The 72,089-nt window shown below is 36.1% G+C and overlaps 1 long non-coding RNA gene across 1 annotated transcript; it reads right to left on the reverse strand.

Moving 5' to 3' along the window:
- Positions 1-10,248: 10,248 nt before the first annotated feature.
- On the reverse strand, positions 10,249-40,467 carry LOC107200031. Its single transcript, XR_001519466.1, has 3 exons — positions 40,354-40,467; positions 14,851-14,923; positions 10,249-12,380 (listed from the first exon to the last, which is right to left on the reverse strand). It is a non-coding gene; the product is annotated as an uncharacterized LOC107200031 (long non-coding RNA).
- Between the last annotated feature and the right edge of the window lie 31,622 nt (positions 40,468-72,089).

Below are 72,089 nucleotides of genomic sequence, written 5' to 3' on the forward strand. Positions count from 1 at the left end.
GATGGAAATCAACCATGGTTGAACACCGTGGTTTAACCAGTCTTGACTGTATGAATCATAAGAATGTATAACTGTTTAAAAAGTACTTTGCCCCCAAACTGAGATACCCTAAATCCCTGTGACAATATTAGTTGATATTTATTGGCTCAGACTTATCATTCTTCTGCCTTTTCTTCATCACCAGCAAAAGGTACAGTATGCCTATTTATGCTTAGAATACAAATACAATATGAATAACTGTCTTCCCATATCCCATACAGTAAGCATAGCACATCATGAAAGGATAATTCTTCCATTTGGTTGAGTATATTGACTAACTAAGGTTCTTGAACCTTGTCAATAAAAGTCATATGGAACACAGAAATATCAAACTCCTGAAACAAGCAATTAAAAGTTGGTTGTAATTTCTTATTGGTGGAAGGGTGTTCAACAGTACTTAGAAAATCTGTTTTTGATATAGCAGGGAAAAATTAGAGAGAAAATGAAAAACTCCTCTGCATATATTCAATGATTTCTTATAAAATAATATGCTTACAATCTGTGTCTTTATTTTCATCTTGAACAGGCACTACAGCCACAGTATGTCCTGATCCTGTATGTGGGGTATGGTACCATTCAGGTTGGGAAAAATAAATGAATCTTAGTCATTTTCAAGAGCTGATATTGAGACTGATGTTGTTTAATGTCTTTGTTGCTGGCCTGTAAAATGGGATGAAGTGTAATGTCATACTCAGATGGTATCAAACTGAGGGAAGCTGGAAGAGATTTTTCTGAAGTTCAACAAAGCTGAACACAACATCCTATAAATGCTGGGGACATACTGACAACCAGCCAATTTAACAAAAAGTGTTTGAGATGACCCAGTGGCCAAGTGAAACCTTATTTAGGAGTATGTCCTGGCAGACATGAAGGATATAAGGTCTATGACAAAGACTGCAGCCAATAGGCCAGAGCCATTCTTCTTCATTTGGCACTAAGAGTGAAGCATCTGAAGTATCACTCCCAACTTGGTCTCCCCAGTACACAAGAAATATGAATAAAGGAATGAGCCAGTGAAGGGCCACCGAGCTGTCTAGGGGTCTGGAACACAAGATATTTAAGTAAAAGGAAGGAAAGAATAAGGGACCTGATTTTGTCAGTATGGAAAAGAGAAAATGAAAGGAAGCTGGTTTCAAACATGCAGGAGCAAAGTGCAGAAAAGGTAGGGCCAGTTTCTTCTCAGAGGCACACCATAAACATATTACAGGCTATGAACATGAGCTAAAACAAGGCAAATTTTTAATAGATTTTAGGAAAATAAATTGACAATGAGAGTAATCAGAGACTGCAGCAAATTGCAAAGACAGGTCAGAGATATTCTGTACTTCACTGTGATTTAGATTTGAAACAAAAAATATATTAGAGGTTGTCTATGCTCTGAGTGGGTGGTAGATTCCTAGAAGTTACATTAGCAGGGTCCATTATAGGCTTTTGCCTTGTCTTAGATGTTCTGTTTCAAAGAAAATGTTGATTTTTAATACAAATAATTTTTTTTGCTATTGCAGCGACTTAAACCATTGAACTCACAATAAAATACTTTATACCTTTAGTGTTTTGCATAATGAGACATAAAGAACCAAACCAAAGATCCTTTCTATCCTTTCCTTGCTAGGCTGATCAGTCTTTGTGGATATTCTACTGCCAGTTACAACTCTCTGGCTACAATTATCCACTAAAATATGCAGGGAACATTATGGAATGCATATGTTCCGGAAACATTTTTATTTTACCTTCTTCTTCTTTGTATTTTCATGGTAGAATAAAATAATGAAGAGATATGTAGTCTCACTGTCTCTTTTCCCAATTTGAACATTATTTTTCCAGGAGCCCTCTACTTTTATGTTGCAACATCCTCGTGTTTGACAGGATCTAAACCCAGTTGCATTGAATAAACCTTCTCCATGTTCTTTCTCTAACCTCTGAATTTTTGTATGTCTGTGAAAACCTGTGAAAGTGAAAAATACACAGGGAAATTTTATTCTCTAAAGTAGATTTTATCTGATGGGGAAGAAAAAGCTAAGCGCTCCACTTCTCTAAGTGCATTTAAATAATATATATATATATATATTTTCTCTTCATTTATCATTTGCCTAGAAAATTGTTCAGTGCATTGAAATCAGAGAAAGTGACATCCAAAAGTAGAGTCAAACATCAATAGTTTTTTGTTTGTATATTCATTTGCATTTAGAGATTATTTCTGTATATTTTTCTTTCAAAAGACATTCATTTTCTTATCTAAGCTTTAAATATGAATCCCAGATCCAGAATATTTAGTGTTTTGAAATGGTTATTCCATTGTTTTGTGGGTTTTTGATTTAGTTGTTTTTTTTCTTGTTTCCTTGTTTTTGGGTGTAGTTGAGGGCGTTTCTTTGAGCCATAGAATGGATTAGGCTGAAAGGATATTAGGGATCATCCAGTTCCAAGCACCCTGCAGTGGGCAGAGACACTTTTCCCTAGGCCAGGTTGTTCAAGATCCCATCCAACCTTGCCTAAATTTCATGCAGGGCACAGGGGTAGTATAGACACATACCAGGAATTTATGCTTAAGAGGATGGTGAAGAACAGATCACTATCTTTGGTTTTGAGGAAAAGAGGATTGCATGCTGTGAACTTAAGCGGAAAATCAAGACCCAAGTGAAAGCACAGTGTAGTGGCCTCTCATACGTTCTGGCCTGAATGGCACACTGGTCATAGGCTGTGAATCATAGTCAGTACACAGATGGGCCACCTGCAAGTTCCTCTTTAATCATGGAATTCTGGGTGCTCTCTGATCTGTTTGTCTGGTTTCACAGACCATCAGCACTGCATGAATTGACCACAGTCTGTGAATAAATCTTTTATTTTCTATTTCTTGTGCTAGGATTTTCTATCTTGCTACTTGGTGAAATAGTGAATTTCTGCAACTGGAAAAAAGCAACAGGATGCTAACTACCCTTCCTGTCTATTAACAAAAAATATGGAAGAATATAATTTACTTCATAATTCACAAAACTTTTCAAAGCCTTTTCAGATTTTATGTGGGGCTTAACAGTAAAGTTCCTTCCTTCTGTAAAATTCTCACATTGATCACTACCTTCTGCCTACCCAAATTTCTTATTCACTTTCAAATGTATGAGTCACTGTTGAGCTGAGTATGTATTTTACTTTGAGTGCTGGTATTCCATCAAAATGTTATCAACAGAACTGCATTCTTCACTTTCTACCTTATACTTTCTGTGCACTGCTGTTGTGCCCTGGTGAGTAATATGTAGTGTGGTGCAGGATGGAGCGTGGCTTATGCTGTATTGAAAAGTGCTTGTGTTTCACTCCAGAAGTGTAAGTTTTTGATCAGTGAAAAGAAGTTCTGGCACCTTAAAGCATCTAAAAGTAGCTAATTGTTTTAGAGGGACAGGAACATAACATTTAAATTGGGTGTACTTCAAAAAGTGTAAGTGTGCTTCTGCACAGAGTGCAGAAAGGTATAAAAGGAGATGTATGGTGGGTTTGTCGCTGAACTTTAATTCAAAAAATTGTTCTGGTAACTCATATGAAAGTGCTTGTGGCACAAATGGCTGAGTAGATACAAAGTCTACAGAGACTTTGTTACTAGGTTTTTTATCTTTCTAGGTATTGGGAATTCAAAAATATGCCTTTTTGGAAAAAAAAAAGTGTTTAGTGCTTTGTACTTTGCTGCAATTCTTAATAACAGAAAAAAAAAGTGTTGCACCTGATGTGACTCAGAATGTTTGTATGAAAAGAAAATCTACAAAGTGAATATGAAATAATATTTTAATTTTAAATAAAGAGCTGATTCTGATCTTCACAGACTTTTTTTCATCTTTTATGATGGACACATAACTGCATCAAAACCAACCAACCAAAAATAACCCTCAGAATCCAAACAAAAATACACAAGAAAGAAAAACAATATCCATTTGAAAGTTTAAGAGGTTTTGAGCAGCATACAGAGATTCTTTTCTGAGCTGTTATATCAGTATCTTAGTAAGCCATGAAGTCTGAGAGATTTAAAAACCTACAGACTCCTAAGCTGCTGCCATCTCTGTCTGTGCATCATACATTTCATTCCCTTGACGTGTCATGGACACTAATGCAGTCATCTGTCATGTGTGATGCATCAAGCTCCATGCTCCAGAAATGAAGTGTGGAGCTGCTGGCACTGGGTAGCAGCAGGAGGAATATAGCATGCAGTGACCTCCCTTTGAGGCTTGAATGATACAAAAGTCCAGTTGCCTGACCCACCAAAGCATTAGTGACTGAGGGATCAACAGCTGGGAAAGTCCGGCTCGTGTTCCTGATTACCTCTTGCCGGCGGTGTCAATTACTGTGAAACTCAGGGGTTGCAGCAGGTCAAGTGTACACGTGAAAGGGAGCAAGAGGACACGAGAGCACATGGCACTTCACCCCCCCAGAGGTGGGGATGTGACAGACAACCAGGCTGTACTCCTGATGTGATTATGATACATTTTTTTTAATAAAACAAGGCTTCAGAAATTTGATACCTGAAGATTTCATTATGTCTGGTTTTGGTTCTGGCTTTTCTGTTCCTTTCCAGCTGATAATAGATAAGCAACCAGATTTTCTATATGTATTTTATATATTTTATATTTGTCTTGTAGATGCTTATGAAAAGAGCAGAAGCACCTACACTAGTTTTTTACTTAAGGACTTGACTAGAAAAGATTGTATCTAAGGTTTTGTACCTTTTCTTACTCTGGTGACCATGTGTTCTTGGCACACTTGAATGCTTTTTTCACAATGATCCATACTGATTTGGTGGGGTAGTCGGTGATATGGGCTCTATTCATATACAAAAGACATGTTTTTTATCTGTTTTAAAGGAGATATGCAAACCTTATTTTTGTCTTGAAAGCCTTGCTGTATTTTTTTCTCATAGAGGTACAAAGTAAGTCATTCAAGAAGAAAATATGAATCTGTTCTTTTTTGTCTGATGAAGAAGAAAAAGACAATTAAGATGAGAGCTTAAAGTATGGATACTTTAATAATTCTATTTATTTATTTATTTGTTTGTTTGTTTGTTTGTTTATTTATTTTATATCTGTTCTAAATAGTTTTGGAACTAATTAGTCTCTATTTTCCAACTTTTTTTTTTTTTTCCTCATTAAATAGCTAATATAAAGAAGTGTTTAAAGCATTCTTCCTCCTTTCCACCCTACCTTGTATGTCATTGAGATTTTATACACAAGATAGTAAAAAGACAAGTAGTCAGGCTCTGGTGTTGATGAATGACAGTGACTTAAGACCTGGTTCCACCTCTTCACACATTTTAGCACAGCATTTATTCATATAAGCAATGACTTTGGTATCAGGAAGAAGGCGGACTCTGAAACAGTCTTCACTGCTTTCAAAACATTACGTTCACTCTTTATGAAAAGCAAAACATCACTAGTCAACTTAATTAGCTAACTTAACTGTTAAAACAACTTCATTTATTTATTTCGTTCATTGCAAAAAATCTGAAAAGGCAGAGGACCAGAAAGTGTTGTCTGATAGTTATGATAGTGACATTGTTAGAATTCCTCTCATTTGGGAGTGTTTCTATTTAACACTCCTTGAGACCCACATGTGACATCCCCTGATGATCTCCTACATCTAGCAAAAAAATATAAATATCCAAATTGCTATAATAATCATGGAAAGAAAATGGTAAAATTAACTGGAGTAGAACATACACAAGATAATTTTGAAAAAAAAATAATTATTCTCTCTTTTAGGATATTGACAAGTACTTGCCTTCTATTACCCTCATGCCTCATGAACACCTAGGAGTAAAATAGCATGGAGGTGATGAGCTGTGATGTTATATATAAAAAAGTGTACAATTTCATTTTACTTCATTTAACTGCATGTTTTACAGAGTGTCAAACTCAGCCCCTATCTGACATTAACTATGTAGCAAAGGGATTGAAAACAGAGAACATGCTCTTGTGGATAATGCTCCTTCCCTTCTAAGCAGCTAGTGAGTTTTAAATACCTGGTACCATGCAGAGAATCTTTATCCTAAGTACTTCAGTGCTCAAAATGGACAGCTTGTTCTAAATCAAAGCCTCTGTAGGTCACTCCAAAGATTATTCTTCTCTTTTCTTCAGTGTTCCCACCCTAAATTGCATCAGCACGTATTAAAAAATTTGGATGCTTAAATTATTTAAAATAGATAGATAGGTGCTGCTAGCAAATTGATTCATTCAGATAGTGGCACAAGATTATTATTTTCCCATTAGTTAAAAAAAAAAAAAAGGAAAAAAATGACAATTTTAAATTCTTGATTAAGAATCAGTCACCTCTAACAATCAGTGCTGAGAAATGGACACATCTGATCAGATGAAATCACCTTTTGGAGCTGACTCTATCTCCCTTAGTTATATAGGACAATACTCAAAAGATATTGACTTAGGTTACTTAAAATTACCTGTTAAGCCTAGCATCTTCTATTACCTACTTCACTACTTCTACTTCACTACCTCTTCTTCTACTGTCCCTAGATTAAATGTGTATTGATAATAAAAAGCATGGCTTATCCAAAATAAGGGCGTTCAGAATTTCCATTCAAAATACATTTTTTTTTATTTCTTTGGAGTCTTTTTTTTCATATTTGGCCATGGAATGGATTTTGTTTTATTTTGGCTTTTGTTGTTTTTTTTGTCATTTTTTGTTGTTTGTTTGTTTGTTTGTTTGTTTTATGTAGGTTTAGTCTCCTCTAAAAGCTGTTGCAAGTCATCTTCTTTTTGTTTCTTTTCTTTCCATTGGCTGTTTTTCTCAGTTTCATGTTGTTTTCCTTCTTGAACCATCCTTGGTTTATTTTCCCTGGGCACACTTCCCTTTACTTCCCTCCTCCAGGGTTACCATAGAAATATACAACCACAAATTTCAGCAGAGAAACTCAGGCTGAACTAATAAACTGAAATGTCAGGAAGAACTACTTTGCATAAGTCAGAAACAAAATTGTACATTTAGATAATTATTAATTATGTGATATTTTTACAGAATTTGGATATGTCTGTGGAGATTGCTTTTAGTGTTTTGCTTTTAGCTTTTACTACACTATTTGCATTAATAGCTTTGGCAATAAATACAATGATTTGAAGTGTATCAGCTTGGCAAGCCCTTTATCATCTTCCTACGATATTCATTTAAACAGCTGTGAAAATAAAGCTTGGCACTTTCCAAAACATGACTACAAACAAAGCTTAATATGCTGTGTGCAGTAAATAAATATATCTATATGTTTATGTGTGTATATACACACACACACACATGTAAGTGTGAAAAATATCACACAAAAAAGCCCAAACAAAAAATCACGAAGAGCCAACAACCAGCAACGCATTTCTGTTTAAAAATTCTGTTTAGTGGTAGATATGAGGTCACTATGAACATAATTATATCATTAGATACATAGATAGTTAAACTGTTAATAGCAAAGCCATTTACAAATCTGGCCTGATTCTTCATATGCTGCATAGTGAACTAACCTCACTTTATGGAAAATGTATTTCACACACAACAATACTACAATAACAGTCTAAAGTGGCAATTTTCAGTTATTGGTTGTTCAATTTGAGAGTTCATTCTTCGCTTGTTGTGGTATCTTGCTGGTTAACAAAAAATTGGTTTACAGAAGTATATTAGCTGTTTAGGACCACTAAAAATAATGGCATTATTTATATGGCCCTCCAAATGGCACTAAATAAAGTGTTATTATTTTATTTTAAGATATATTTACATATTAATTCTAGGCAGAAAAATCAGACAAATTTGTCTTTTTTTTTTTTCTCTATGATTCAAAATTTTTAATGGAAATTTTTTATGGAAAAATCATGTAATAATTTATACAGAAAAGAAAACACAGTCCTAAACAAAGTTTACTTTAAAATTAATTTTGAATGCTTTTATTTCAAAGTTCTGGATCTTGAAAATTTTATTAGATAAGGTTAGATACATCTTTGTTTTTTTGGAGTTCAATAAAAATATAAACCTATCCTTTCTTACAATTATTTTGGTAAAAACTTCTGAGTTACTACTTTCACATTTTAATATAAAGAATCTTGGAAGAAGAATGAAAAATGGTAGTTGTTCACAACTGAAATTGGAAAAAAAATTTAATTAATTTTACCCTTCCAAGTGGATAAGAAAATAACTACATATGGAATTGGAATAAACTCTGAAAATTTAAAATATAAAGAAAAGTTTCAATTATTTTTATATCGCCTGTTTCACTTCTTAACATTAATTTCTCAAAATTTTGTATAATTCAAAACAAAATACTGTTTCCTCACAAAGATATCCAAAAATGTCAATAAGAATTTGAAATGTAATTCTTTAAATATTTCAAAATTTTAAAAGATACTTTGCCTTCAGAGACTGATGATCCCTAACATTATTTCTAGAAAAAATCAGTATGAACATGTTGGAGTACTTCAATGAGCCATCAAAAAACTTAATTTTTAATAAGTCATGCAATAATTTTGAATGCTTCATTTCAGTTTTCAGTGTGCCTCAAGTCTGAATGACTCAAAATAAGAATTCAAAGTGTGAAAAGGTCTACAGATCTCTGGTGGCTCAGACAATATAATTTGTCAGAATTACATGGCTTGCTCACAAAATCACAGGGAGAAGAAAGAAAGGGTGTCCATGTGTTCACTGAGTCAAACCCTGTCTTCCTCTGCCTGTATCACCTGCAGGATCAAAGTCTTCTAAGTGGTGTTTATCTAAGCTATTTCATATAGAGGTTTAATATGTATTTTCTGCAAATATCTTTCAGAAATTATTCCAAAGTTTGGCTGTACTTAATGCTAAGTCTTACTTTAATGGTTAAACTAAGAGCTGTGGTAGATTTGTCTTGGCAGCAAAAATCAGGCAGATGAAGCTGTTAAAGCACTAAAGTGTTTGTCTCTTCTGCTGTCCATTAATGCAGGATGCCTGATACCACAAGTCATCACCTGCTGACTTATCACAGCATTCAGTCCTGTGTATTAAGGTAAATGAAATTTAGATGTCTGATTTTAATCTTCTGCCATAAGCCTGTCAGAGTCCTAAATATCTTTTGCTGCATTATAAGCCTATTGCCTTTTTTGCCCTATCTTCAGTGAGCACAGGGAGCAATTTATTTATTTCTGTTATGCTACTTGTTCTGATGTATTTATAGGCTAAGATGGATGCAGAGTTTTAAGCAGTAGATTTGTCTGCCTGCTCTCAAGGAACTGTGTGTCACTACATAACAATAAGCTGGGAAGAAGAAAATGTGGGATTAAGTCAAGCCATAGGGCCAGTGAGCCTTCCAGAAAGGTTGGGTGTGGAATCCTCTGTCAGTGATGAAGGGGAGGTTTCATGTCTCATGTTCTTTGTGGAGTTCACTGTAAGGCAGATGAGACACGTAGATGTTTTTATTTTTTGTGAAAATCTGTGGCTTCGGCAATTTTGGCACAAGTGGTGAGGTTTTCCTCACACAATTAACATGAACCATTTTAGTGGAATCATACAATAGCAGAATATTCTGAGTTGGAAGGCACCCATCGGGATATGAAAACCAGCTCCTGGCCCTGCACAAGACACCCCAAGAGTTACACCACGTGCATTGTCCAAATACTTCTTGAGCTAGTGCTGTTCCCACTTCCCTGGGGAGCCTGTTCAGTGCCCAAACACCCTCTGGGTGAAAAACCTTTTCCTGGTATCCAACCTAAACCTCCCCTGTCTCAGCGTCATGCTTTTTTTGAGTTTCTCTGACTTTCTTTGAGTTGTTTCTTAGAGTTCTGACACTAATCACAAGAGTGAGGAGATCTGTACCTACCCTTCTGCTTCACCTCCTGAGGATGTTGAAGACCACAATGTCTCTTCTTCTCCTGGCTGAACACACCAAGTAACCTCAGTTGCTCCTCATACAGCTTCCCCTCCAGACCCTTCAAGATCCTCATGGCCCTCCTTTGAACACTCTCTAACTGCTTAATGTCAAGAATGCCAGATTGTGTGATTTGATTTAGGGATACAGAGCTCCTTGAATGAGTCATCCTTGTGCCAGATGTTTGAATGCTCTGGAGATTCAGAGATATCTTTACTGAGTGCTTACATTTTATCCATCAAGGATACAAGAGATGCTGGGATATTTCTCTAAAGCACAGAAGAGTGCACCAAAAGAAGCTAGAAAGAAACAAGACAGAATAAGTGATGCAGCAATGTTTATTTAGCCATCATTCCACAGCAATGTTCATTTAGCCATTGTTCCTTAAAAATTAAACTGTTGAGGCCAAAAAATAAATGATGACAATATATCAGACAGCTGAGTTAGTAAAGGTAAATCAGTATGAATGTCCAGGTCATTGACCTGCCACACAGCTTCTCACCAGCACTGCTGCAGCACAAGACTGTACCATGGGAGGATCTTTTCCACCTTCAAATACAGCTTCTGTCACCTCATTTTAATACACTATATAGCCCTTGTTAATGAGCACATATAGTTCACTCAGCTATCTCAGTTTTCTAAGATATTAAGGAAAAGTTTGTTTCAAGAGCCTGCAAGTTATTGAAAGGTGTTCACCTGAGAATATGGGCCTGGGTGATGTGTTGTTTACTTATATTTCACAGGAGGCTTGTGCAAGCAGAAGCAATGAGTGGGCAGTGTCTGGGGATTTTTAAATTCAGAAAAATCTGTCCTGTTTTGGTAGCTGCACTGATAGCAGTCATAAATACATACCTTCTGCCTTTTTACTTATTGCTGTAAAGTAGGGATAGAACTAAACTTACTATATTTTACTCACCTGCTGTTTTGTTCACCATGCAGACTGAGAGCATGGTTTTCAGTGATACAAAGTCTCATCATAAATATGTGGAAGATATTGTTTGTGGCCTTTCTGTCTCTGTGATTTGTGTGACTGCAGGGAAGAGCAGAAATTCAGAGCCTCAATCACAGGCAGATGAGTGGAAGATGTGGGAATCCAACCTTCCAGAGAGATGAAGGTTGCAAACACATCACAACCAATCAGCTGGGAAGTCAAGTACTAAGATCACTGATATTAAAAGTTGTCTTACAACTGCTTCCCTAAACTAAGGAGGTGTTGACATGGCTTTCCCACCACCAACCCCTTTGAAAGGATATATGCTTAACCTGGGGGCTGAAGTGGAAGAAAGGCTCTGAAGATATCAGCAAGACACCATCCCAGCTCATCATAACTGCGTGCCTTCTTCAAACAATGGGAGATGGACTGGACCAGGACAGCCCACATCAGTCACTGTGTGTGGACACATTTTCAAGATTGTGAGTGAGCCTTAAGGGTGATGAGGAGGACCTGGCTCAGAATTAGTGATGGAACAGGAAGTGAAAATCTGCTGGGCAGGACACCAGAAGTTGCTGAACAAACCAAGTACCTGTGTAGGAAGCAAGCAAAGTTAGAGTTGTGACAGGTGCCTAAATATCACAGGTGGTTAAGTGGGAGGATGTGAACAAATGCCAAACTCCACAGATAATTGGAGGGGAGTGTTGGAGACGTTTGTGGGAGTACAGTGCTGTAAGGCAAACAGCTCTCAGGTAACCATCAGCAATATTATATAATGCCAAGTTTGCTGAGCAAATGGGATGAGAAATAATGTATTTTTAATCAAAACTAGTACTAACTGAGAAAAAAATGATGAGTTCAGGTGTTTACGTGGGGGGAAAACAGAAGGTGGAAGGTAGATAGAAGAATGTTGGAAAGGAAGGCCAAGAAAGGGAAATGGACCCTCAGGAGTGGAAATACTATGAATGTGGTGTATGTTCTCTACCACAAGACCTATTCTAGTGGGAGCAGGACACAAAACCAAACCTCTAGTCTGACCCTGAGGCAGGTTCACCCTGTGTCTGGGTCAGTGGGTTTGGGATGGGCTGGGTCAGGTTATCTGCCTCCAGTAAGGGAACACTGGAGAGGTGGATTAAGCATCCATGTATCGCGGTCTTGGTGTGTTCCAGGCCTCACAGCTTCAACAGCCACACACCTTTTCAGAGTGGGAGTGGGTTTTTTTTTGTTCATGTGGCTTCAAACCTGCCATCCCTTCATTTCTAGGAATCAGCATCACACATCTTTTTAAGCATTTGCTATTAGATCTCAGTTTTTTCTTTGGTCTATGCCTTTCATTAACCTGCATCATTCATTGGGATAGAAATGAGATGCTGTGGGAATCCCTTTGAAATGATTTTTTGTCTCCAGAGTTCTCTTAAGTGAAGCTCTTCAGTTTGCTCTTATGTCCTGTATTCTCAGCCCACTTGTAGGGTACCAGTTTATCATCTCTGTCTCTGCTCTAGCATGAATCAGGTTCATCATCACTTGGATTGGCCTTTTCAGGAGCCTGCAAAAAGCCTGTGAAAGAGAACAATTTATTAAAAAGAGTCCCTGTAAAAAACCCTAAACACCAATCAACTAAATACAAAAAAAAAACCAAAAAAACAAAAAAAAACAACAACAACAAAATTCCAACCTGTGGTGGGCTTTTTAGGTATGAACCTCAAAAAACCCCAACCAAAAATTTCACAAAGACAGAGCCAAAAAGGGAAAACCACAATTATTATGTATAATATACATAATATTATTTCACTTAGGCTTCAAGGTGTACATGCAAGTTAATTCAGAAACACTAAATCCTGAATCTTATTTTTGGAGGAAATGGGATGGAAAAGCCACTACACATGTCAGGTGGTTTGGAATTTGTTTTATTGTAATAATCACAAACAATTCTCAGGCAAATTTAAGAGATTGTCCTTCTGCCATCTTCAGAGGCACCCTAGATTCCCTAAACTGACCACCTCTACCACTTTTTTCAGCAGATGTGTCAGTATCAGTCCCTCAGCACAGTTTTTACTATATAGGCCACTAAGATTCAGTAGCAGAATTACAGTGATTACCAGTTTCTGTATAAGCAAGTCAGTCTCCAGAGCAATTAAAATTGTAATATTTCATATAAAAAAACTACAGCACACTCTTCAAGATAACAGATACACTGTTGATAAAAATAATATGTTCTTGGTAGACTCCACACTGAAATTCAACCAAGAAAATCCAATCTTATTTCCCCAGAAAAAGACAACTCACTTCAGATCAGCTGGATTTTACCTGTTAAGAAAGATGAAAGATTCACATAGTGAAGAAACTTATACTGTGATAAGGGGGGGAATGAGTTAAATTAAACAATTACCCATGCAGACACTGAAAGAGACCTTTCAGAACTTCTGCAGTTTTAATACAGTCCTGTTAAACCACCCTGCTGCTCACTCATCTGGACATTCTGCTAGCTGCTGTATTTGCCTCTTACTACTCTACACAGGTGCTCCTGTGCTTCCTTTGGTCTGGGAGTTTCTCTGGCACATTCACAGCACATATGCTTTTGCTATTTTGCCACAGAAATGTGATTCTGGGAACCAGGTGGCTTCATCCCACAGAACAGGTACTGATGTCTGTCTCAGCCTTCCATCTCAGGAGTCTGTCCAACCCCATCACCTTGTGTTGTGGGTACACCAGGCTTGTGAGGATGGAAAGTGAATAAATAGAGAGGGCTGTCAATGAGTATTAGGTACATTTTTCTGTTTCTCAATTCAGCTAATGAGACTTACAGATCTATACAAAATCTAGTGTTTTATAATTGAACATACATGTTTTCCCTGTTTCAGTCTACACAGCATGAGGCAAAGATTGTTACTTGAAGGTTGTAAGACTGATTTCAACTGCAAATAGTTTCTGTAGCTCAAGTTTCTATCTTTCTCAGCCATGCATTTTATTTTTTTCACTTCTTCAGCAATGGTTGTACAGGTGTCTGATACTAAAAATGCATTTCCCCTCTTACCTTTGTGCTTCTTATAGAGGTCTGTGATTTTAAGTTTTGTAGTAGCAATCCAGGAAAGAGCTTTGCTCTCCCTTATTGGAAACTCACTTGCACTAGTCCTCTACAATAAAACTTAAAAATCAAAGAAATCAGATTTTATCTATCCTTGCCTGTTCAGTAATAAATGACCCCCAAATGTTCTCCAAGCCTCCTGTTCCAGATTTAGTCAGCAGTTAATAGCCTTTCTCAAATACTTTTACTAATGTAGTTTTATAGAAGGTTTTCCTTTGTTTCCTGGTGTAAAAAGCATGCAGCTGGTATTAAAATACAGTAAAAAACAAGCTCTAAATATCCAAGACTTACTCATGGAGCAACAAGATTTAGCACATGTCCTAGGGAAGACCAGTGCCCTTCTAAAATTGTAGTTGTTAGTCAAACAAGTCTGCCTTAAAGAAAATAAGCATTTGCATAAAGAAACTGAGTTTAATTTCTGGCAGTGGAACCTTGGGAGTATTCCAGTTCACCTTAAATGAAAGACTGAGAAAGTGATTAATATTCCAAAATGTAAATATCTAGCTATGGGGGATAGCCAACAGCCTCCACCCACTTTCATTTGGGATTCAGATCTCCAAAATACTCTCCAAGACCACAGATACTTATCCCTGATGTGCTTGCATGTTTTGGACAATGGTAGGCAGTTATGATTCCTGAAGTTAGTGCCTGGTAAGCTCATTTACAAATTACCTGTAATGACTAATTGTCAATGACTACACTGGGAGCTTAGAAAACCAGCTCACATGTATGAACTACAAATAGACTTTTAAAACAGGATAATTTCATTTTGAACTGAATCCCTAATGCAAGTTGGATTGATAAAAACACATGGAATTCATAGCTTGTATGTAGACAAATTTCTTCATTTCATCTCAGGAACAAAAGCCATTTTCTCTTTTAGCACAGACAGAAATAGCAGAAAAGTTCAGAAGTTGGTATGGTTTTTGGTTTGGAACTCACTAATTGCTCTTCAGGTTTGCTCCTTCTCACATCATCTTTAAGAAGTCCTCATTAAATGATGAAGGATGGACAACTAGAGAGAAAAGATGAATATCTAATGAACCCATTGGAAAGAGAAAATAGAATCACACCACATCTTAAACTGAATTTTCTTTCCAATGTAGGTTTTTAATTGTGCTTTTGTAAACATAATGTAGATAACCCTAAGGAAATTACAACAATCCTCTGATTTTTCCACTGTCCTGCTCCTGCAGAGTCCATTGGACTACTTCTCAGGTGAGCAGTAGGAGAACACTTATTTTTAGGTCAGTGATTTAGTCATATTTAGTATTGTTTTATTCAATCAACTTTTTATCTGGTAAGCTACACAGTCCATAAATTAATTTTTAAAAAGGCATTTTTAAGTGGAAACAAAAATTGCATATTTGTTTTTTGCTAGTATACACTAAAAGGTACTGTCAGAAAACTCAATGGTAAATCAGAGTTAATAAAACAAAAATAGAAAAAAGCAAATGAGTATTTCGAGAGGATGAGGAAGAAAGAGATGTGTTTCACTGAAGATTTCATCATACAAAAAAAGCTTTTACAGCATTTTTATTATCATGGCAGTGCAACAGATTTTAGAGCTTTCAAAATATCACTCAAATGGCTAATATCTCCACAAAGTGTAATCTGAAATGGAGTGAATTCCTGTTATGTTTATTGGGAAATTTCAAACATAAAAATGAGATTTTTTTCTTAATAATTAATACATAAAAATGCACTTCATATTCTTTTTGCCTGAGAAATCCACATAATAAGATTTAACAAAAGCCTGTTTCCTCTTATAACTACAAAAACCTATTGAATTTAATGCTCAGAGTGCAATAGATTCAGTTATTTATGTTCTTCTTTGCCAGAGGAATAACAGATGTGTAGAGACATTAAAAAATACACTATTTTTCTGCTAAAGACAAACTTTTAACTCTTTGCTCACAAACCCAGACATTCACATCAATGGCATAGATAAAAGGGATATTTAATCCTCCAAGGAATCTGAGTTTTATCATTAACCTGTCAGCATTAAGTTACGGAAGTCTAATCTTTAGAGAAGTCATGTTGGGGAAGTTGGGGCTTTTTTTTTTCATTAAAAATTTCATTTACATCTTTTGCAACTCCAGAAGGGATGTGAAAATTGTCACCCCATCCTAAAACAACAAGCTTCTATTCAGAGTTGAGCTCCAGGGATGAGGAAATCATTTGCTTTCCACAGTATTACTTAGCAGGTGCTAACAAGGGCAGCTATTAAAAAAAAAAAAAAAAAAAAAAGATAACTCCCTTTGGTGTTTGTGTGTTTGTTTATTTATTTTTTCTTGACTGCTCATGTTCACACCTGCCCACCAGAATTTTTTTTTTTTTTTTTATCATAAGTCATCTGCCTCATTATTTGGGAAGAAGTGATAATGCTATACTTTATGCAAATGGAAATTGATTCTAATTAGCATGCGCAGCACAACATTTTTATCTTGTATTTCTAGGTGCAGTTAAGCAGAGCTAGTGTTCAACAAGCTTATAAACAGATCAGCAAGCTTATAAACAGATCAGCTACTATTTATTTGGAACTGTTTATATACTGAAACCCATCCATACATTTACATTGTGCCCGAACAAGAAAAACTGAAGCAAAGTGAATGTTTCTAACTTTTTTTTATTCTGTACTTTCCTGGTAAAAATATTGATTTTCATATGGGGGGGCCAGAAGTTCAAAGTAGACAAAGAAAAGGTTGGGTAGGGAAAGAGTTTTGAGTCTTTCATTCAGAAAGCAGGAGGTTAAACAGGGGCAGTCTGTTTTTGGTAGGTGCTTCCTCATCTCATTCCTTATGGTGCAGGGGATTGGAGGAAGGTAAGATTGCAGCAGTGCTTGATGTTGTTAAGACAGAGACAAAAGCTTTCAGAGCATACAAAGCCAGCCTTGCTACAGCTGAATGCAGCCAGAAACAGTGTGCTGGGAAGGCTTCTGCATTTGCCTAACCATGTGTAATGTTCCCACATTTATCTTAAGGCTACTTATTGACAAGCGCTCAGCCAACTACAATTTGTAGTCTGATAGCTAGATAGTCTTGACAGATAATCAATATATGTAGCAGAATATGTTCAATGGATTTGGTATTTACCAAATGAATTGACATAGAATAATAGAATCATTAACTTCGGAAAGTACCTTTAAGATTATTGAGTACAACTGTTAACCCAACTCTGCCAGGCCCACCAGTGAGCACGACATCTACACTCCTTTTGAAGAGTTGCAGGGACAGTAATTCCAACACTTCCCTGGTTAGTCTGTTCCCATCCTTGACCACACTTTTAATGAACAAATTTTTCCTAATATCCAACTAATACTTCCCCTGGCACAACCTGAGGTCAATCCCTCTTGTTCTATTGTTTGTTACCTGGCAGAAAACTTCAACCACACAACCTTCTTGTGGCTACAGCCTTCTTTCAGGCAGTCATAGAAAGCAATAATATCTCCCCGCAGCCTCTTTTTCTTCAGGCTAAAAAAACCTCAGTTCCCTCAGCTGCTCCTCATAAGACTTGTGCTTTAAGAAACATTATACAACATTCTTGATTTCCAGAAATGGATATGCAGGTTGTCATACTCCCATGCATTAATATAATAATGATAACAGCATTCTTCCCTCTGTTTTGGATTGCTAGCAGTGTATGACAGATTTTTAGCAATATAAATACTGTGTGGAGGCTAGTTATTCAGGGCAACTTCCACTTGCATTAGTGACAACATTTACTGAAATTGTTGGCTGTCTGTATTATTTTAATTTTTGTAGCACAATTATTTACCAATTATTACAAGAATTATTACAAATTCTTTTTAACTTTGGTAATCGCACATACACGCATTGGCATGGGGAAATGCATGCATGAAGGAAGATGATGAGCAAGGGAGAATAAGGCATTTTCTGACTCTCCCAAGTGATCTGGCTTCCAGATGAGGAATGAGTGAATATTTGCTCTGGCACAAACCATCTTGAGTGCTGCAGCTCTGGTTGTCTGGCTCACGTGTACCTCTTGGGACATAGTCTATCACACAAGACCACACGCTGCAGGGATTTAGGTGTAATGTCCAGTGCACTTGGCCACAGCCATACAGAAAATGCTTCTCATGTCATTACTCATGGGTTTTAAGCTATTTTGATTTCAGCCTTCTGTGTGCACAACTCATAATTAGATATCTTCTCAAAAAGAGGGTTTTTTTACCACAAAAATTCTGTGCAACAAATCTGAGGCAAAGTGAGTAAAACGTTTTCCAAATATTGGTAGCAACTTCTATTGGTGACTTTTCAGAATGCCTCAGTTAGATGTTGCCACTGCTTGTTGGGCAGTTTGTTGGGTTACATTCTGATGATCTGGTGTATCACAAAGTCTTGGAGTCACTACAAGTTTCATGTACAATGTTATCCTCACTATGACAAATCCTGAATGATGTTAATATCTTTATATATATAAAAGTTACTGATAGGAATTCAATGGGAATTGCAAGCCTCATCTTGTTTATTCAACTATGTCATTTTCAGAAATAAAGTTCTCCTGCACTGCATTAATTTCTGAGCTTCTATTCAATGTCATGCCTATTACACTAGTTATTTCAAATAGTTTATTAATTTCAGAACCAGCTCATTTATGGAGCTTGAACTCCTAGTAAGAAGAGTAAAAGTGAAGGATATGCAAAACCTGAAAAAAAACAAAGAAAATAAATTGGTGAATTGGCTTAAATATTTTTATTTCAGCTAGCTAGATGACCGATAGATGTAGTGTAGTCAGAATTTTAGCCTGGGTTACAGACTTTTGAGTTACACGCTCTGTATTGGCAGATAACTGGCAGATACTTATGGCCAGACTATGTTGGAGCAGATAAGATGAAACTTCATAATATCATGTGTGTCAGTTCCCAAACTCTGATAACATAATGTTAAATTTTATAAATTATCTATGGAGGCATTGTGGAAGGCTTCAATAAATGACAATAGGAAGAAGAAACCTCTTTATGTGAACAGGATATTAGCAGTAATGAGAAATTCAAGGTGTTCATAAGGAAACATAATGTCCATGTTTAAAATAAGTCTCTGGAAGAGGTCACAGCTCTGTGATTTCAATGATTTGCAGGTAATAAATTCAAAGAAATATCAGGTCATCTTTCATGAGAAAAGTATATCCATTTTATTCTGTCTTGTTGCCTAACACATAAATAGTTTCTTATTGGGAAAAAAAAGTTGAACATAAACATTAAACACTTCATTGTTAACAGACATCAAACAACAAAGACAATTTGCTATGCTATGTAAGTGAATATAAATATTGTATGGAATGAGGAAGTCATAGATATACAAATTACATGAAGAAGCAATGTGTGAACTTGTACTTTCATTTCATCTAAAACTGAAAATCAAGTATACACAAGAGAGGGGAAGAAAAATATCTTCTCTATCGAACCTATGTGGTATAACTATTCCTTCAGACATTTTTACATACCATCCATAGTATCCCTTAATCGCATTCTTTCTTCACCTAACCTAGGCCAGCTGCATTTATTCACAGCTAGGACATAAAGGATGTTCATATCTTTAGTTAATATCTCCTCAGATTATACATTCCTCTACCCAGCTGTATGATGCTTTACCAAATTTAACTACTGTTTTTTGGCACTAAAGAGTGCTGTAAGGTGTGAGCTGAGACAGATAAATCCATGTGGAAACATTAGGGCAGTGTAGCAATCTATCCTGCATGGGGAAACAGGATGCTCAGGTGATGAGATCCATTTGTGAAGCCCACAGGCCTTTCAGACTTAACCTGCAAGGATTCACATAACTTTAAACGTGACAATGTGTCTGTCAGCAAGCTGTCTGATTTCAGATGGCTTGGTTTGGAATTATGCAATTATTTTTCACCCTTTACTCATCCTAAAGAGTCAAATGACTTAAATAGATAACCCAAACTAGCCTGGAAGAGAGAAGTGAGTGACAGATATCATCTGAGACCTCTGACAGTAACAGGGGTGACAGCACACCCTAGACCTCCAGCCTGACTCATCAGTGCCCTTCCATTTAAAAAAAAAATTAAAAAAAATAAAAGCATATTCAAACCAATATACAGACAAGTTCTAACCCCCAATAAAAGTTTTCAGTTTGCATAGAGTGGGTCTTATCCAATAGGAGTCCCTACAGGCAGAAAAAATTCAGCCCTCCAACTCACTTCAGCAGTTATGGGTGGAGTCTTTCTTAACTTTTCACCATTCTCAACTTACGTTTATAGTATTCACTTATGTTTAGATGGAGCTTGAGTGATTCTTGTAATGGATACCTTTGTTGGTAAGTGTTAAATTCTCTCACCTCATTTTACAGATACAGTCAAAGAAAATATAGGGAGCATTCCCAGTGTGGGGATACCTCTGCCATCAAGGTGTGCATTAATATCACAATTAGGCTACAATGAGCCAAGTCAATCTGAGGAGAGAACTTTCTCCACAGTTTCTGGCTCAGCAGCAGGACATCTCCCCCTGTCTCTCTTGGTTGACAGCTGCTATGCAGTTTATCAGCTGCAAAGTACCATCAAGCTCCCTTCCCTGCAGTGATTCCAGCAGAGCCTGGCTGTGGTGTCTGCCCTCTGCTCCACCCTCCGTTCCATTCCCATCAGCAGGGCTCTGGTTGCAAGTTGTGGATGTAAGGAATCATCATGGAATAGGTTTTGAGTATGTCAACTGTGTTCTATCCAGCTGCATGTTACCCTATAATGTCCATAACGTTATCAGTTCTGTTAGGATGTGAATATAACTTCTCAGTTTCCCCTAATTCCACCCCCAGCCATCTTTCCATAATGAGCCATAGACTTTACTTTTACACTTTATTGTGTGTATCAACTGCTACAGTCTTAGCTTACATTTGTACTGAGCAAGTTTTCTGCTGAACTCAGTGAACACCTTTTTAATACTAGTCAGAGAGTTGGGACTTTGTACATACATATTTTTGTAAGTACATTGATTGTTTTTCACCTCAATGATACAAATTTATGCCTACACTGACGTTCTTAACTTCAGTTTAATTCATCAACAAAAAAATGCAATAACATGATCAAAAAAGTTCTTAAATCCTTCTTTTAAGAAAACTTTCTAGTGAAAAATGTGTAAAATGAAAAGTAATAATAGAGTCTATTGAAATGTTTTGGAAGTAAATGAAAAAGTTTCTTTAGACTGGGTCTGACATTATTTTATGAGGAAATATCATCAATGTAAACTTGATGAACAAGAAAATTTGAAGATGACACTTCCTTGTAAAAGAAAATGCTATAAACATCACCACTGTCGCAAAAAAAATCAGTTTACTTTAATGGGTCACAAAACACGAAATAATTTAGCTCATCTCAGCATATAATATATAATTTATTAATATTCATCTCTGTAGTTATATATTTCACTTTTACTAAACCAGTTACTGTATTTCAAGGTTTTATGATGAATCTTACGCCAACATAGTATTAATATTTTTTTTTCACTCAGTTGCATGAGAGCCATAAAATAGATACATGAAAATGTTTTGCTTTTACTTCATAGCAAAGAGGAGTCTGTAAAAACCACTAGCATGACAGTGTTTACAAATAAGTTATGATCTACATTTAATTAAAACCGAGCATTAAATGTCCTTTTATTTCTTAATTAAGTAACTGGTTTCTAAGCTATCACTGCTAACATTAGACAAATGGATTTAAAACATTACCTAGCAGTACTCACAAAAAATATATTTTTGTTATATAAAAGGTGTCATTTGGCTAGACTTCTTTTTTTGCTTACCAATGAAGGGCAGAAGGAAAATTGTAAGTATAAAATTACTAGCACAGCCCTGCCCAGATGGCTAATTTTTGCTCTGTTTTCCTGGGGAAATGTGTGGTTATTTCCTTGGGACACTTTGAATTCTCAGCCTCTTAACTGAGTCAGTTCATGGGTGAAAGCATCAAGTCCAGTTGCACCAGAGAGACCAATGTAATATCTGATGGTTTTCCATACAAAAAATATCTGTGTTGACCTTATCAAAGTATGGAAAATCCTGACAATTAGAAAAATTAGGTTTGGTGTAAACTCCACATCAATTCTTTAACAGGTATTCTTGTTCATTAAATAGAAAATGGATGTTTCTATGCTCAATGTTTTGAATACATTTTCTTTCTAACAAGAGTTGCCACGAATCTACTACTCTGTCTATAATGTTATGGGAAACAACCCAGTTCCTATGGGACAGTAAGAAGCAGAGTTTTTGCACACTTACTGGCTATACCACTGGACAGAAATTCTAAAAAATTGTCAGCATTTTGTAAATAGCACACCAAAACTAAAATCAAACCAAAAACAAGCAGAAATTAATTTTTTAATATAAAAATAAACAGGATTTAACAGTGTTATACAGTCACAATAATCTGGTTTGATATAGAAGATTATAAGAAATTCTTCAAAGGCATTACAAGGTTATATGTGTTAGAGAGGATTGATAAAGGACATGAAGAAAAACAAAACTAAAAAAAAATCACAGTGGCAGATTAAAAGCAAAGACTGAATCTGAAAATAACTCTATTAATTAGTTCAATAAGCTACCTTTGAGTGAAGCAATTTTAAGAAAATTTGAAATGTTCCCTAACGACTACATTTGTTTTAGCTCTATTAAAATTATTCAGCAATGAATAGAGTTTTGATTACAAGCATGTAGACCACAGTTTTGATTAAAACTTGATTGTGCTGGATCTCCACTACATAGTACATCACTTATTAACTATTCCATCTGAGATTGTCTTACACATTCCAGGTAAATCAGATTGTTCATCATACTTTTAGATATATTTACACACTATCTATTGTCACAGATAGTTATTTTCTAGAACTTTCCTCAGGTCATTGGCAAAAGTACCCATGCACTTAACAGTGTATGCTCCTGTGTTACAAATACACTAAAACCTCTTTTCAAGCATAATCATGAGAAAGAATCCTTATTAAAACATATGATCAGAAAATTCATATCTTCTAGAACTAAAAGTTCACTACAGCTTCCAAACTTTAAAAGAGAAGCATTTACTACCATACCAGCTTTTAATTCTGTAAAACAGAAAAACAGGACTATTAATTCAAGTAAAGACCAAAATGAACATTTCAGAAATGACAATAAATTGTTCATGACTAGCTAAAGTTTGACACAATGGTGATACGAACTGCCAGAGCAGAATGAACTTTAGAGTTCTAAATGCATTATTAATACCAACATACACTGTAACAGGTTTACCTAGGTACTTTGTACACGTACAGAGGATCACAGGAGCTCTGGGTCAATTAGTATGGAAATGAGTAGAGCTAGCCTGACCCAATGTCTGGTCTAATTTACCTTTTCCAAGCCTGCACCTTGGTTTTCTGCACCCTTTGTCGCTCTGTGATATGAAATGTTAACATATATTCTGAACTATCTACTACAAGATACCGCACTATAGGCAACAAAAATTAGCAAGCAAGTATTCACAAAGCCCTGTACTGGCATTGCCTTTTTTCTAAATAAATACTTTTTTCTTGAAGTCACTATGCAACAAATAGTCTGGAGAAAACAGCACTCTTGTTGATAATTTACGGAGATCAAAATTAATTTTAGTCTATGTAGCCTGGGATAGTGCACTACTCAATGTAGTACCCAAGCAAATTCTAGTGAAATATTCTGTGGCATGACTAATATCTATGTGATGAATAGAATTTTTTTCTTCAAGATCAAGTAGTTAAATACAGTAGGGATACACAGGTTTGAAAAAGTGGATACATTAAATGTGAACTTCAAAGGGGAAAAATTCCTTTGCTTGAGCCCTTTACTGATTCTGTATGTTTTGTAAAGAAGACTTGGTGGCTTATTTATTTATGTATTCTTTATATCAGATAGTGTTGATTCTTCTTATTTAGTCTTAGCTGTGTGAGAACTCCAAGTTCCAGACTTCTTTACTCTTTTTTTTTTTTTTTTAAATAAGAAAGAAATTATACTGAAATATGACTTCCAGTGTGAACCTTAGACAAAGATAATTTTTTCCTTTATGGTTGCCAGTACTTTTAGATTAGATGACATTTACAATGGCAGGAAGATTTATTTTTTTTTAATGTATACAATAATTTGATAAATAGTCATTTTTATCTATTTACTAAATTAAGACTTCTCTAAGACTATATTCTCAGTGGTTCTCATCTAAAATTGCTAGTACAAGTGGTAGATCTAAGTGCTTGACCATTATAAGTATGCAGAACATCCATCCACTCTGCCATTTTTATAATTTATATACAACTTCAAAGGTTTTTTAATATTGACTGAACCAAAGAGGGAAACTGCATCTAGAACAATCACAGTCAGTTCTCACAGCTGATTTGTTTATGCAAGCCTCAAAACACTGAATGAGTTTTTCTATGAAAATAGTGCTTTTTAATTATCTATTTCAAGGGGAAAAAAAAAAAAAGACAAAAATGTAGGAGAAAACCAAAATCTATCACTGTCTATTTTCACTTTCAGAAAGCTTTTAGGCTGTACCCACTAGTCTGGGGTTCATTTTGGTGCTGCTTTGTGAATATTAAAAAGATAAAAGTTAAATATCAGACTAGGACAGACTGGGTTGTTCACAATGTGTTACTTTCAGATACTATTGAGCAAAATTTGGGGACCAAAGTCTGCTGGCACATTATCTCTGATTTGGCAAACAGAGAAATTCTTTACTGTGAGGATGGTGAGACACTGTCAGGGGTTTCCTGGAGAAGATGTGGTACCCTGTCCCTGGACATAGTCAGGGCCAGGTTGGATGGGTCTCTGAGCGTCTTGGTCTAGAGAAAAGTCTCCCTGCCCATGGAAGGGGTATTGGAATTAGATGATCTTTGAGATCCCTCCCTAGCCAAGCCATGCTATGTTCTTATGATTCTGTAATTCAAGTAACTGATCTGTGTATTGTACAAAGTCATAAAATAGAGTGGCTGGGTTGTCCTCTCAGTTAACAATCTGATACTTGATGATTGTGCAGAAGGACAAAAATACCCCTTAATATAATCTCCTCATGTTCTCTTTTAGATACTTACTGAGCATATTTTGAAACCTCTTCTTAATAGACTCAATTTAATTAGCCTCCTATTGGTTTAATTTTTCTTTTCCCATTTAAATACCGTATTATAAGCACATTTGTAAATCACACTGTTCTTAGGCCCAAACATTTCATTCAATGAATGATTGCTTATACACTGTAACAATTACCCAAGTAAATTAATGTCTTTGAATAAGCATGGCACTTAGTGATGGTTTAGTTCTCTAAATTCCTGCATTTATACTCCAGTTAAACGGGATCTGTCACTGCATAGCACTAACAACAAATTAAGTCCCATGCCATGGAGAAATAATAACTTATCAATGTTATTCTCCCCCTATAAATGACTCCAAAACAAATGATCTTTTTGGGAAGATTGTTATATAAGAGTTATTTTGTTAAGAACTTGAGGGAGAAAGAAAGTGTAAAGAAAAAAGAAATGATAATACTCATCCTAACACTAAGGCATTGTCATTTTCTGAGGCAAAGATACATAAGTTCAGAGCTGCATTTTTCTTCAAACTCTTCCAAACCTGCATTTCATTCATGCTTGCATGATTACATCAAATGTGGATTATGTGAAGTAATTCTGTTGGGCCAAAACAGGATTAGCAGAGTGAGAATATAACCTTCTGTAAGTCTGATTTACTTAGGGAACTTTATATTTTCCACAAGGGTGGTGATGGGTAATTTGTCATCATAGTAAATCTTCTAAGAACTACACTTGATAATGTTCCCTTACTCCAGGGCAGATGGTGAGGCGAGCTTTTGAGAAACATCTCACACATCAGTAAAAGGTGGCTAAGAATGAATCAATTTCTATTTAAAACCAGCTTGAAATTAAGCTCCAAGCAGCCTCTTCCCTTTCCCTCTCCCTCTCTAGTGGAAAAGAGACAAAAAGACAGAGATTATGGGTTGAGGTAAAAATTCACTGGAAAAAAGAGCAATAAGATAAGGAAAACAAACAGTAACAGCAGCAATACCAATGACAACAGTGTATGAAAAAGGGTGACTGTATTTAAAAGAAGAAAATGCTTACAGAGGCCCAGCTGACCCAATTATACCATGGCCAGTAACACCCAGCTTCCTAAGACAAAGGAGAAAATGGCAGGCGCTGCAACAGCTGGCATTTTTTCCCTGAGTTGAGCCAATGAAAGACAGACAAATCCTCCCATGCTGGACCATCCATGCAACCCCACCTGTCATTCTTCTTACTGCTTTTCTCCCCTGTAAAAAGGAGGAAGGAGCAGCCATGGTTCTGCTGCACGTTCCTTTATAAATCTACGCAAAGCCAAAACCCCCAGGGATGACGTGCCTGGTACAGAATAACAACCTTTATGCACCCAGATGGCAGCAGGCTCCACCTCCATCAAGGAAACTGAAAAAGTTAACTCTGTCTGAGCAGAAAATAGGATATATCTCTGCATTTTTTGCACTCTTAAAAGAAGAAATGCTCGGATAAATAATGCATAATTTTTAAACTGCACAGCTGAACCATTAGGATCCAACCAGAGTCTGAAATCTGCATTTTTTCCAAATTCCAAAGGTATTCAGAATAGGGGGTTTGGTTGAAGGTCCATTAATTAAGTACATAGTAAACTTTGCAACCTCATAACATTTCAATGGAACAGAGTACAACTTTTTATATAAGATAATCCTTTTTAATAGATTGTGCAATTATTTGGCCAGCTTAAGATTTCTACGATTCTTATTGATTAGTTTTATTACTAATTTTTTACAGAGATGCTTTTCTTTAGAGAAGTTCCATGCTAACACTCAGGTTATTTAACACTTTATGGACCTGATAAAAAAATCTGATGATAATATACATAACTCTGAAAATAATTAAAATATAAAGGGGAAAAGGAAATGATCTTTGGGAAAATCAGTTTTCACATATGCTTCTGTCACATTTTTCAAGTTGTTCACAATAGCTGTTAGTAAGCTGACAGCTACAATTAAAAGTGGGAATGAGAAATACAGTATAAGAGATGATCCCAAATTAAAAAAAAAAAAAAAAATGGAAATATTTGACTACCTTGTGGCAACAGCTTCTATAAATAAGAGCACCTTATGCTCTGGAATATGTAATGCAGAGTAGAGGCTTTGAGGACAGACACTGTATTATTAATTAATGTGCTTATTTCATCACCATTTGATAGGATATAGGACATTACAGAATTTGGCCTCTTTGCTCTATGGAACACAGATATTCTCTGGAACAAGAGATATTCTCTTGCTTAAAATGCTGAGAGCACCATAACAGTTTTTATAGTAACAGTTTAGAACTGTATATTAATTGTAATTAATTTATTGTAACATAAACTGTCATGCTTTATTCTAGAGTGCTTATAAATTTTAAAGTTGTAAAATTAAGATTACATAATCTCTTCTTTTTCAGGCCACTAATATTTAAAGTGATTTGCATGCTACAATACATCTTTATAAAAAAGTAGTGGAAACTATTTCAGTAAAATTTCTTAACTAGGCCATCCAGGAAAGACAGCTTAATTATAACTCTTAGTTTCACCAATCACCATTTTTAATTAACTTTTAGATTGCTGCACCTAATTTATGTGCAAATTAAAGCATCCATTAAAAGATTTTTTGTTCGCTGTGTTTATACGTTTGTTTGTTTGTGTCACCTGTGTTCCATAATAGCACGTGTCATTTAATCTCAAAAGTGCAAGCAAATCAAGCAAAGACCAAACAGAGGAAACAGAATAACTTACTAGGAAAAGTGCATGTTAAAGACATAGTAATGAAATTCAATTACCAAAAAAACCCCAACAAACCCACATTCAAAAACACCCCAAACAAACAAAGGAAACAAAAGCTCATTGATAGATAACATTAAATGGTTTTGATGCACTCATTGGAGTTCTAGTGAAAGCACATTGCAAGTTCAATTCTCTGCTGATGCTAGGGAATTAGATTGATCTGTGTTTGTTGAGTTTCTGACACTGGAATTTTAGAGGAGCTGATGAGATGCTGAGCAGCACTCAGAGCATGGATCTTCACCTCTATTAAGACGTAATTTCTGGGAAAGGTTCTCAGCGTCATCTTGACAGATGTGGCACAGCAATTTGGTTTTGTTGCAGACATTAAACCAATAATTCTACAGTATTAAAACTAGTGTCACATGATGTTCAAACCATTAAATATCTTAACAATAAATAAAAAAACTATTTAACCAAATTATGTACCTACTCTCCATAACAATCCTGAAACTGTTTTAGGGATTTGCGTATTGGCATGATAATCATAATCCAGGTGTATTAGCACCTAAAACTAGTTTCACTTGTCTCCAGACCATGAAGGAAAATCCAACTGTATTGAACCATTCACCCATTGTTTAAAAGAACAGTTATAATGATACATCAACCTTAATAATCAGTTCAGTAGCAGTCAATATAGACAGCAATACAGTCTTATTTCTATACTCCCAGATAACAAGGAGCCTTAATGAAAACTCACACTACCAGGTGTTATATCCATTCATTTATTATCCTGCTCTAAGATGGCTCATAATCACCTTAAAAACATCTCTTTATTCACATTAATTTAAATTTTATTTGTTTTCTTTCTTTTTCCAGCTCTGAAGTTCCCATATTACAAAAGAGAAAAGGGGTAGAAAACAACAAGAAATTTCACTGTTTATAAAAGATTACTCTTGCATTATCCATGAAGAGTACGATTTTCAAAATTTTATGGTTGTTATCCTACCATTCTTTATTTCTATATTTAAATTTAAGTAAAGATTTCTTTTAAGAAAAAAAAAAAAAAACAAAACTCTGGCTTCTGGTAATGCATAATTGTGTAATTATTCAATTCTACAGACTTTTTCACACAATCTTGTCAGGACAGACTTAATCTGTGCTTTGAGATGTGTATAAAAAAGTAGGTGTAATACACAGATGTTATTGGATGACCAAGGATAGCCTTAGAGTTCCAAGGTGAATATAAAGGTCCACAGTCTGACTTCACTATGGGCTGAGTTCTGCAAGTGAATTACAGTGGTTATAAGCCCCCAGCACTACCAAGGCATGTGCAATATAATGGATGTAATTGATGGATGCAGCTTCTTGCAGAGGTAATTATTGGATTAGAATCTAGAAGCACGGGAAAGAGTTGCTTTTCTATATGATACTGGGGAATTGAATTCTGCTCCAGTGCTCTCCTTCTGCTAACAGCGGCAAGGAAGCAACACTGTAGCAATTGGTCATGAGTAATACCAAACTGCTGCTTTTCACTGATAAAATCGTTTGTTAACATATGCAAAACACACAGTTACTCTCAGAGGCAGCATCTTGTATGTTCAGAAGGACTTTATGAGGAGTTGTTAATGGAAATTTTAGGATTTTGTTATAAGTTACCTATTGATCAATTAAAGAACAAGGCAATGCAATTGTTCTCCTGAGCAGCACAAGCATCATCAATAACTGGCAAACCAAGAGTTTCTACTATTAAAATATTAAACAGCCTGTTGTTATATATTTGGCAAGGTCCAATTCTCCTCTAATCATCTGATTTTAAGTGTTTCTTTTATTATTGACAATTTCTTGGGGATTTTTTTACTGTCTTTTCATCCTAGTATGAAAATAGAAGTACTCCAGATTAAATAGGTAAAAATTAGGAAGAAAGCAAATGGTCTCTATGAAGCTTGTGGGGAATCCACTGGTCCTAAGACGTGTTCAAAACATCAAGCTAAGATAGTAAAGAATTCATGTTCTGACTTGGGATACAGAAAATTAATTGCTCAAAGGGGAATAATAAGTATTACTGGCCGTGATTATTTATGTGAGAGTGGCTCTTCATTTATAGATATCTGCATGAAGAGATCAGATTCATGGATGGTTCAGGTTCCCACTATTTTATAAAAGATATCCAGTTTAAGTATAGCTCATGATCTTGGTACTGTCTAGAAATAGTTATGGGATTAAATAAAAAGTCTTGGCTTTTCAGAAATTCATATTTCACACTCACTAGTTCTCAAAGTTAGTCTTGGACTTGGAATACATACTTTGAAAAGGCAGAAACTAAAAAGAAGATGGAGAAAAATTCCATGGTAAGTAGTAACTATATTTGGTTTTATTTTCTTGTTATTTTTTCACAATGAACACTAAACGTGAAAAAGCTAGGCAGGTTTCACGTGCCTCACACTGCACTCCCTTTGTAGACTCAGAATCTAGATTTTCTTACCAGCACTTGATTTGTCCTTAGATTTTTTTCATGTCAAAATATAATTACATGCATGGGTTACACACATGCATCATGAATAATTTTTTTTTTATTTCATATGCGTTAAACATCTTTATCCTTTTTGCTATTCTGCTCATTTCTAATGGAAAAAAAAAAAAAAACCCTAACATTTTAGCTATATTTTTAATTCTGGGCGAAAGGAGAAGTAAACAGCAAGGTTTTAGAACTCGGCAGTAGGAGATCAAAAGCTCTTTAAAGAGTATCACCTAAGAGAGAATTTACTCTGAAGGCAAGATCGTACTCTAAATTTCATGAGGGCTTGGCTGAAGTGTCAATCAGACATGGCAATAGTTTAGAAATGAGCTACTCCCTAAAGGGGAAACTAGTTAAAAATCCAAAGATACAGAAAGGTTTAGGGGGAAAAATCTGTCTTGAGAGAGTGAGAGTGCCAGCAGTAACAGGGAAGGTAGAGAAGTCATATGTATCTGGGAGCAGAGAAGCAGAACTTCCCCAGGGAAGGAAGGGAGAGTAGGGAGCTGTTAGTGACCCTGGCATGGGCAGTGGCCACGCTGATGGAACACAGTTGCACAGCAGAAAAGGAAGGCTTGTGTGGCAATATGTTGTGCTGGATGTCCTGTAATAATCCATTAAAGGGAATTGGAGCCAGGATGGACCCAGGAAGCCCACTAAGGGCAGCAGGAGACAGGACCAGAGATGAGGATAATGAGAGCATGGCTCAAGAGATATCTGACAAGGGCTACACTGAAATGGGGCCCTGATCCCATGAGCAAGGGTCTCAGTGGTCAGGGCCACTAAGTCCTGTCAGTGCTCTCAGAGTCCCTACAGCAGCACCTGCAGAGTTTCCTTGGCAGAGACATGTATCCAGAAAATTATTTTTACATATTTTTTTCTGTAGTTTCCTTGTGAGGTTCCTTTTATTTTTGCTTTTAAGAGCATTTCAATGCATTGAGAAGAATCATAAAGAGTATGCATCATGAAGTTTCAAAAATTCTTTGTAGATTCCAGTACTTTGTCATAGACTTGCAGCTCTGCCGTATCTAGAGCTTCAGTAGAAGTGTTATTGCCATAGCACCCAAACCATATCAAAGAACCAAAGAATCACAGAATGGCTGAGGTTGGAGGAGCACTTTGGAGATCATCTTGTCCTCAACACCCATGTTCAAGCAAGACCACCTAGAGCTGGTTGTTCAGGACTAAGCCCAGATAACTTTTGAAGGTCTCCAAGGACACTCTACACCTCTCCTTTGCACTCTCCCATAAGATATTTTTAGATATTGGTAAAATCCCTGATGAGCCTTCTCTTCTCCAGCCTCTCCTAATCCATTAGCTCTTTCCTCATAGAAGAGTTGTCTCCAGCTCTGGAGTCCCCAGTGCAAGGGAGACATAAATCTTTTGGAGCAGGTCCAGAGGAGAGATCAAAAAGGATGGAATTGAAGAGGAATGGAACCTCTCCTATGAGCAAAGGCTGACAGAGTTTGGATTACTCTGCCTGGAAAAGAGAAGGCTCCAGGAAGACCTTATTGAGGTTTTTTGATACTTAAAGGGGGTTTAAAAGAGAGGTGGAGACAGACTATTTAGCAGAGCCTGTAGTGACTGGACAAGGCATAAGAGTTTGGACAAAGGACAAAGGAGTGTTGATTCAGACCAGACATTAGAGAAAAATTGTTCAAGGAAGATGGTGAAACCCTGGTAAAAGCTGTTCAGTGAGGCTGGAGATGATCCATCCCTGGAAAGGTCAGGTGGGCAGGGTTTTGAGCAACTTGATCTAGTCAAGGTTCTCTTGATCATTGAAAGATTGTTGAAATAGATGACTTTTAAAAGTCCCTTTCATCCCAAACCACTCTGTGATTCTGTGGTCCTGCTGAGGTCTTTATGGATGATAGCATGACCTTCTTGTGTATCAACCACTCCTTATTTTGTACAATTTTGTCTGCAAATTGGCTGAAGGCACAGCATCATACAAATCATTAATGAAGGTGTTAAACAGGACTGGAGCTAATATTTACCCCTGGGGTACAAGGACCAGCTTTCAATTCATCTCACTCTCTTCTCATCCAGCCCACATTATCACAAACCTGCTTCTGATGCTCTTACAGGAGACACTGTCTCCCTTCCCGAACACTGGGTAGGTAATATCAATGATTCCTGCTCATCTACTAGGCCAGTAATTTATTTAAAATTTATCACTGAGGTTTAGGAGTGATGTTTGCTTTCCTCCAGTCTTCAGGCACTCGTTCCAGTCACACTGGTCCATGAAAGTTTGCTAGTAGTGGCTAGGCAATTTTTACATTACTCACCTGCCTCAACCACACTGGTCATGAGAAATATCCATCAAAAGACATTTCTTTAATGGAATGTATAAACATTATGTTTATAGTTACTTTGCTGGGAAAGTGGCTAGAAACTATGAAAACAAGATCAGAAGGTTTAATTCTCAGGGCAACAGCTAATATAGTCTTTAGTCTTGAAATCAGTCTGATATATGTGAGAGAGCTGTGCATTGAATGACAAGATTAGTCTGTAGCTTTCTTTCATTAACTGAGCTTTGCCTCAGGGTTAGCTATAAAGGAAATGTACCAACTATGGTACAAAATATTTTTTTTTGTCACTTATAGCCCTTCTCCCTCACCTGTTTAATTTATTCCACAGAATCTTTAAGAGTATACTATTGCCACTTTTCTCTTTTTGTTTTTCCCCTTTTTCCCTTTTTCCTTTTATTCCCTTTTCCCTTTCCCCAGAGGGCTGTTTCTCTGAGCAATGTGGATGTGTGCTGGTTGGGAGATTCAGAGCATTTCTTTGCTGCTGTATCTAAAAACTGTTTGTGGCCCTTTCACACATTTTGTCCATCAAAAGGAGACTTAGAGGTGCAGAGAGGGAGGAAACTGCAGAGAGCCAAAACAAGTCTGTGGTCTGTGTGAACAAGAAACTTCAGCAGCAGTTGCAAAGGAGCTGCTGGTGAACAAGTCAGTTTATACTCTAAATTGTCTTTTTAGTCAGAACTCTTCCCAATTATCTCTGTTAATTGACAGTACAAATTTATTTGTAGGTAACAAAACAAATGTTGCTCATCTTTTCATCTTTTGCCACTTCTAGGGCAGTTTTGCAGCCAAAAGACTGCACAAAGTTATGGTCTTAAGCTGAGAGTTTACCATTTCCTTTTAGCCTCATAGTGGCTTCCATTGTTTTGATTTCTACCAAGCTTAGTAGGCTTAAGGCAGTTTAGCTATTCCTTGGTGGAAGTCATTCATAAATTCTCATAGGTTTATTATTAGAAATGGCACATGGATTTAAAAAACTACTGTGAAAGAGTAATTGAAGAATACTTGTGGCTAGAATTCTGAAGCCTTATTGTTGCCAGAAATCCTAAGAGTACTGACAGCTTCTGTGCTTTTGTGGAATTTTATGTAGATATGTGTATCTGTGTGTGCATAGGCATATGTGTGTGCTTACAGACATAGATAAACAACCTTTTCCTAAACCCCTACTCACTCTTACATATGTATTCAAAATCATTTATTTTATCAAAATGCAGCATGTATTTATCAAAGGTCATTCAAATATCAAACTTAGTTAGATTTGCATTTCCCAGGCTTTGACTTAGGTAGGTACTAAGATATTAATATGGTATTATATGGTATAATGGTATAATATTAATGGTACTTTCAAAATATAGTGGAACACACATTTTAGAGTCACCAAGATTAGTCTGTAATTTCTGCAAAATGTAAAGTGATGGAGATTTTGAATCAGACAATTAATTTGCACAAATTAGAAGATAAAATTTAATTGTTATCTTAGATTGAAGTAGATATTTAGATCCTAATTGTGATTTCACATTGTATTTTCTGATAGTATCACTAGGAAGTCAGTATTTATCTTTGTAACATTGACAAATAACTTTCTTCTGCAATCAAAGCAATCAAAGTGAAAGAAGATTGTACAGTAGAATAAGGCTTTTTTTTGTGCCCTGTGCAATTTCACTTGTCATGTAAAAGTGGTTAATATAGATGCAGCATTGCAAGCTCAGAGCATAAGAAAGTGTTTGAAGCCAACATGGATGTTGTCTTGGATATTGGAGAAATGATTTTAGCAACAGTTTCTCATTCTGTTTTCTGTTTCAGCCCCCCAAGACATTATGAAGCCTGTATATCTGGGTTGTGGTATTTATCAGAATGAAATCCCAAACAGAGTTTATTAGCCCCACACGAACAAATCAATAAAAAAGTCAGAAAGTTGACTGAAAGCTGACCATGGAAAAGAAATCCTTGACCTAAACCTCTTCTCTGCACAATTTGAAAGTATAACTCCATTTTCACAGCCTATTGCTCCATTTTTTTGAGAATAGTATCTGGACCTGAATACTTTAACAAAAAACCCAATCAGTTATACTTTTTAAAAACACTTCATCTTGAAAAACTGCTTCTATGATAAATAAAATTTTATACTGTAAAAATAAAAAACTGGACCAGATGGACAAAGTTTGAGCTTCTAATGCAACACAAAGATGCCCATTGCTATCCACTCATAAAAGACAACTTTTCATCATTCATTATCACCATTTTATTCTACCTACAAAAAAGATTGACTACAAAATCCAGATGTTTTTCAAAAGACAATCTATTTTTAAGCTTTTAGAGGAGGTTATATTTATATGATCTTCTTTGCAAGTATATAGATGAGAAAATGCTTATCCTCGTGTATCTCTTTTTAATGACTCTTCAGATTCCCTAGTAATTATGGAATTTTAAGAGATTTAAGGAAAAACAAAACAGGTAGGGAAGAATACAGTGCTAAAAGAGTAATCTTCACAGAGTTCTCCCCCTTCCTTTTGTTTCCTTCAGAAGCACCTTAAACAGAACGTCACAATCTCATTTTTTATGCATCTGTCTACTTTTATCACTGCTTCATTTTACATCTCAGCAGGCCTGACTACCCTGAAAAATACACCTGCATAAAACCTGCAAGGAACAGAGAAAATGCATAAGTAGGGGTGAAAAATGAAAAGACAGCTCTCTGCACTCTTATCACACCTTTTAGCATCTATCTGTTTGAGGTCTCTTGTGATTCATTCACCCTTTCACTATGTAAAAGGCCAAAGCAAAGCTGCAGTGATAGCAGCATCCAAGATGAATATCAAGGAGGCCGGGACTAAGAGGAGAGCAACATTAAGAATACCCATGGGAATAAAGGTCACAGAAAGAAGGAGAGTTTAAATAGAGCAGTATGGAGCAATCAGTCAGACAAGTTCCTGCATTAGAGTGGTCTTTGAGAAGGAAACCGTAAGAAAGGAACCCATAAAGACCACAAAGAAAGCATTTTACAAAGATGTTGCTCATTACTGTTGTGTTTTCAAACCTGGACAAATCAAAATATTGTTTTGTAGTAAAGTCAAACAGATTTTTCCTCAGAATGAGATAAAAGAAGTGCAGAGGAATCTGGTTTATGCCTTCCTAAAGGGCAATGTGTGTATTCTTGAGCCCATTACTGGGTGCACATACCTAAACAATCTGCATGTCAGGAAGAGTAGTTTCTTTCAGAGTAGTAGCAAATCACTATTTCCTGACCCTCCACAAAATTATCCTTTTTTTCTACTGCCACATGTTTTCTATTTCCTTATTGCACCAAAAATAATATTGCTGTCACTATCCTCCATCATTAATTCTCCTTCATGAATCATCCAATTAATGAAGAGACATAAGACTGTGGCGTCTGATCCAATGCTGTGCTTCTGCAGACAGACTATCTAGGTAAGGAAAACTGGGGGCTAGGGGTAGAAAGCAAGGGTTCCCAAAGAAGTGGTCTTAGAAATAGGAAGATGACCAAGAAAGAAAAGGTGAAGATCCTGCCTAGAGGAAAGATTCTAGAAGTGGTAGGACCCTTGAGATGTGGGAAATGCATAGAGATGAACTCTAGGGGATGCCCATGATGGCAAATATTCCTGGGACTGACAGGAGTCACTGTGAGTGTGGACTGACATGATTTCTGACTGAACTCCCCAGACCAGCAGTGGCAGCCTTGCTGAGAAGGGAAGTTATGATCTAGTGAACATAGCACCAAGGACAGTGAGCCTGGAAGTATATGAGGTAGACCAAAAGGATAAAAGCACTCTTCTCATTGATTCTTAAATAAATCCCAATATCCAGAACCTCTATGGGTTGTCTCTTATTTTGCCCTGCCTCTGACTACTAACACCAGAGCTAATTGGTTTACAATTTGAATAGTTTTCTTAGCACCTCTTGCCATAATTGCAATTAAACTTCTCTCAAAAATACCAAATAATCTGAAATCTCCCTTTTTTTTTAATACAGCAAGCTAAAAATATTTATATTTTGTAAAATAAAATCAGTATACTTTGAATATTATTTGCTATTTTTGCACAGATTTGTTTCATAGATATATGTAATTTTTCATAATTTTTTACAATTTTCTCCTTTTTTAAACCTTACGTTTTTTTCACTAGTCTGAAACCCTGCAGAATACTTTTGGAAGCTGCCTTTTTATATGTTTCCCAGCAGGCAGGCAACTCCTGAAATCTGCAAGTGAGAGATCTCCTTCTTAGCTAACGGCGGCAGGCTGACTACCTATAGCTTTCTGACCCTGTTTCCACAGAAACCACCAGAACTTGTTAACTTTAAGCAATCTTATTTGAATAATGGAATGTTTTTAACTTAAACAATATCACTTTTAGGGTAGAAAATGCTGATCTTTTATCTTTAGTTTTGCATTATGTGCCTCAAAGCCATTTTGTGGTTTTCTTGTCATCCTATCTTCTTTTTTTTCCTTTGCTTTTTTTGTTTGTTTGTTTTTAATGGCAAGACTTGCATAAAGATGATGTGATATGTGGTATGCCCCTGGTAACATAGAAGTCTGAAGTTTCAAAATAGAAAGTGAATTTTAAACCCATATTCATCTATTATTGTTTTGGCATGGACAGAGAGATGAATAATGTCCTGTAGCCTGTAGAACTATAAAAGAGAACAATGGAATGGACACCCAAGCCTCAGTAACATAATTTGTTATTGAGGATAAACATGTTACACAATACCTCAAATAAACTGAAATATCTCTATATGAAAGTACATTTTTCCCCAAGTATCTCTGCATGGATGTGTGGAATCTCACTTCTAGAAATGCCAGATACTTCAATTTTTAGTTTAAATATATGGGCCTATTTGTTCTTTCGAATATTGCATCTTCTAGGTTTTATAAGTCAACATTTCTTGGTTTTTTGGGGGTTTTTTGTTTGTTTTTCTTTTTTTTCCCCCAGTGGAAGCCACACAATTTAATTACAGATGCATTTGAAGTGTGATCACACTTCACATGCAACCACATACACTTACCCCTAGAGGAAGACCTGTCTGTGACCCTGTCTCATTTCTCAACAAGAGGTTCTTCTTGTACCTTCATTTCCCATTACCACCCTTCTCCTTCCTCTTCCACATCTAAATATTTTATAAAGAGTTTCCTAAGATGCCAAAGTAATTTACACAACTCAAGTATTTCCTTTACTGTCATTACAGAAGACGTGTTCAGTTAAAGAGTACATAGTAATGTTGCTAGAAGACAGAGATATTGGAAATACTGGTGTTTTATTTACTTCTCTTGGCACAGAGTTCCCTTCTTATGTGGGAACTGACAATACCCTCTCCACATTTGTCATTCAGTTTAGCAAAGCAGCTAAATTACTTGGATTCTGTCTCATAATGGAGACATACCATTTGTATTCTCCTAATAACCTTATCTGTTTTAGTTAGATTCATCTTCCGTGTAGTGAACAGGATCAGAACTACACCTACCCTGAAAATGAAATTTTGGTGATGGTGCCTCATGCAGCAAACAGTTTTAGTAATCTTGACCTTTACTGGCTGTCACAAATATGGTCTCTTATTTTGTGTGTACCAGTTTCATGTATACAATATATGGTTAACTCTGACATATTTTCTTCTTTTCGAATTTTCAGTTAAGATATCAACTTTTATAGAAGAAATTCTTATTATTAGATCCCAAGTAGATAATCTTACATTCTGCACTGTAGCACCTCATAGAGTTTTTAGAATTTCAATAATTCAGTTCTTCTAATATACTCCTATCATTTCCCTCGGGATCAATGATGTACCTTCAACAACTACAATTTTTGCATCACTATTTTTTTATTTTTTTTGCCAATGTGCTTAATTACAATATTTCCATTAATAGGATTGACCAAAAGAAAATAACAGATACTATTCTCAGACAAGGTACCCCTACCTCAATTCACTATAAAATATTGAATGTGAATCAAATAAAGGCATTTGAGAGTTATTAACATATAAATGAGAAGCAGAGAAATGTAAGCATACCACACTGTGTCTTGCTGAAAGGCATGACTACCACAACTTATAAAATGCAGAGTGATGATATTTAACAGTGCCTGTTGGGGTTCTTACACTTACACACTAAGGAGAATTTGGAGCACCTTTAACACAGCCTATGAGTCTATATTAAAACAAACAGGTTAATAAAACAGAATAAAAGAGCTGTAACGGAAGATCTATGTGTTTTAAGCTAGAACTGCCCAAATAGTGATATAAGAGGTAACTAGTAAATTCTGAAGTTCATACTGCAAGCTACAATAGGATTCAAGAAAGGGAAAAAATCAATGCAAAGTACAATATCATTATATTTTGATAATGGCAAATAATTCATGTTGAATTGGTTCAGTAAAACACTATGTTAGGCTTCTCCATTGCTGCCTCACCTTATAGTAGGATAGCCAGTGTTTTCATCATATTCTGGAGAGCTTCACAGAGATTGCAATTCCCTTGATGTAATGCACATTTCAAAGTTCTACTGATCCAGTGGGGGCTTTTAGAGCAGACATAAGTTTCAGGGACTACAACCATGCCAGTTAGATAAACAATGACCAAAAATGTTCCTGGGCCTTGAGGACAACCAATAAAGAAAGGTCCACATGGTCGTAGTGACAAATTCCTTCACTGCCCAGGTAGGCTGCATGCCTAGATCTCTGAGATGTTCTACCTGCCACAGGTGATTGGAAACTGCTCAAAAAAGTGACAGATTGAATAGTCCAAATACATGATGGAGTATGGCCTAGAAAACCATGACAGTAATTTTCTGAACTGCAAGGATTTCCCCACCTTTATTTCCTAGGTGAGATGCAGCAGAAGTCTGCTGTAGCCCATGGTGACCATGTGTGAGGTTCTCCACATGCTTTGGGGAGACCATGGCCACAGAGATGGCACATCATGGGAGAGAGCACATCATTTCAAAGTCCCCATCATGATGCAGCCATGCCTGGGCTCGTGATGGTTCTGCTGCTCCTGGTGCCAAGCCAGGGGCTGATGTCCTGTCCCCAAGGAGGTGCCTGAGGACTGTGGCTGGGCTCATCACCCCGGTGCACAGGGAGCTGGTCCAGCTCTAACTGTGACTCAGAAGAGTAAAGGAAATGTTTCAGATTTGGGGAAAATTTATTTATCTCTGAAATGGCAGCACAAAATCAGTATATTTCTGAGTCAATTTCTAAATTTATGTAAAACAGTCAGCACTTAAAATTTCTATCTTGATTTGCTATCAAGATTGTTTCTATCTTTCAGGTGAGAAGTTTCCTACAAGGAGAAAAATGTTTTCTTTCTCAGTTCTATCTATAACAAAATTTTAAAAGGCCAGAGAATAAAAGGAAAATATCTATGATAAGAAAGAAAATTCAGTAAAAAATTGATTTAAAAAATGACTAAAAAAGATTCCTGAAAGATAACAGTTGAGTCATTTCCAAACGATATATTTTTTCTGAATCAAGGGCCTATAACTAATATATAACCCCAGCATTTTCTCAGCCACCTCTCCACACAGACTCTTAGGGGTCTTTATGAGTTTGCTTAGTTTCTGCACAGCCTACAATCCTTTAGGTTACATTTTTTAGTAAAATACAGTGAAAATGAATACTAATGAAATGCAAATATGCTGTCTACTCCTAGCAAAATTAATTTGGTCTACACATATGCAGTGAAAAGTAAAATCAAATATATAGATACATATATATATATATATTCTTAAATAAGTTCATATCAATTAAAAGAAAATATATACACAGAGAATCCAAAATTTTCCCATGAATACCAAACTAAGAAATGTATCTTGAATGACAGAGTGTAAAAGTCTTCCTACCTGAAAAGCTCTTTTGATGTTGTTTCCGTGTAACTTGACTGCAAAAATGTTCTTTTTCCAGGAAGGCTTGTACCCTTCTTTTTTCCCTTTCCTCAAAGGGCTTCCAAGGTGGAGTTTGAGTTTTGAAAAAGAATTGCTCTCAGGTTTCTGCCAAGGAGATGCAAATGAGCTTTCAAGGCCCCCCATTGCTAGGTTCTGCATACACATGTAGTAAAGATTTAAACTACAAGGGCTTGACCCTGCAAATACTTCCACAGCTGCTGCTTAACTTTGTGAATTTTAATAGATTCTTTGAATTAGCTGGTAAAATCAGGTAGGTGGGTAAAAGATAGGATTGAAGCCTGGTTTAGACCACTCAGGGAAGCAAAAAGGAATATGTAGACAAAGATGTGCAACTTGATAAGCTGTTATTATGTAATTTAGTTACTGAGACACTATTTTGATGTTAAATTCTGTGGAACAAAGATTGTGTTCTTATCTTATGTCTGCCACTTTCTGTTCTGTAACAGGAATTATTCATACAAAGAAACCATTTTTACAAAAAAGCCTTTATATTTCCTCCATAAAGAAAGAAATGTTTTTGAATCAAACTGTGTCTTGGCCTAGAACTTCTCAAATATAACATTTTGCTCTCTTGTCAGACAAAATAAAATCTAGACTGATTAAAAGTGTGTTTTCCCATTTAAGTGTATACCTATAAATGCATATTACCAGCAGTACGCCTTGTGAGAGCAAAGACTTGTTTTATGAAGGACAATTAAGAATAACAAATAATACTCGCAAGGATTAAATTGCTAAAATTCAAGTGAGGGTCAAGACTGGAAACCTAGGATATGTTAGGAATATCATATCCTAAATATGTTAGGAAATAACATATCATTGCAATGGAGTATTGTTTGACTATCCATACTAAAAACGTTTTTTCTTCAGAACAAATAATTTTAGACATTAACTAAGTACAGTTCTGTTGTATATACAAAAATTGGTTTTCCAAGTAAAAATACTCAGAGTTCTGTCTTGATACAATTAAGTTTCTGACCATACAATATTCTGATTTGGATGAAAAAATGTTTTTCTGATGAAACATAGTTCATTTTTTATATAACTCTATTTCTGAGGATTTTATTCCTTCAATTTTCCTGCTCAATAAAATTGTTTTTGCAGGGAAGAAAGGAAAAATTCTATTTATATCTTCAAACAAAGAAAATTGTTATAGATCTTATTATATGTAATTCTTATATGACCTTCATAGATTATAATTTTTGTTCTTCAAGTACTAGAAAGTAGTTTTTAGTTGACATAATCTGGTATGCCATTGAGATTTTTTTTTTTTTGGTAGTAATCAGGTCATTGATATCTTACAATTCTATATCTTCTTTTTTTTGTACTTTTGGTGTGTCAAGAGCTTTCTCTTGGCCTGTTAATGACACATTGCACCATTTACTAATAAAAATCCATATTAAAAAAACTCTATCAGTCCAATTCATACAAATGCACTTTTGAAAATTACAGGAATAAGGTAAAGCAGCTTACCTTAGATAACAATATAGTGCCCACTATTTATATCATGTTTATATTTTTTAGGCAGAAATCTTCCTTAAAGAAAGGAAAAATATTATTTCCTTCTCAGAAGTTTTTCTGTACTGAACATTACAAAAAAATAGCAGCTGCTACTACATATGCATCAGTTGCCTATTTTGAAAGTAATTCACCTGATGTCAATGAAATTGATGAAACATTTAAAGAATGACACACCCTCAGAATCCACAGGTTAAAAAACATGCATGGTAAATGCATGGAAATACAAGAAATTATGTGAAAAAGCTTTGTGTATACATTTTTGTTTTTCCCAGATGTGGGACCTGTATCAGTATGGCAGTGATATTTTATTTCCACATAGTCAAGCAACAGCTAGTTTGTAATAAGCCCTGTAGCTGTCAGAGAGCTGATAAAACCAGAATTTCTTTCCTTGTTTTATACTACTTTGAGATTTATTAATGTTTTTGGGGGGATTAAGATAATACAAAAACAGTTTTTTTGGAAAAAGCTTGTGTTGAATAAGTGACTTCAGTCCCAGACACATTTTTTTTCTAAATAGAAAAAGGTACCTTTCTGAAAAGTATAACTATTTGAAGAGTTGAGAGTTTCTCTTAGCTTCAAGAAGATAAAATTTAAATTCTTCTTTTGACTTTGTTGTGGGATTTGAACCTGGAGGTTTTATGTGATTCTCAGTCCTCCTTTGTGAAAAGACAGTTCCTTATTAGTAAAACAAATTTTGAGCTATTTTTCTATTTTCATCATTTGAATACATTCAGAGAGCTCTTATGATTAGGAACCAGAAGGGACTTGGAAATGAATCTCTCAGGGTGCACAGAAATCCCGGCTTCTGATTATACCTGTTAGCAAGTTGTAGACAAAATATTCTAATTTACTTCTGATCTTAAAGAATCCCAAAGTAACCCACAAATAAAAATTAAATTTGCTTTCTTTCCACAGACAAAAGTAAACAACAACAAAGTCCCTGAAGTTTTGCTGAAAATATTTTTTTTCTAACCTCTCATACAGCCAGTGATCAGCTGCTTCAAAAGAAGGAGTTCAAGCTCTTTTATTTATTTGTTTGTTTAGGGTTTATTTTATTTTTTTCTGGGATGTACTGGCTTAGAGCATTAGCTTTTAATTTGTCCATCCTTGTACTGGGTATCAAGTCACAGTTCTAGACTTGGCCAGTGTCATATATTACCTACATAGATTTATTTTACATTTGGGACTTGGAGAAATACTGATAGATTGTTATGAATCATAAAGAAGAAAGCTATAAATATTTAACACATGAAGCTGGAAAAAAGTAAGAATAAGACAAATAAAAGGTCTAAGGGTTGCAGTCAGAATGTATCTGAAAATAGGGTGAATTTTGGATAGAGGATGCAGAACAAAATAACATATACACAGGTCAAACTAACAATAAATTGGGTTAGCAATGAAAAGGAATGCAACAATGGAAGTCTTGGCTATTATGAAAATGTTATGATAGGTTCTGCATATGTCATAATGAGGGTCATGCTCTGCCCAGACTACCTGAACAGCTAACAGGAAGAAACCCCAAGAAATACAAAGTGGAATTAAGGTGCAGAGAAATCAGGTCCTGAGTGTGCAATAATTTTTCTGACTTTGAAGGGAAATAAGGAATAAGGGTGTCAGGCCCTTCCTGAGGAGAAATATAGGACAACTTGAGGTGTACTCTCAGATCATTGTCCTGTGGCTTCTCTTTTGCAAAATGCCCAGAGCTGGGGAGACCTTATTTTGTTCTAAACTGACTGTAAGTTCATTATAGTCGAAGAGAAATTTACACAGCAATACCACAGTTCAGAAAAAGACAAGTATTGAGGGATGAAACCCCTTCAGGAGTAGCATCATCTCACATTTGTTCTCTCCCTCCTCCCCTTCCTGTATGTAAACACTTCAAGCACTGTGCTTTCCTTTGCAAAGAATGAGCAAAAACAACTTTGTGAAAAATTGACCTGTTTTTTGTAACCAAAGTATCCAGAATAAAACTAGGCAGATCAACCACCTGGGTGAATCTCAAGGTAGAAAAGCACATACACTGCCAATGTTGAGGCAGAAAAAGAAATTAAAACTGTCACAAGCCTTCACCAAAAAATCAGAGTGGGGTTGAGCTGCAGGAAGGAAAGATCATTATGTTGGCATATGGTGGAGTAAAGGAGAAAGAGGTAAAAAGTCTTTTACTTTCTCAACCAAAACACAAAGGCAAAAGGCTGGGAGAGAGAGTGAAGAGACTGTATGCAACCTTTATGAGGAAACTGTTTAGGCTTTTCTGCTGGGCTAAAAAGGCTGTGCTTATTTCACAGCTCTGAACCAACGCTGCTGAGAATTGAAAACTGAAAGAAAAGCTGCCAAAGTTCCCTTAATCAGTCTGTGAAGTACAAGTGGGCACAAGCCACAGCTTTTGGAAGACAGCAGAAAAAGAGGCATTAGGTCTAGCATAAAGTGCAAGATTGTTTTTAGAGAAGACACTCTAGAATATTATTCTTCAAGAACTGTATAGAATGATCACATTCATCTGTGTTGTAAGAGTTTTCTTCACGTCTTTAATTAAAATTGGTTTTTAAACAACTTTATTCCCATTTGTGAGTCTGAAAAATTATCTCCCACAACAACAGTAACTTCAGTATAACTCTCACAAGAGATTTTGTAATAATCTCATCAAATATGGATCAACTTGTTGTCAGTCAAGGCCTGTCAGAAAGGTTGCAGTGGGAAAACCTGGCATACAGAGTAAGTCTTTGGTACAAATAGAAACCCAGCCAAGATCTCTTGAACCCCAGTCTTGCTTTAAGTTCAAGGCTCCCAGGTGCTTCTTATTTAGCAGATGTTTACCTAATTAGTAGGAACTAGCTGCTATAATATATGTTAAATCTAGTACCTGATGAAATTTAGCTTGTGAATACCTATACCATTATATAATTGCATTTCTGGAGTACTCACATTACTTAACCAGAATTGGTGCACAAAAGGCTAAAAAGTCCATTAATTCAACTGAGACCAACTCCTTTTTCTATAAACAGATCCATAAATGATGAAAAAATGAAGAAAACTTGACAAAAGTACCAGTGAGGCTTAATTACTTTTTTTTTTTTGGATGCTACAGCATGCAAAGAACATTGACCACTTTTCATTTTTAATGAAAAATATCCAGGTTTTCTGCCAGGATCATTGAGTTCACTAGACTTAATTAACTAATAATGTGATGATGATTTTTCATCCATGAAATATTTCTATGAGTTGGTCCATCACACCTACAAAAAAGTGCAGAGGAAAAAGGTGCAAGATTGAGTTTAGGTAACCCTTCAGTTCTCTAAGTCCTAAATCTAGGATTATACTTGACTTTTTCCTTGCTGACAGTAAGAACAATTTACAAGCAGCCCTGTCTTGTCTAATCCCAAAGGTGGAGAAAGGAGAGTTTTTCTTGGAAAATAAAGTTAATTGAAAAGAACTTAAGTTCAGCTAACTTCTGCTGAGCTGATGGCTGTTTTACACTAGAATTCACTTAGGTTTTTTGCAGGTCTGGGACTTTTAAAAATTACAGGATCCTGGGCCACGGCAGATATTCCTGAGAACTCCAGTATTTAAAATATCACAAAACAATGAATTGATTGTCCTTGAGATTATATCCAGTTTATATATCATTTTGAGAGGGGGAATGTCATTTATTTGTGTAGTGTATTTATAATTATTAAATAAAATAAATTAAAATAAACTGCTGTTGGTATCAGTCTGAAGTTGATTAATTTGTCTCTAAAAACTGGAACATTTTTTTCTTCAATTTAAAATATTAAAAACCACATTTCAAAACAAATTTAAAATATTACATTAGAGCTGTCAAAATTAAATGTTTGGATCCATATATTAAAAAATTAAGTCTATTTAAAAAAATTAAAAATCCTTTTTTCTTATAAATGCCCTAGTAGTTTCTATAACTCAAAATTAATATATTAATATAAAATTAATTTTGGGGACCAAATTGCCAGTAATTGAAAAATACATCTAGCTCTGTGGACAGGGCACAAGGAACCTTGATAGAAGCAGGAATCAATATTCTTTTTTTTTTTTTTTTAGCTACTAGTATTGTAAACATCTATTAATTAAAAAGTTTGTTTTGTTTTGGTTTTTTTTCACCTGTCTCTCTCTGTTCCGCTGAGCTTTTCCAGATGGTATTCTCTTGTTAAGAAACTGAGAGCTTATTTTTTTTTTCATGTAGTTTATTTTTTTTACTCTGGGTAGCCGTGTTCTAGATCAATGCCTTCCTTAAAAAGAAACCACCAGGGCCAACAACCCCTTAATGTGTGCTTACACAGCAATTGTCACCCAGTGCTCACCATTGTCTGTAGTTGTTTAATACAAAGCACATGATCACTGTGCTCACTTCTGGGAGGAGCCCAAAAGCTGATTCCAAGGAAGGAAGGACTAATCCTGCCCAATGTACAGATTTTTGTGGAAGTGTTCTAATGTGGCAGAGCACACGGTTCCTACCCTGTCTTACCAAGACTGAGGTTGTGATTATAAACTTCTCTGCACATAGATTTACCTTCAGCTCTAAGCATTCTCAATAATCTCCTGCAGAGCCAACAAATCTGTTTTATCCATCATTTCTGTCTTGCAAAAAGATCACTAAATCACTGTATGGAAATTTAACTGCTGGTACACTCTCCCTTGCTCCTCTGACACCAAGTATTTAAAAATAATTATAATAGCTATGGAATGCCCTAGTTTGTGGTATTGTCTCTGTCTTCAGTCAGTCTGAATTATTTTCACCATTATAATTTCCAACATGGGAACAATATATTTTTGACTTTGCAGCCTTGAAGTTAGTTCTATCTAGATTCCATATCAATACAAGGGGGGAAAAAGTCATTAAGAAAAGGATTAATCCTGAGAAATGGTAAATTGAATTATTGATTGCAAGGTTTCCTGATACTTTGCCTGATCCCAGAAAAATATAATTTGTCTACACTTGAAAAGCTTAGAAGTCCCTTTCCATTATATAAAGGAAATGTTTCATAAATAGCCTGCAAGAATATTTCATTTTTTCATGTGTAATTATGTGATTGTGTGCCATGCACAGCTCTGTGGAACTGTCCATTATTGACATGCAGTGTAGCCCTCCATAATGACCCTTTAAAGAAAATAAAGAGCTTTGTTCTATCATGCCTTAAATACTTTTTTATAACGTCTTAAATGAAGGCTAAAGGGATCCTTATCATAAATTGTTTAATTCTTGCTGATATTCAGATTCCCAGGCCATGAAATTTGCTGAAGAATATGTTCTTTTGCAGGAAATTATGTTGAAACAGAACTCCAAGTAAAAAAGTAAATATTACTAATACCTTGATATGAAAGGGAAGCTATTGAACAAATGTACTCATTTTCATAATTCACTTGCTGTATCTTTATCTAACTTTGAATCTCATTGATGTCAACAGGGAGCTTCAGTCTATCACAGAAACTCTCCTTTAAATCTCCTGTAAGAGTACATGTACTGCTAGGAACTTCACAGAGCTTTGCTTGTGAATTGCCATAATTGATACAAGATGCAGAGAAGTGATAGTGCAGGAAACAACAGAAAAATTAATGAAATACCTACAAAAAGCAAACTTGTACAGCATGAACATTGTCTTGCCTGCTGTGTGTTCAGCAGAAAATTCTACAGGAATTTTTTTCAGCCCTGGATAGAGTAATAACACAGACGACACACTGAGGAAGCTTCCCAGCAGTCCACACATCAGGGCTTAGACTGAGCTTAGCAGGAGCAGGGTTCTCCACATGGCTCCCCTCTGCTTAGCCCTGCTCACTGCTCTGCTTCTTGACTGTCCAATGAACTCATGCATATTCCATGAGAGATTAAAATTTTAAAACAAAGAAAACAAGACTGCTCTTAAGGGTAAGCCTAAGATTTTTAGAAGAAAAATTGAATAGCCTAAGCTTGTAACATAACCTGTAGATGGACTCTAAAATAAGTTTATACTACATCTGCCTCATTATTTTTAATAGATGAAGTTAGGTAATATTGAACTTAAAAAAAAAGTGGGTAAGTAATAGATTGGTTTTGGAGAATAAAACCCCTCTTGGTTCAGTATAGTAGGATTAAATTGATTTAACCTGATCTGTTTCTATACTAATCAACCTCAGCACAATACTGATGCAATAGACAAAGCCAAAGACTGATCTGTGCCTTTAACTTGTGTTTGACAGAAAGATCATACCTTTGTGAAATATATTTCTAGGTGTGCTAGATGAAATCTAAGATGAAAGAATACTTATTACCCTACAGAAAATGTGTGAAAAGTGCAGCTGACAGGAAAACCGCTTGCTTTATTTTTCTTTTCTAGGGAATTCAAACATTTTTTTTTTATTCTGTTGAAGAATACAGTTGCAGATGAGAAAATAGATATGGTGTTAAAGACATGGGAGTGTGAGGTGGTGTCATAGTTTAACCATACCATCAGCTCAGGCCTGACACCTTCTTACTCACTGCCTCACCATGGGATGGCAGAGAGAATCCAAAGAGTAAAAGTAAGAAAACTCCTGGATTGAGATAAATAGAGTTTAATAGGTAAACCAAAAGCTGCATGCACAAGCAAAACAAACAAACAAAAAGAATTAATTCACCACTTCCCAGTGGTGCTCAGCCATTCCCAGGAAAGCAGTGCCCAGTCACGTTACTCAGGAAGACAAATGACTTATCTCAGTGTCCCTCTCTTCTCCCACTTCCACCAGTTGTTTACTGCTGATCATGATGCCATAGGGTCTCGAATATTCTTTGAGTGACTTGTGGTCAGATGCCCTAGCTGTGTTCCTTCCCAGCTCTTTGTGCATCCACAGGTTCCTCCCTGGCTCAGTGGGATGAGGAGCAGAAGAGGTCCTGGAGCTGTTAGAGCTGCTCAGCAGTCAGAAAACATTCCTGCATTAGCAACACAGTTTCCAGCACAAGTCAGAAACACAGGCACATACAAACTACTGAGAGGAAAATTAACTCTATCCCAACCAAAACCAGCACTGGGGAATAGCTGCCCAGCTCTCCAGAGATGCCTGCCCTCTTTGTCACAGAACTGTTACACGGGATACACTCACTCTGCCAAAGTTAATACCTTACTCCTAAATACCGAGCCCGTGGGGACTGCGCTTCTGCAGAGTGCAGATTGCTCTTGCTTCATTAGTCTTTCCAGGGCTTCCCTTCCACAGGGCCAGAAATGAGATCTGGGTGGAGCTGCAAGTCCCAGAGCTTCTATCTTTTGCGGAGGCTGCCTGTCCTGAAAATCATCCTCTCCAGCCTGTACTTCTAGGTGTCCTGCACATTATGCAGGGTACAGAGGTACTCTTTTTGTCCTCAGTTTGAAAGAAAACCTGTGAGCAGGCTGACTCAAAACTGTGACAGTCACAGATTCCATGACAAGGCCTGGGTTTGTTTTTAGAATCAGGTTCATTCCCCCAAAAGTACCAGGTAGAGACTCCTGTGTTGAGAATGCAGGCAAGTATGCTTAGCATTAGCACATTAGGTGTCTCAGAGCTGCTGCATGAGGAGTAATATGCCAGGAATCTGGACAGAGTAATGTGGAGTTTTCCTGAGCTTTCTATGTAGGTTCACTTGCTGAAAGCTCAGGAGGTTTTCAGTGAAATATTTCATACTCCACCAGTTTGTATTTTCCTACGAAACGCTGTTTCATCACAAAAAAATCTCTGTGGTTCCTGTAGTATGTGGTCTGCTTACACTGCTATCTCAGCTTTAACTGGTGAATAGACAGAGAGATAAAACAATATCTTATATCAGGATGAAGTTTTTAATTTATTTTTTTATATTTTTATTTTTTGTGACATCAAGAGTTATGTTATGCTAGACTGTGCCCTTGGGCTTTGCATTACCAACCCCAATGGTTGCTGCTCCCTGAATGCTAGTGCTGTTACTTTGAAAAGAAGTCTCCATTTAATTTTTGTTGCATTCACACCTGGCCATAATAGCTTAGTGCCTGCCACAGAAGTTAGTATCCCTGCAATAAAATGTATCCACCTAAATGGATGCACTTGAGAGTACAGACAAGAGTAGCATCTTTTTTCTCTTAACCATGATTTTTTTATTTTTTTTTTTATGTTGACTAGTCTTTTTAAATGTAGCATCCGCAGAATGAGTGCCTTCTCCCACTATGAATTTTGTTGGCTTCAGCACAGAGCTGCACAGTCTGACATTTGTGGGCTGTTCACACCACATACTGTTTTCTATTGCTTATGTTGCCATCTTTTTAGGCTTCTGTGTTTTTTTCTTTTTATGACTTCAGGGACTCTTCTAATAATGTCCTTGTTATCTTCCATTACTGTCAGGAAAAGGCAGTTCCAGAACTTTGCTCATCATCCCACAGGAAAGGAAGGAGTCTTAGTAGCAGAGAAAGTTTAAAAGTTTTAAAACAGATGTGCAAATCAGACTTGGAATTCATGTATAAAGTTTCTTCTGATGTTTTGGTGCCTGTGTTTATGTCCTAGCATAAACCTGAAAGGATAATGTTGTACTAAGAAAACAAGTGAAACTTGAAGGTCTAGAGTAGTTCCTTTATGAACACATCCTCATGGATATGTCTGCCTTTCCCAGCTAATATGAGTAGATTTGCAGATGACTATTGTAAAGCTTGAATTTATAATTAAATCTATCCCAGCTTTTCACATTATGGAGCATCTCTAACCCTGTGCATGCTTTGAGCCCATGGCAAAGAAAGGCCATTCAAGTTGGGCAAGCTATCAATGAAAAAGGGTTTACTGCATTATTATGCACTTGCCATAGTGCATAAAGGGACAGGTACTTGTAACTTGGTATATGAAAAATTGTTAAACTGCAGTAACTTGAAAACATGTTGAATTCCCCAGAGTTTAACATATTTAGCAAGAAAAGACTATATTTTAATAAACATAGATTTGTTAATCAGTTGGATACCTTTAGTATTTTTATCCTGTGTATACTTTGCTCCTCATGACCACACATTAAGAGGTTCATTCTTCACTATCTCTCAGTCACTACAGAGGGTACTCCATATGAGCCACTAAAATTGCCTTTGAATTGCACAGCTCTCAGCTTGATTACTTAGGGAAAGCACTTCAATTCCTATAAAAAAAGAATTTGGTGTGGGTTTTTTCCCTTCTGTTCAGAGAAGGAGTTCAAACCTCCAATCACAATCGATTTAATCACATTTTTTGCTTTTTCCAAAACTTCGGCATAGAGCGTAAGTTCAGGATACACAGCAGAGCTACTCTTCAGGGTAGCTCTGAAACGGTGCACACATCCTTCCCTCTGGCTGTCCCCCTGAAAATTTCTTTCACAGTGCATGTTTGCATGACTGTGGCTCCTCTCTCAGAAATATTGTCCTCTCCAATGGGATACATATCTTTGGGATGGGATGCAGTGTCTTTATGTTATGCATAATAAATTATCAAACAAGCCAACACTTTTCCTGAGTATTTGGAGAGGTAAAAATTAAAGGAAGGAAAAATGAAAGTCTGCAATAAGTCTTAGGAAGAGCCTGAAAGAGTCCAAGACTACAATATAAAACCGAAACTCCACAGAGAAAAAAAAATAAAATTAAAAAAAGGAAGAAGGAAAAGAGGGAGGACATAAGCAAGGGAAAGGATTATGAAAACAGTAAACGAAATTTAAGTCAAGATACCAGTGATGAATTTGCAATATAAGACCATTCTCATTATGACCAGAGCTGTCAAGTGTAATTTTTCTTCCTTGCTTACAGTTTACACCAGAAAGCAGAGGAAAGAGGGGTAATTTCCTCACTTGATATAAAACTGTTCTTTATTATCATATTTATAAAGCAATTACACCAAGGAGAAAGTGGTCACATGATATTCTTCATCTATAAGAATAACTCTAATATGTTTAAAGCATGTATATGAAGAAAAAGCTTCCTTCCATTTGCCAACAACAGAGTGATATAGCAGCCTCTTGTCTTGGTGAAAAAACAACAAAACCCAAAAATACAGCTTATTATTTATACAAGAAAGAAGACCTAGATCAAAAAGTGTCATCCTCAATGCCAGCAGCTGGGTTGCAATCTCAGCTCCTCTAATACTGGTGCAGTAAGAATTGCTATTCTTGTCACATTTGTAGTTGCACAGAAATTGTAGAAGGCTTACTAGGATGCACAACAACCACCCTTGCACGGCCTACTGCAGCATTTCCTTGAAAAAAGCTGTGGAACTACTGGTCATATTCCAAAGGAAAGTTTTTTCTCTGGTTGAAAAATGTCATTTCATTGAATGCAATATTTTTTAAGGAAATAGATTTGAAAAATTTCTAGCTAAAGAAAACAAACAAAAGTTCAAAACTTCGAAGCTTAACAGCAAAATTTCCAAATATATTTTTTAAAGGTTTTGAAAATTAAAAGAATGTTAGTATCAAAATGAAAAGCATAATTTAAAAAAATAAAGATTTATGAACACATCTTCATGGATATGTGCGCCTTTCCCAGCTAATATGAGTAGATTTGCAGATGACTATTGTAAAGCTTGAATTTATGATTAAATCCATCCCAGCTTTTCACATTATGGAGCAGCTCTAACCCTGTGCATGCTCTGAGCCCATGGCAAAGAAAGGTCATTCAAGTTGGGCAAACTATCATGTGGCATGACAACAGCTGAACTAGAATCTTTTTTTTAATTATCAGCTGGTAAATGTGCATATACATTTCTGTATATGTTCTTGAGAGAATTAGAGACACAAAGACATAAAGACCTAGAGAGAGGCAGAGATAGAGATAGAAACAGAGGCAGAGGTATTAAAAATTGGAGGAAAAACATTACATGCTGAATATTTTTCCAAGACAGAAATCTCCCTTTCTGGACAGCTCTTGAAGTGAAAAATGCTTCTGTGCCCCAAACATAAGGGCATTTCTTGATCTTGAAGGAGATATATTTGAATTGAGAACAGTTGAGAAGAAATGTTTCCGCAAATATAAAGGAAGTTTGCACTGTTTACAACATCCACTTAACATTCATTCTGTGTTTGTCCCTGAAAGTGAAACAGAGCTGGGACAAGTTTGGTGGGTGGCCACAGCAGGCTGAAAGAAAGAGGCTTCCCATGAGCATGACATAATACCGAAACTACTGCTGATGAGAGCAGGAATGTATAGCCACATGGCTTCTTTCCTGAATACATTTCTGTGCACCATAATGACAGTGAAGAATTTGTCTGTTTTGTATTTGCTGCAAGCAGAAATTAAGACATTGTCCCAAAACTCTCATTTTTGGGGGGGATCCAGTCCACCAAGCCTGGATTTTGAGTTTTAGGACTATAAATAGAGTGCTGCATCAACAGCCTGAACTATTGAAATGGCCTTGAATAGATATGACAAGGACTGGAGTGTTAACCTAAATGTTAGTATGTGTGTGTGTAAGGATGGAGAGAATTAGGGTCTGGCTTCTCATTGTAAACAGTCAAATCTCAGAGTATTTCCCCTAGGGAGATATTTGTTAAGTACCTGACTTCTGAGGTAATTGCATCCAATTGTATGTACATTCCTATTGCACTTCAAAAATACTCTGTGACAAAGACAATTTATGTGAAGAACAGCAATTTCTAGCAGTGGCAGAGAAGTGATAGTCCTTCTCACTTAGCTCTCTGCTGTATTTTAATTTTTGACTGTGGCCAGGACTACTCTTCAGGATGTCACTCCCACGATTTTGTAGTCAGAGAAACTCTGGCCTCTCTCCTTCAATCTGTGTTATTGGCATAGGTAAATTTGTGGAGTCCTTGGCAGACAGACTTTGGGAAGGCATAGCATTCAAAACAGCACAAAACCTAAATGTTTTCCCAGTGAGCTAGTTCAGAATAAATAAAGGAATCTTGTATTAAAAGTGCAAATGAAGATAAAACTCACATATGATCAAATTTAATCACATCAAGTAAATTAAAGAAAATCAAATTTAGGTGCTTGTCTTCAGAGGCCAGTCCCCTCTGGCTCCTTTTGTCCTTCAGTAGAGAGAGGTGACACCTCCAGAGGGAGAGATCCTGCTGAAGGCAGAGCTTAGCTCTCAGTATCTGTTCAAGAGATAGAAAACCCAGCAATTAACCTGCCCTAGTTGCATGGAATTAATCCAGGATGAGCCGTCTACTTTTTTTCCATAGAAAATAAAGGGTGTTCAGAAAAGGCAGTTTCCTAATTGGACCACTAAATTAGATACTAAAAAGAAAGAAGAATGAATATCCAAAACAGGAAGCAATTTAAGCACAACTGCTAACTTCTGGGAAAAAAAAAAAGAAATCCTTGTTCAGAGTCATTAAATGTGTTAGGCCTACATCCCCAAAATAATCTAAAAACAACATGGGGTCATAAAGAATGATAGATGGCAGTCACTCTTAGTCTTGCTCCTATTTGTGAACATCTGGATCACTGCAGTTATTTCAGCAAGTATACTTTGCAGTAACACCATGAAATATGAATAGGACCTTTCTTAATGTTAAGTAAATGGTCATTGTCAGGATGGGCATGGGCTCTGAGGCTCCAGCCTCACACCGTGACATAAAGCAGCTCTGAAGTTGTAGAAAAAGCCATAAAAGCTTTACATAGCTGATGTACAACCTTTCTGTGACGCTTTTTCTGTGGAAAAGTTTCTAACCCATCATGCTTATCTGCTAGATAATTATCTACTCCCAGCTGTTGAGGGCCGTGGTCTATCAGGCAGAGCCTGAGTCATTTAACATATGTTTCCACAGGGAATGATGAGGACAAGCTGTTACTGAAACTCCACACCTCTACTTAATTGTATATAGCCTTTACACTCAGCCATAACTCAAAGGAGGGCAAGAAGCCTAGGTGTCCCAACCAGGACATTTGGTTAAGCCTTTTCTCAAAAAAATTAGTTGTTTTGTTTTACAAGGGCTTGAAGTCCTGTCGCATCCACAAAAATATCTTTATGTGTCACTTGTACAAAGAATTGGAGAACTAAATTAAACTCCTCTATAGGCTCAAAATTAGTCAAATCCAGATATTTCATTTTCCAAAGGATTAGATTACTAATCAGAAGACTTCAGGCTTTCCTGGAGGTCAATATTTTCCTATGTTCAATAGTCCATTAATTGCTTTGCTTATGGTTTGTGGAAATATTTTTCTTCCTTTTCTTGTTTTTTTTTTTTTTTTTCTTCTTTCTTTTATTTTTTCTCTTTTCTACAGAAAGTCTGTGAAGCATAACTAAGAAGTAAATATTTTCTTATTATTTTCCAGGTGGCAAAAGTTTTTAAAAATTAAAGAAACACAGTTTTACTGAGCTTAATCTGAAAAGAAAAATCATCCTTATGAACTTTACTTCCCAGGGAGAAATTAGTGACTTGCAATTCCAGCAAGAAAAATTTTTCCTGTATTTCTTTTCCTTTACTCAGTTCTATTAAGTGTAGCATTACCAGCCCTCAACATATTTGTCAGTAGCTTGAAAGGGAAAGATTGTCCAGAGAATGTTGGTTTGGCAGGAGCTGAAGAAGAAATTAACTATTAAACTAAGTACAGAAAGACATACATTAATTTAAGTGTCTAGTTTAATAAATAGAAAATATAGCCAAAACAGGTGAAACTGAAATAAAAATGTTTGTGAGCAATAGATAAATAAAGTTTATCTATTATGAAAGAAATACTCCTGACAAAGGAATAAGATTTCACAGTTTCAGAAAACTCTCCAAAGCCTTTTTCTTGAGAAGGAGTAAACATTGTTAGGGAGGAAATTACAAGAGGAATATGAGAAATCAGCAGAGCATATCACCACTGTGCAGAGTTACATTCCTCACTTCCAAGAGTAAAATCCCTTTGCAGACCCACTGCACTGATAAGCAGACCTCACCAGGACTTTCATCAAATTTATCCTTAGTGCACAGACAGACAGCACTAAATTTTCGAGCACAGGGCTTGGACAGGACTCAAGTGTTCTTGATGTCCCATGAACATTGTAAGTAAATAGCCTGAACTGTAATAAGAGTCAGACATACATTTTTATCTCCCTGATAAGGATGCCTGGGGGCTGGGGATAATTGTATTCCCTAGCAGGATGCATTTGTTGACTTGAAGGAACAAAATAACCAGCAAGTATCTTCAAAACCTAAATGACTTGACAGCAATCACCATTTCAAACATTGTACAATCTGCTTTTTTCCAGTGCAGGTAAAGTGATACGAGCTTACAGAAAGATCATACCTTGACTTCTGTAGAACCAATATATGTCAGAGAAGTAAAGAATTTGCCCATCTTTGAACTCAGTCTCCTGTGAATTACAAACGAGGGGTGAGCAGTGTATAAGGATAAACAACAGCTACCAAATCTTCCTAAATTAATGGGTATATGGTGCACAGTGCCAAGTATCCTGGACTTTGATGGGAAAGAGTACTCCAGTAGGGTATGAGGCATTGAGGGTAGAGAGGCCTCTCCTCAGATAGATCCAGCCAAGCTACTGTCAAGCTGTGATCCATCTCTGGTCCTCAGCAAGGCTAAATAACATCAATATTCCACTAAATTGCTTCTACTGATTCCAGTTCTACAACTAGCTTTCTCTTAGCTGTGCTCTACTGCCTGTTATTATTATACCCAGAGATTATTTAGATATTTAGTGACTGGTGAAATGAAGTACCAAAAACCAGATTTGAGTGAAAGTGAGCAATGGAGAAGTTCTTGATAAAGTGCCTGTCCAAACTCAGACCTGAACTTCAGTACATCCATGGAGTATATCTGTTTTGGTTTAAAGTTTCACACATTTTATTATGAATGGACATGGCATCATCTTCAGCTGTATACACTTCTTCCTTTTACTGAGCAGCTAACACAATTACCTAGTTCACAGTGTTTAGAACAGATATCAATTTACCCTGAGGTCTCTAAGAATTTTATATGTGTTTCAAGTCTTTAAGACCCTTGACAGAAAGTTTCAGTAATGTTAGTAACCAATACCCCATGTCCTAAACCACTGTCTGACTAAGGGCTAGCACGCTGTTTAAGAGCACCAGCCTCAACTGTATACTTTGTAAGGACTTCTGTGCTTCTGTTTGACCTTTCAAAACAAAGGCCTTGGCTCTGTAGAGAAGACACCAGGTCACAGCAGAGTTACTAAACAGCAATAAGGTCTTATCACAAAATCATGTAAGGCACATGAGCACCTGAGCATCTGCCACCCCACTGTAAAATGGTAAATAAATACATGGAAAGATGAGTAAGGGGAATAACCTCCTAAATACAGACCTGCCATTTATTGCCTCCTCCATAATGCAAAGGAAATTTGCGGTCAGAGCCTGGATGTGCCCAATCTTATTGAGAATGGCAGTAATTCAGAAATTAAAATCTAGAACAATAAAATTCTAGAAATTACAGTAAAATTCCAGTACAAATAATAATGTTGCAGACTGTGCTGTGCTGATGAGGCATTCTTAGAAAGAGATAAAGTATTCCCAGTATGTCTTACCTGAACAATAGGAACTGTGCCACAGACCAACAAAGGCACCACAATATGTCCATTCAAAACTTAGAATTGGTTTGGTTGCAATTTTGTGTGCAAAAATATTCAGTTTTCCAAGAAATTTGAAGGCAGAACTGTAGAAATTAATCTTATTTGCAAAAGTCAAAAGCTTTCCTGGTTTTGTCTTGAGAAATTTATATTATGATTTCAGGGAAAATGAAGGAGAAGAAAGTGATTTGACAGTGTATCCCACAATATTTCTATTTCCAATTTGTGCTTTTTTCAGTCTGAATGGGTGGACAACCAGATTGGCTAAAAATATTATTTTATAATCATGGTTGGAGGGTGGTAATTAAGGGGACATTCTCTATGTGGATTTTGGTAACAATGCTGAGTCTGCCTTATTCAATACTTTTGTGAGGGATCAGAATGTATTCCCATCAGTTTTCAGATGACATTGCCCTAGGGGGAGTAGTAGGTGGGCTTTAGGGCTCCTCTGCTATTCTAAAACATCCAAGACTTGCTGGAGGAGTGAGACAGCAAGAAAATAAAGAAGATCAATAAGGACAAGTTTAAAGTTTTCCCTCACAAGGGAAAATCCCTGAGACAGCACAGGCTGGGCACTGACTGCCTAAGAAGCTGCTGTGCAGGACAATCTTTGATGTTCCTGCTGGGCTGGACCAGAGCTGATCATGGGCCCGTAGATTTCCCTGGAAGCTAAGGGGTTAGCAGCAGCCTGGACTGTAGGCACAGGGCAGAGCCTGCAGATCCAGGGAAGGAACTAGTCTACTCTACCCCATATTTATTTGGTTATAAACACAGTGCCAAATACGGGGTGCTCACTACAAGGAAGACACTTTTAAACTTGAGATAGTTCAGTGGAGGACACCAAGATTAAAGGAACAGGAACGTTTCTCAGGAGAAACTGGGAAAGCTGGGTTTTTTCAGTCTGAAGCAGAGGCATTTTTGGGACAATCCAACAGCAGCCCCCAGTGACCAAGAAGAAGCTCTCTAGGAGCTGTAGCTGAGCTCTTCACTGCAGTGCATTGAGGACAAGAGACAATGTGTAGGAATAAAAGCAATAGAGGTACAGACTGAAGAAACATTTTGCCCTTGAGGACAGATGAGCTCTGGTATCAATAATCCAGAGATGTTTTGTAGCCTCTGCCCCTGGAGGTTTTAAGGCCTTGACTATATATGAAGGTATGAGAAATCTGGTCAGAACTCTTGGGGACCCTAGTCAGAACAAAAGGTTGTCCTAGAAACCTCCTGAGGTCTCTTCCAACATGCACTGTATTGTGATTCTATGATTCTCTAATTTATAATGTGACAGAAAAAGACATGGTTTTAGTCATAAAGAAATAAGAGTCAAAATGCTCCACTCCAACTAAAAAATGGAACTTTGTTTTGAAAAAAATTTTTTTTTAAAAGAAAAATTTCAATCCGTATTTCAGCAAAACCAAACTCCCTGAGGAAGTTTTGATGCTGATGGGGCAGCAATCTTGGATGAAGGAGGGTCCTTTAGGAAATCAATCTTCTTGTGGTTCCTGAAGGAGTTATTTACATCAAGAGGAAGAACCTTAGTTTGCTGTGTTTTATTGACATAGATTGGAAGTGATCACTGCATGAGAAAACTTCTAATCTAGGAGACAAAACAGGGAGAGAGGAGTCTGACAGTGGGCATAAACACATTTAAAATTTAACTTATCTCTGCATAACTTGGCTGCACTGGTTGTTTTCTTGCTTGTTTGGTTTTGTTTTTGTTTTGTTTTTTTTTCTGAACTACATCTGTTCTTTTTTGGAATCTGTAGGAAAATAAATAGGAAATTCACAGTCCAGTGGCTGAAACATATTTTTTCTTCATTTGGCCAGAGGTAGGAAAAAGAAGAGTTTGAGGTCTCCATGCTTCATTTGCAGTAATGAGGGATCCACAGAACGATTGCATTCACAAGGTGAAAAATAATATTTGCTTTTGGTGAAATGATTAAAGCAGCTCCGTGGCAGAAAATATTAAAAGATTCTTTCTAAAGCAGTTCAGCAGTGCTTCAGGAAAGCTGGCTAGAATAGCCTTACTAGGTCCTTATCTTCAGATGTGACCTTCTCCACAATGTCTTTTTTCTCCTGTTGCTCCTGTTGTTACTGAGTGGTAAGAAAAGCATTTCTATGACTGTATGGGAGCAAGTTAGAAGAGTCACATTCAAAGTATTACTCAAACTGACTGTCCAAAGAAACTCATTTAGAAACCTCTGTTTACCTGTAAGTTTTTCAAATAATCAAAGTTGAGAGGTAGGTTTCTAGGCAATGGTCTGTCTACCTGCTGGAGGAACTTTCCTCCTTTGAGTGTCTCTTCTGTAGTCACAAAAGAGGAATATTTAGAGGGCTCTCTAATCTATTTATTCTGAATGGTCATTTTAAGATGAGATTAATTACCCTCTGGAGACAGACAACTTTAGAAAGGAAAAATACCATGAGTTAAATACCTTAGGAGTGTTCTCATATATTTTGGATTTATTGATGTCATCAAACAGATAAATGAAAAAAATATATCTTCCAGATTATATTTGTTTAGCTAATCCAAGTACATGACCAGTGGATTTGACTGTACACAGGTGGTAATCATTTATGAGTCTGAAATAGCAGGAGATAAACATAAAGAGCCCTGCATCTGACAGACCTGCACAAATATATCAGTCACTTTTCTTCAGAGGTATCCGACTAGTCTTTGTGCTTTAATCAATAAAGTTCTCAAATGATTAAACAAGTTGATTTATCCATTGTTTTTTAGAACATGTCCTTGCTCATAACTCTTCAAAGTCAAATAGAAATTGCATGTGATATTACATTATTGTCTAGAAGGCTTTTTCTTTCCTTCAGGAATAGTTACCTGTTGCCTAATATAATCTTATTTCCAGTAATAGCTTTTGTTCCATTACCAGTGATTTTGACAGTGGTTTTCTTATGCAGACCTGAGGGTTTTTTGGTTTTTCTTTGTTTTTTTTCTAGTTCATATGCAGTTGGCATTGAATACAAGCATGCCTTAGTGCTTTACTGACTGCAATATTAATGAATCACCATGGTGTGTTCACTCTGGCCAGCAGCTAAGCACCCACCAAGATGCTCGCTCTTTTCCTCATTAGTGGGGTGGTAAAGAGAGTTGGAAGAACAAAAATTGAAAACTTAAGGGTCAAGATGAAGTTTTATAAACAAAGCAAAACTGTGCAAAGAAGCACACTCAATGAAAAGTCTTAAATCCATTCCTCTTCTTATCATGTTCTAGTGATTACTTGGATATAAATCCTTCTTCTACCATTTTTTCCTTGGATATACGTATTTTCAGCCTTTGGTTTGTTTTAAGTTAGCTTAGATAAAATCTGTAATCATCATACTGAGTAAATACCACCCATTGGATTCTGTGTTACATGCACAACATAAAAAAACTTAATTGCTTAATTTAGACATTTGAAGTACACCCTGAGGAGCACTTGCCTGAAGGTATGCTAAAATTCTTACATTCCTTATGAGATCCAGGCCTAAAATTTGGGGCTAAAAAAACCTTTAATCAACAGGATATCTAAAACTCAAGCTTTGGAATTTAAAAACTTAGTTTCTACTGTGGATCTAGCTTCAAGGTAGTAGATAAGTTTTTGAAGCCAGATCTTCCGAGATGTGGTGTAGGAAGCATGTTCTCAGCCCAAATTGTGATCAAATTTAGATTAGAATAAATTTATTTCAATTAATTAAACGAGGAGTTTTTAGTACTGGAACAATGTTGCTATAATACATAGTATCTGAGCAGTTTGCAGGTCTTACTAAAAGATGCTATGGGGACACATTTACCAATTTCAGCAATCATGATATAATTACAAAGAGATAACATCTTCAAAAAGATACTGTCTTTAGATAGAAGAAATCACATCCTTAGCAAAGAAATTAAACCCAGTAGGGATAATCTGAGTCTCATGAATGCAGAAAATGCAGAAACTTGAACTTTGAGCCTTTAAAAGCATGCATAGCTCTGGGGAACCCATCCTATTTGGTCTAACACAAGCAATTGACCTATGACCAGAGAGTTCTCAAGGACAAAAGTACTCAACACCAGGGCACAAAGTTTCTCAGAGCTGACTGAGAAAGCCACTTTGGGCTACAATTGTCAAGAAAAATAATTAACTTCTGATATTTTTGCAAGTATATTTCATCTTTCTCTTTCTGATAATTCTCTGTCTCTTTCCATCACTTTTCAAGGGGAGGACAGGGGGGCAGTAGAGAGGATGAAAGTGCAGGTGGGAGTGGGAGTAATTTTGCCTACATTTTTGGTTATGGGACAAAACCCCAGCATTTCAAACACAAAGAAAGTTCTAAATTTTGCAAAATCTTTCTTTTAATGCTCAGCTTCCCAATGAAATTAGCACAGCAGTGTGGTAAAGAAACTTTACATTGTTGTGTGGTTGTTTTTGTGTACTTCAGATATAAGGCAAGCAAAGGCAAGCATACAATACTTATTTTTGTTATGTTTCCTTGTGTTTGTCATGGATGAAATGTCCAGACATAGATAGCATAGAGAGTGAAAACATCAAGTTATTAAGCTATGATTGCAAGATGACAGGTCTGTCTTGTGCATATTAGGGCTTCACCTGCATTAATTTTAATGAAAACTTTATTAAGCAATTATCTCTTTTATGTGCTCTGCACTTTCCTGGGTATTACAGAGGGTGTAATTTCTTAACAGTGGAATATTTTCCAAAGGAGCTGTTTTAATTATTTTTGTTATGTCTGTTTTGACCCAGCACCTGGGCAGCAAGGGGCAGTTTCATTTTCCTCTTTTAAGATTGGCAAAAAGACCTGAATTTATAGAGAAGCAAAAGACCCAGTTTATAGAAGATTTATATGCTTTATATGCTGCCATTCCTTCTGTTATGATGTCCCTTCTGCTCTTCTTCTTTCTTTTCCCCACACCCTGCCCCCACATCTCTCTTAATTTCAACATACACAAAAAATTATTTCATAAATGGAAACCTGTCCCAACCATCACAGGCATTTAAAGCATGACCATAATTTTTCACAGATTCTAAAATCCTTCCCCCAGGATCCTTGTTGAATCCATTCTGAAAAACATGATAAGCATGTTGTGATTTTATTTTTTTTTTTCTTTATGTCTCTTGAAGCACAGTTTGATATTTACATCAACTGAACATGTGACAATATAGAAGGGTTTATCTTCCCTCTTTTTAAGATGACTTCCCATGACAATATGGTTGAAGCATCAACAATAGTACATCTTTTGTTACAGTGATAAAAAGCATGCTTCTTTTCATCTGTTTTAATCATTCACAGGGTATCTGAATTCTGAGCAGTGGTCTAAGAGATGACAATCTGAATTCTAGGAATTTGTGTTAATAGCTATGTCAGTTCCATGTAATTACTGCAGTGAGGTGTATGTAGAGGTACTAAATAATATTAACTACATTCTGTAAAGTCAGAAGGAATAGTAATTAAAAAAAAATAATAAAACATTGAAGGAGAGACTATTGTCCCCTCTAGAAAGGGGACTTTGTTACAAACTACCCTAGAAGGCAAGAGCAACCCAGTATCTTATTGATAAATCATTTAGGGTGTAGCCAGGAAGGAGTCAGCCTCTTCTTCCAGGTAGTAAGTGACAGGACCAGACAAAATGGTCTTTAATAGTGCTAGGGGAGGTTAGATTGGATATTTGGAGATAATTCTTAACAGAAAAAGGGTGGAACATTGGAACATTCTGTCCAACAAAGAAGTGGAGTCATCAGCCCTGGAAATTAAAAAATAACTTGTGAATGTAGCAGTAAGGGACGTAGTCTAGTGGTGAACATGGTGGTGCTAGGTTACCAGCTGTACTCAGTGATCTTAGGCGCTTTTCCAAACTCAATTATTCCACGATTTCATGCTCAGAATTCATTGTACAATCCACTTTATTTTTCCATTAAGTTAAATCCTGCTTATAAAGAACTGTTTCCAGAGGCCTTACATCTTAATATGGCCACCACAGTTCTTCATCCTCCAAACTTCTCTAACACAACTGATAGGTTGCTATTACCTCACAAGTTTCTACTTGTGATTTTATATTTTATACTACATTTTTATATCTCATTTGGGCCTAAATCCAAGACTTTTCCATATTTTTATTTTGGCTGCAATCTGTTTCTACCTCTACCAAAGTCTTGATAAGAGGCATCATGGAAACTAAAAATTGGGAAGAAATTATTCCATTACCTAAGATCCCACCCATCTTGCTGCCAGTGCTGTGTGTAGGTTTATATTTGAATTGGCCAGCTTTTCAGAGCTTTTCAGAAAAATTTAATATTTACATTTGTAATTTTCATCTCCCTTGGTGATTGCTGCTGATTAAAACATTAGTAAATTTCACCAAACATAATTTTATGTCCACAATTTCTGACCAAGACTTTTCATAAACTCATTAATGTCTCCGTCCTTAACCTATAATACAAGAAATTAACTGGATAAACAAGAGAAAAAAGTTTTAAAAATTGGTTTAATTTCTTTTTTTATTTTTTAGTTTTTACCTATTTATGAAAGTGAATAATTAACCACAAACTATTAAAAATTAGCAAATGCAATTGCTTGGAGATTATTTAGGGATGATGGATTGAAATACAAACAAATGTAAATGATTTGGCATTAATTGTATTCTTATTTTGAAAAATAATCCATGAGTTGCAATGCAATTTGATTATATTTTCATTGTATTAATATTGACAATATAAATTCTCAAAATAATAAAGCTATCTCTTTAACAAAAACAAAAGTTTGTGATAAAGTATATTTATTTAAAAGCACTTTAAAGTCTGGAAATTCTTTGACTTTTGGATTTACTTCAGTATACAGATTATGTGTACAGGCTAAATAATGAGCTCACGGAGTTGAAATTTTGCCAAAGTAATTTGAATTCTGGAGTTTTCAGAATGTCAGCTGCTGTAGTAGTATCCAATTAAGAAGCTACACTAAAAATGCCTGCATTAGTGTCGTGCTATCTGTTACTAATTCAGCTTTTATGGGCATCATCAGAAAGCTTTATTTCTAACAGGTTGTATATATAAATTACTTACAAATAAAAATTATTTAAGTACTGTTCCTTACAATGGATTTAACCAGTCTGAAATAAGGAACTGTGTTAAAGGAAATAGCCTTTTTCAGAAACTGTCTTTTAAGGCTATTTATGTAGATTTTAGACCAATGTGGATTTGATTTAATCATATGGAGATTATATTTGTACAAAAGGTGACCAGTAGTGAAGCAGTACACATATATCATAAGCTATTTTTAATTTCCCTTTTATTTTGGGTCTGGTTCCTTTAGCCATTGAAATATGACTACTTCAGCTTGCCTGTAATACATTATCCTATTCTTAAGGTAAGGTCATTCATGTTCAGTAGCAAAACCCCACAGCTGTTCTTTTTAAAGCTATTGTAATGAATAAACTCATGTACTAGCAAAGGACTTGAAGTGAACTTTTTTTAAGGAATACTTTATAGACACTATAAATGTAAAGATATTCTAGCAGAATAAAAGAGATAAAATATTGGATAGACAAAGTTTGCAACTTCTATAGCAGAATAACACTCCTCTAGTGAATGTATCAATATGAGAGGAGAGATTTCAATGAACAAAAAAAATAAAAACATAGAGTATTTATAGGTTTAGATCCACTAATTGTAACAAGAAGTATGTGTGGTCAATTCTAGACTGGGAAGAATGCAAGAAGAAACCTGTGTACTCAGAGTCTGTCTGAATATATAGCCTACTAAAATGATCAACATTTTCTCCTCTGTTTCTTTATCTTAGACTATCTACTCTTTATCCTTGTATGATGATTCTGTCTGGTTGCGCCTCAGGGTGAGACAGAGCAATTAGGACATTGTTTTTTTTTAATTACTCAGAGTGTTAGTTGTACTTCACTTCCAGATGGGGTTGAAATATGTAGAAAGGGAGACTATTGTCAGAGTGGTTGAAAGATATCAATGTCTCATGGCCCAGGAGGTTTACAGACTCTGACTTTGCTAGCCAGATTCAGTGCTTATCTACCCATGACAATGTCCCTCAGCACCATTCCAGGATCACTTGTTCACTCTTGGAAAAAAGCTTGACGTTTGTCTAAACGTTCACACGTTGAGGGATTTCTCAAGCTTTACTGGTGTTGAATGACAGAACTATTATGACCTGGATGATCAGTGCTCTACTGCTGTGTGCTTGTTTGATCTCCATGACATTTACCTTAACATCTGACCTGAGCAGGAGAGAATCAGTTGTGAGCTGCTGTTGAAACTCTTAGTTTGAGACATAGTTTGGTCTGAAATGCTGTTAAATTTATTTGACTTGGAGAGCTTGGAACAAAGATGTTCCATGAGTAGGAAAGAAGAAAGAAAGTGTTCATTGAAAGAAGAAGGTGTAAGTAGTCATGCATGAAGTGATATAAGAACATACATTTTAGGCAATATGGTTGGAAAATAGTCTTCAAGCTGTGTGTGAAAGAGGAAAGATCAAAAATAGAGTATTTAAAGATAGCTACACTAACTGTTTGTCAAGAATCTTTCTTCCTGTTACATGTGATTTTTTGCTTCTCTTTCCAACTTCTTTTGCTGCTACATGATATTTTGGCTGGGTAGAGGTGAACACACTTTGAATTTATTTAGTAGAAGGTACCTTTAGTCATTAATTCAGTAATTAATCAGAGGGAGGTTGGGCAGCTCCAAAGGTTATTTGAAATGGAATGGCTCCAGCCTCTGCACAACCCAACCATGTAAGCTTTATTCTGTCGTATTTTAAAGGAGGACAGGCAAACAGCTGAGTTTTGAAGGACTTATGTATGTTCTGAATTTAACATAGATTTGAAATTGCTTAGGTCTCACCAAAAAGTGGCAGCCAAATAAAGAACCAAATAGGGCAGGAATATGCTTTTAATTTTTGATTTTTGTGTTTTGTTTTGTTTTTTAAGCTGTCCTTAAAATCCCTAAAATTGTTGTATGTTAGAAAGAAGACTTTATCTTGAAGTCTAGTGAAAGTCTAGCCCAGTGGCTGGAATTACATGAGCTGACTCTCAGTCTGTGTGCTGTCAGATCTTAGAAAGTTTGCAAATTAACTGAGACAAAATGTCAGGTTCATTGTTGCTCTGTTTTACTAATTTTGATTCCAGCTTCATGATTCAAAGACAACTTGTAGAACCAAAGTATATCTACAGAAAATAATCTCAGAATATCAGAGAAAGGATTTATTTATGTTATTCAAATTGAATGGTTGAGATATGTCTTAAATATTAATTTGAATTAAAACATGCTACAGGAACTATAGTGATATGTAACAGGAAACACCATCGCTTTTTCTCATTGGATTCATAATATTTCATCTCTTCAACTATTCAGCCATCAGGTATTCTAACTACAAATATTCTGCCTCCTTATTTCTAACTATTTTATACATGGAGATTTCTTTCTGCAGCTGGGTAGAAAAAGTTAACAACCTTAAGAATGACAAGAGAAGGCAAGAACTATCAGCACTGCAAGAGACCTATGGACTGGGTCAATGGGTAAAGGGTGACATGATAAGAAAACACTTGCATATCAGCAAGGAAGTTTCTAAAAGGCAGTGTTATGGGGAGAGCTCCCAACCCTTTTCAGGAACTCAGCGTGGAAGATGAAATGCATCCAGAAACTCAGGATGGTTCACTGAAGTGCCTACTAATGCAGGCAGCATGGGGAATAATCATAGCAGGGCTTTGATCCTATTGGGATATTGGAGACTTTGCACTCCATGACTGCAGTGTTTCAATGAAGGGATGCAGGCTCATTAAGAAGGACAGAAAAGAAACACAAGGAGGGATATTTGTCCTTTATGTATCAGGGCAGCTGAAGTGACTGGAAGCTCTGTCTAGGATTAGTGGGATTGAGTCCAGGGATAAAGTTAAAAATGGTATAGTCCAAATGGAACTGAACCTGTGTGTCAAATATAACAAGAGGAATAGAGGTGACAACAGGAATCCCAAATAAATATGAGCTCATTTCTCAAGAAAATGCAGGGCCTGGTTATGGAGGATGGAGCCAGGCTTGTTTTAGTGGTTCCTTGCAACAGGACCAGAGGCAGTGGGAACCACCTGAAACACAGGAGATTCTCTCTGATCATCTGAAGACAACTTTTTTACTGTGAGTGTGACAGAGCACTGGCATAGATGTCACAGAGAAGTTGTGGAGTCTCCCTCTTTGGAGACATTCAAAAGCTTCTGTATATGGTCCTGGACAGCCAGCTCTAGGTGACCGTCTGTAGCTGGGGAGTTGAACCAGATGACTTCTAGAGGTCCTTTACAATTTCAGCTTTTCTATGATTCTGGGATTGTGTGGCTCTCTGAAATCAATATTCTATATACTACGATTTTCTTATTCTATACAGTATTTCAGATAAATTGTAGATATCATTGTGCATTTATTTCTTGTACTTCTTATTCAATGACTCTTTATTTAATGATAAGAAACAAAGGTCTGTGCTCTGGTCCCTACAGAAAGTTACTAGTCATTCATCTGAACTTCAGGAAAATATGGAGTTAATTTATAACATAGTCATCTTGAAGAATTTATGTTTCCAGCACTTCAAATTTACCCTCATAACAAGATGAAACACCTTTATACAGTTTTAGTCTCTCTGCACAGGTAACAGTTTCCTATTTTTTTTTTTTTTTAATTTTGTTCTTCATTGAAGAAGATGGACCATATTGGTTTGTACACTGCCTCTAACCAAGATGTTAACAAGCCTCTGAGACCATTCACATACTCTACCTGTATTTGCTTTGAAAAATATTTCATTATATTTCTACAAATTTTAAATGCTCTTACTAGTTCTTGATATCGTGCAGTTTAGATACACATCTTAGACAATAAGAATATTTATGAACTAAAATTATCATGTTTGGTCCTGTTTTTTTTAGTAAATACTCTCATGATGGAGTTTTCTGGTTACAGTCACTGCTAACAGAACTAATCTTTAGGCTACCCTTGTCATTTCAGAATGTTTGAACAACTTCTGGAAATAGCTGAAATGTTTAAATCAATTTTTTTCCATATCTCTAGTTTACAAAAATAAATCCACAATGGATATTAAAGGCATAGACTAAGTCAATAAAAACCCAAAGAACAGTAAATTAATGGAATGTAATTTGATATTTAGAAATAGCAACTCAATAAAGACTTAACAGTACTTGTAAGTAGATGTTAATAATATATTTTCCTTCTCCAAGCAAATGTTCTCTATAGTCACTGGTGGGTTTCACAGGATTGTCAACTCTGGGTCATTACTTCCCAGTTTGTATTAGTATTGATGGATCAGCAGTCATTCCCTGAAAGTCCTAATCTGACCATGGACCTTGTCCCAGGATTGAATTTGTAATTAGGTAAATTTTCAGTTGGGGTTCTTTTCCTTTTTAGTAATATCAAATGTCTCCATATTTCCTGTAAATGGTTAACTGTATCCCCTTTCCTTTGAAAATCCAACAACAAAATGCAAAAGGAAAACCTGCTATTATAAAAATTATAAGCTGTTATTTTTATATATTGAATTTTCCTTTTACATACTTTATAATGGAATTTTTCTGCCTGGTTATTTTAATTGGCTAGTTCCTCAGTGTGTATCCTAATCACATAATCAGGTTAAAGTTATTAACAGTGCATTTTGCATTCAGGAAAATCTATGCATTTCTGAATATATAATAGGACCTGATTTTTTAGTACTATTAGCTAGCACCTGTCTACAGTTGCACAGCTGTAATAAATTAGACCTAATGTTTGCATGGTACTGATTTACCATATTCTATGAGGATAGGAAACTAAAGTTCTCCCTGTTCTGTAATAGTTTGTAGAACAGAAGGGAGCAAGTGTATCCTTGAGGTATTGACCTCTCACCGTTTTCAGCTTCATGGTCACATGAAAGTTCTATTTTTGTATCAGGAAATCATATTCTTTTCACATTAATGTTTTTGCTCTGGTCTGATTAGTACTCCTCCTTTAGTTCTGACAACTCCATGACAACTATCCACATATTTGACATAATCAGATCTTTAGTCATATTTTTGAAATAGCCAGAACTCTTGTATCACATCATGCAGAAAACCATCTGCCAAATAGTAATTTTAAAGTTTCTACAATAAACTTCTGTGATCATGACCTAAAAATAATTAGGTCTACTTTCCTATAATTGAATCATTTTGATTGCAATGTATTTTGTCACATGTGCAATAATCATAACATAGAATCAAATACCTGCAATATCATCACTATTTCAGGCAAAGCAAGAGGTGCACTACAAGCATTCATACAGACATTTTTAAAAAATACTATTCTTTAAACAGAATGAGCTTAATTTTTGGCTTAGTCAATTCCATGGTACCAGCATACACTGGTTCTGGTGTCTACTTCAACCCTTTATTCCTGCACTGAAACCCATTTTTATGTAGCTCTAGTGTGATACATGTGTGCAAGACCTGTGCTTTTCACTATGACACAAATGATTGAGGTATTAGAAGTTTATTAACCATAGATGAAAAACCCCTCCAAACCTCTATCAGGGAGATATATCCAAGGTAGCCACGTAGAATTACAGAATGGGTGATTTTGCAAGGGTTCTCTGATGTGATTTATTACATCACCCCTGTGCAAAAGAGGGTCAGCTGGAACAGGTTGCTGAGGCCCTTGTTGATTCAGGGGAGATAGAGACTCCACAGCTTCTCTGATAAACCTGTTCTACTGTTCTGGAAACTGGCAGAGACCTTGTTTTGTCATAGACACTGTTTGACACACAAAACTTGTGATCCATTGCTTATTGTCAGAGCATGCATCCATACTCAGCTGCAGAAAGCTGCTGCATCCTCTCTACGAACATCAGGAGTCAATGACCATCTCTGCTGTACAGATTGGCCACCCTATAAACAGCTGTCTGGCCAGCACCATGCCTGCCTTGTCATACATTTATCCAGTCCATATCTCACCATACTGGCCTTGGTAAACAACTTTGACTTTTCTTATCAAGGCAATGACCAACAGGTCCAGTACAGAGGGCTGCCAAGACTGTTGGGAGAGCGTGAAATATTAAGAAGTGGTTGACAGAAATAGTTTTCTTCAGCCCCAAGAAGAAAAGTAAAGGAAAGAGGTTACCTCTTTCTTTAGCCCTGATGAGAGGATGTAGAGGATTCTTCTAACTAGTGCTCAATGATAGGAGAAGAGGCAATGAACCTAAGTTGAAAATTTGGAAAGTGGTTTCCAAATTTTGGATACATGGATACATTTGGATACAAATTTGATACATGGTTTTGTTGTGAGTATATTTTGCCACTGACAGAGGTTTCACAGGAACCTCTACCCTTGCAGTCATTTAGAAGGATCTGAGCAAGCTGCTTCAGGCAGACCTGCTCTGAGCAGTTCTTGCTCTACATGACCTCTGGAGGACCCTTTCACATCCTACATGGTGCCATGATTCTCTGATGTCTCAAGATAACACAGAATTGAGATTATCAAAACAACAATCAAGTTTGTTTTCAGAGTTTTGCACATAAGTGTAGGAGGTTTTCATAATCCTGGAAAGACTTACAAACATACATCCACTTTATGGAATTTGAAAAATATCATTGACTACAGGCTTAATTTACAATGCTCTGAATGAAGTATGAGTATAAATCTTAAAAGTTGTGTTTATTCTTGAAGTATATATATATATATAATCCCTTTGCACTGCTCTAATTTTCATATTTTAGAAGTAAATTGCAAATATGAGATAAAGCATGAAGCAGTATGTGTTTTGTAGCTTACAGTTCAGTATATCTGGACTCTTTCATTCTACTCTGAAGAATTAACAGAATTCCATCATTTAGGTTATGGGAGAAAAACATAATAAACAGGTTCAAATTCAACCTCACTGTTTTGCCATCTGATGTTTCATGAGAGTGTTTTCATTATGTAGAGTTTGCATTTACATTTTTTAGCTAAGCTGGCATTAGATGGGAAATTGGCATAAGATAGGAACCTCTGCATTAAAAAAAAAAAATACACTAGGTGGGTTTCCACTGGAATTTGAAAGTCCTTCTAAAGTCTGTTATAAAATATTTCCTGGTTCTTTAAGAATTTTTACCTAATGCCTCCTCCCAGCCCTTCCATTTTCCAGATTTCACTGTTGGAAATCCAATAAAAATTCACAGATTTCGAATAAGATTAAAAGACTACCATTTTCTTCAGAACTAAAATGAAGACCTTAATCAAGGTACGTTTATTCTAAATATTTCCCTGACTGATCATTTAAAATAGTCCTCAAGATTATAAGACCATAACAAAATTAGATTTATTGTTTTCTATGTTACCAATGTGTCCCTCCAGTTTCTTTTAAACTTGCATAATCATTATTAATCAGTTCTCAAAATTGTTTAAATATAGCTAGAAATACAGAACAATTTTTTTTTAGGATTTATATACAGGTTTGGGCCTTTGTTATTTTCCATATGTTTAACCAAGCCCACCTCTTTGAAAAGAAAAAAAAATAATTTGTATTCTCATCTAAAATTTTTACTTGGACATGCAATTATTTTATATATGGGCTTTTTTTGTTTTGTTTTGGTTTTTGTTTTTTGGGGGTTTTTTAATATGGTAATTAATTTCCATGGAACAGGTGTCGCCTGTATCTGTGCATTCCTTTACTGCTAGCTGAAATTTCCAGAGTTATTTCCTCACTCAGAT

This window comes from Parus major, chromosome 1, assembly GCF_001522545.3.
Source record: "Parus major isolate Abel chromosome 1, Parus_major1.1, whole genome shotgun sequence".
Lineage (NCBI taxonomy): Eukaryota > Metazoa > Chordata > Aves > Passeriformes > Paridae > Parus > Parus major.